General features: G+C 41.9%; 1 protein-coding gene across 1 annotated transcript; it reads left to right on the top strand.

Annotated features, from left to right (window-relative positions):
- Positions 1 to 20751: 20751 nt before the first annotated feature.
- Positions 20752 to 66536, top strand: LOC107387749 (melanopsin-A). Its single transcript, XM_015962911.3, has 11 exons — positions 20752 to 20998; positions 28639 to 28775; positions 29256 to 29389; positions 38641 to 38844; positions 41426 to 41597; positions 41817 to 41978; positions 45551 to 45658; positions 45749 to 45914; positions 46017 to 46121; positions 62422 to 62493; positions 66336 to 66536. Exons 1-11 carry the CDS (start codon positions 20882 to 20884, stop codon positions 66534 to 66536), a joined length of 1578 nt encoding a protein of 525 aa, XP_015818397.3. The 5' UTR covers positions 20752 to 20881.
- The last annotated feature ends 5553 nt before the right edge of the window (positions 66537 to 72089 follow it).

Raw genomic sequence — 72089 nt, 5'->3', positions numbered from 1 at the left:
TTTAGCCAAGGGTGCGACTGAGAGGATCTAGCAGGTCTAGTGGCTAAAGGGCACAAGTTGTTAAGACAAGAGCAGTGTGGAGCAGAGTGACTCGTTGGCTTCATTCACTTCATAAGCAGAGAATGTGCTGGGAGATGGAAGAGTGGAGGCAACAAGAGAGAAGTAGTTGGGTGCCAGATTGTGAAGGTTGCAGCAGAATGAGACCATTGAGGAGGAAGCAGTGGACCTCCCTTGTAGAGTCTATGGCACAGTTTCTGGTGAAAATGAGGTCAAGTGCTTTTCCAGCTTTGTGAGTTGGAGGGCTTTGTACTAGTTTATAGATCAAATGATGACATTAGTCATAGGAAGCCTGATGAGCTGGGATTGTCCAGGTGAATATTCATGTCTCCAAGGACCATTGTGAAACAGTCGTGCTCAGGAATGGAGGAGAGCAGGGTGTCGAATTCATCAAGAAAGTCTCCGAGTTGACCTGGCTGGCGATATATGACAACCAAAAAGAATTTTTTCGGTAAAGTTACCTGGATGGCATGGTATTCAAAGGAGTTGTATTTAGTGATGGGTAGCAACTGACTGTATATCCATTTGTTGGAAATTAACATGCCTATTCCACCACCTCGGCCAGATGCACGAGAAGTGTGGGAGAATGTGTGGTTAACTGAGAGAGCAGATGGGGTAGCATTGTCACATGGTTTGATCCAGGTTTCAATGAGAGCCAGTGCATAGAGTGATAGGTGGTTTGCATATGCGGTAATGAAGACAGCTTCGTTCATAGCTGATTGGCAGTTCCACAGTCCCATAGACAGGTGGGTGTCTTCGGGGGGAGTTGGTTTTAACGAGCGGAGGTTTTGAAGGTTGCGAAAGCGGTTTGCTGTGTGTGACCTTCCTCTGAAGCCAGTGATCACAGGTATAGGATAATGGCACATTTTGCTAGGTGTCGATGGAGCAGCGTCTGGGTCGAGTTTGTTTGCTCTGTGGACACGCGCAGGTAGACACGTAAGTATTTACCTCGGAGTGTCCACACCGGGGGGCTGATGCTTCCGCTGACGCTTCAGTTATGCCACCAAACTTATGCTGTGCTACTAATTGGAAACAGGTGTTCATGCAGCAGCTGATTGCAATGGTTGAGACCTAGATCACCTGATGAGTGTTTTCAGGGAGGGGAGAAACAGCTCGTTCACAGCTCCTGATTACACTTATTGTTTTCAGTTGGCCCAAACCAGAGCTACTAGACAACAGGATTACTCACAGAGGAGTTTCCTTCTCTTTTCCCAATGGAAGATAGTGCAATGCAAAAGTTTAAGAAGGCAAAAACAAGCACTAACAGACACTCAAGGCCCTTCGGTGCAGATTATTTGTGCAGTAATGTAATGTAAGTTCTACGAACTTCGGTGCAGTAATGTTTGATTTAGAAAGTTAATCATTATCTACATGCATACACAATGTTTATTAGGTGCAAATTCAGGTTATAGTCATCTCACATAAAGTTTAAAGATTCTTTATCCACAGAACTAGAACAGCTTGTATCTGGAAGGTGGGGTTTTCTGAGGGATGTTTGGTAATGCCTACAACATGTCAAATTCTGACTCGCAGAAATCATAAACTCTAGATTATTAAAACTAGAGTGACTTCCTGAGTTACTCAGTTTCAAGCGGAACTCCGAAGTGGCCAATTCGGAACCAGCCTCCTTGAGACACCTTTCTCTTTGACACACAGTCAAACCTGTTGGCACATTGCCATCTGACACAGACATATGGCTCCTTAAGAGTCATCAGTCTTAAACGCAACAAGCCTTCATGCTTGTTGTGACCTGGAGACATCTCGAGACCGGACTGGTCACACTGCGGTTATTCTATGAACTTCGGTGCCTTGAGGTCCACCCAACTTCCTGACATTCCGGATCTGACCAGGGGTCTCCGATCAGGGTTTGTAGACACAACAGATTGCGTCTGATGTTGTTTTATTAATAATCAACTCTCTAGTTAATAACAGACCAAATTCTTTTTCACCCAGAATTCACAATCTCTTTCAGATACAAAGGTTCTGATGTACATCTACTTTACACCACCTATAACACACATAACATCACCGCATATACACTCCATCACATATCATTATTCATTGCTTGTCATGTATTATCATTAGTTTAGAAAAATAAAATTTATTTTTTTTACTATATACTTGACTCTGCCTGAATTAATACGAAGTGTGTTTACGGTCCCTGAACAAGCAAAGAATTCTAAACTCTTCTGGTTAAACATTAAAGATCAATCAGGTTGATATTTCATATTTATATGGAATATCACATCTTATTGGTCATAATTAAATATGCAGTTGTTACGCTATAAAGTGCAACGCTACACCAAACTCATCATGAGACACTGTCTACAATTATTCTGAAGCAAAAGGTCTACATTTTTAGAAATCTGCCTGTTTTCAGCAGAATAAAATGTGCACACAGACATTTTCTCTTCTCAATCTGAAGCTGAATGAAAGACTACACCGGGGGCACAATGCAGATGGACTGTTAGTCCCATCAAGATTGACCTTTTAAAATGCCACTGTCCTTTGTCAGAAGTTAAAGCAGTGTTGTAAATCACATATGTGTCTAAAGAGAACAAAACAAGGTTTTTAGCCAGAATATATATATTTAATTGGGCTACCCCCATACAAGAAATTGGACTAAGGCGCTGGTTGTCTCGAGCTCCTTCTATCATCAGCGACTCTTCACACCCTCATTACAGTCTGTTCTCGCTGCTAGCCTCTGGGAAAAGGTTCCTCAGCATTTGATGCAGGACCAATAGCTTCCTTCATAGCTCTATTCCTCCCTCTATTTCTCCCCTCCCTGAAAGCACTCATCAGGGGATCTAGGTCGGCTGTCCTCTCACCTAAAGCAAAGCTTAAAAAGCAGCTGCAAGCACTTTAAACCAGACTTGTATCTGCACCAAAGGGCCTTGAGTGTCTGTTAGTGCCTGTTTTTGTCTTCTTAAACTTTTGCTTTGCACTATCTTCCATTGGGAAAAGAGAAGGAAACTCATCTGTAGGTTATCCTGTTGTCTAGTGCAATCAGGGGCTGTAAACAAGCTGTTTCTCCCCTCCCTGAAAACACTCATCAGGTGATCTAGGTCTCAACCATTGCAATCAGCTGCTGCACGAACACCTGTTTCCAATTAGTAGCACAGCATATGTTTGGTGGCATAACTGAAGCATCAGCCCTTGTGTCTCAGCCCTTCCGGTGTGAAGACACTCCAGGGTAAATACATACGTGTCTACCTGCGCGTGTCCACAGAGCAAACAAACTCAACCCAGATGCTGCTCCATCAACACCTAGCGAAATGTGCCATTATCCTATACCTGTGATCACTAGCTTCGAAGGAAGGTCACACACAGCAAACCGCTTTCGCAACCTTCAAAACCTCCGCTCGCTAAAACCAACTCCCCCTGAAGACACCCACCTGTCTATGGGACTTTGGAACTGCCAATCAGCTGTAAACAAAGCTGACTTCATTACCGCTTATGCAAACCACCTATCACTCGATGCACTGGCTCTCATATGACAATGCTACCCCATCTGCTCTCTCAGTTAACCACACTTTCTCCCACACTTCATGTGCATCTGGCCGAGGTGGTGGGACGGGCATGTTAATTTCCAATAAATGGATATACAGTCAGATGCTACCCATCACTAAATACAACTCCTTTGAATACCATGCCATCCAGGTAACTTTACCGAAAAAATTCTTTTTGGTTGTCATATATCGACACCCAGGTCAACTCGGAGACTTTCTTGATGAACTCAAAACCCTGCTTTCCTCCACTTTTGAGCATGACTGTCCCACAATGGTCCTTGGAGACATGAATATTCACCTGGACAATCCCAGCTCATCAGGCTTCCTATCACTAATGTCATCATTTGATTTAAAACTTGTACAAAGCCCTCCAACTCACAACGCTGGAAAAGCACTTGACCTCATTTTCACCAGAAACTGTGCCATAGACACAATCTCTGTCACACCGCTGCATCTTTTGGATCATTACTTCATCCATTTCAGCACGACTCTACAAGGGAGGTCCACTGCTTCCTCCTCAATGGTCTCATTCTGCCGCAGCCTCCGCAATCTGGGACCCAACTACTTCTCTCTTGTTGCCTCCACTCTTCCATCTCCCAGCACATTCTCTGCTTATGAAGTGAATGAAGCCAACGAGTCACTCTGCTCCACACTCTGCTCTTGTCTTAACAACTTGTGCCCTTTAGCCACTAGACCTGCTAGATCCTCTCAGTCGCACCCTTGGCTAAATGATACCCTCCGGTCTCTACGCACCAATCTTAGAGCTGCGGAATGGAAATGGCACCAAACAAAAGTTCCTGGTGATCTATTGAAATTTCAGGAATTACTGTCCTCATTCTCTGCCAGCATCACTGATGCAAAGAAAGCTTTCTACACTGACAAAATTTTCAGCTCTACTGACTCTCAGAAACTATTTCAACATTAAAAATTATGCTCACCCCTCCATCTCCACCTCCTACCAACAATCTATCAGCTCACACCGTTGCCTCATTCTTCACTGACAAAGTGGCAGCTATAAGCAAACAGTTTACTCAACTGGCCACTCCTGAACATTCACTACCACAAACTCCTTCTAGCCCAACCATCTCAAGCCCTGCTTCATTTTCCTCTTTTTCCCCTCTCACTGAGAACTGTGTGTCCAAGCTTCTCATGTGCAGCCACCCTACTACATTCCATTCCATTCCATTTATTTGATAAAGCACATTTAAAAACAGCATGTGAGCTGACCAAAGTGCTGTACAGGGGTAAAAACATATAAGGTTAAAAGAATAATATAAAAGAATAAAACAACTAGAGCAAAACACAAAGAACCAACAATGAGAAGTCAATAAAATCAGTAAAAGAACAGTGTAAATAAACCATCGATAAAATAGCTAGGTAGTAAAAGCAAGAGAATAAAAGTAAGTCTTTAAGTGAGACTTAAAAACCCCAATGGAGGAGGAGAGTCTGATATGCAGCGGGAGATCATTCCAGAGTTTTGGAGCGCAGACAGAAAAAGCTCGTTCACCACGGGTTTTGCAGCGTTGACGGGGAATCTTTAATAGGTGTAGGTCACCTGAACGGAGAGTCCTGCCTGGCACATAAGGAGTGAGTAACTCGGATATGTAGGGTGGTGCTAAGCCATTCAGTGCCTTAAAAACAAACAATAAAATTTTAAAACGTATACGGTAGTGCACAGGAAGCCAGTGAAGTCTTGCTAAAATGGGAGTGATGTGCTGCCGACGGCCAGTATTGGTCAGAAATCTTGCTGTCGCATTTTGTATCAGCTGAAGGTGAGATAATGCGGCTTTTGAAATGCCAAACAGAATTGCATTGGAGTAGTCCAACCTTGAGGTGATGAAAGCGTGAATGGTTGTCTCGAGGTGGCGCCGATTCAGAATGGGTTTTAGTTTGGAAAGACGTCTCAGCTGATAAAAACATGATTTAACCATTTGATTAACGTGAGGGTCCATTTTTAGAGCCACATCCATTTTAATGCCCACTTGACCCCATTCTGACTAAGCTGCTTGAAGCTATTGCTCCTACAGTGGCCACAGCAGTCACACATGTGATCGACGCTTCACTGACATCCGGTACATTTCCCACCTCTCTCAAACATGCTCAGGTTAAACCGCTGCTTAAAAAAACCATCTCTTCCTCCAAATCATGTGGAGAACTACTGACCTATCTCTCTCCTCCCTTTTCTGTCCAAAATCATTGAAATGGTGGCTTTCAAGCAGATCACAGAATACCCCTAACAAAACTGTCTGCTTAACCCTTATCAATCTGGGTTCAAAAAGGGCCACTCCACTGAAACTGCTCTGTTAGCAGTGACTGAATCCTTTAAAAAAGCTAGAGCAACAGGCAAATCCTCAGTGCTTCTCCTGCTCGACTTATTGGTAGCATTTGACACTGTCAACCATGGCCTCCTTTTGTCCACACTCTCTAGCATGGGCATCACAGAGAAAGCACATGCCTGGTTTGGATCGTACCTCACAGGATGATCATTCAGTGTATCTTGGATTGGACAATCCTCTACCGTGCACCATCTGGCCACAGGAGTCCCTCAGGGCTCATTACTAGGACCTCTTCTCTTTGCCATATACACCACCTCACTGGGTGAGATCATTCGATCACATGGCTTCTCCTACCACTGCTATGCAGACGACACCCAGGTCTATCTGTCATTTCCACCGGACGACCACACTGTCGCTGCACGAATATCAAACTGTCTCTATGACATATCAAAATGGATGAAATCCCACCATCTCCAACTCAACCTCTCTACAACTGAATTACTTGTCATCCCAGCAAAACCATCCATACAGCACAATATCTCAATCCGAAATGACTTCCTATCTCTGGCTCCTTCAAAGGCAGTTCGAAATCTGGGTGTTGTTATTGATGAACACCTGACCTTTAAAGATCATGTTGCCTCTGTTGCTCGTTCATGCCGCTTTGCGTTGTATAACATACGAAAGATCAGACCATACCTAACACAACATGCCACCCAGCTCCTGGTGCAATCTACTGTCATCTCCCGCCTCGATTACTACAATGCCCTTCTAACTGGTCTTCCAGCCTGTACTGTGAGACCTCTTCAAATGGTCCAGAACGCAGCGGCGCGTCTGGTCTTCAGTCAGCCAAAAAGAGCACACGTCACTCCTCTGTTCATTGAGCTCCACTAGCTACCGCTAGCAGCATGCATAAAATTCTAATTGCTAACACTAGCATACAAAGTCCGAGATGGTACGGCTCCCATCTACCTGAATCCTCTTGCAAGGCTTACGTCTCGGCCCGGCCGCTCCGGTCATCACAGTATGGTCGGCTAGCAGTGCCTACACCATGCTCAGGACAATCCAGACTCTTCTCATGCATCGTTCCACAAATGTGGAATGACCTTCCAAGCACTACAAGAACTGCGGCTTCCTTTTCAATTTTCAAGAAACTCCTGAAGACCCTGCTCTTCAGAGAGCATCTTCTTAACTAGCACCTTGCCTGCACCCGTCCCCCCTCTCTACTGTCTACTCCTTGTTCCCTACTCTCCATGACTGATGTCAATGTTGTTGGTATTGTTGTTGTTAGCCTCAAGGGCAATTTGCCGATTATCACTTCTAAGTCGCTTTGGACAAAAGCGTCTGCTAAATACATAAACATAAACATAACCATATTCCATATGTCATCAGATTGCTTAATTCCACACTATCATTACTCCTCTAGTGGAGTTATTTAATTTTTGTACTATTTTGAGTAGTTATTTATTTATTTATTGTTATTTGTTTGTGGTTTCTAGATTTTTTAAAGGTACCTTTTACTTACAATGTATTGATTTTAAATTGTCCTTTTTATCTTTGGTTTTATATTGGTTTTCCCTTGCTGCACTGAGCTGCTGCAAAGAAATAGTTTTCCTGTACACTTGTTGCACAGAAATGACAACAAAAGGACTCTGAATCTGAATTAGGTACCTACCAAATGGCCAGATTTATAGTGTTTTTTTCCTCCTGGAAGAAGGATTCGAAGCTCGCTGAACTTACAGCCGTTTTTCCTCAGCTCTTTTCCGTGTTTGGTGGTGTCAATTAGGTGATGCGCATTTGTAGTCCTACACGTTTTTTTTTCCCCACAAAACCTAAAATAAGCATTGCCCTGTTCGAAAATAAGTGCTTTCTTTGCATCAAAATGCATCTTAAAAATTCAGGGACATCATACGTGAAACCCATTACCCATAACAAACAGGACTAGAAAATAGCATTTTTAGCCCCATTGACTTGCATTTAGTTTTTTTTTTTTCCTGGGACGAATGGTGCTGAAGTGAATGGGCTTGACTTAGGCTCCCTATTTTACAAATCATTTCTACATTTTGTTACTCTTGATTGTTATTTTCTAACTTTAACTCAATTAAATGGAGCATATTGTATTGCACTGCATTGCATCAATAACCCATTGAAAGGACCTGAAGCTGTGACGTTCAGCAGATTCCCAAGACTGTTTTCCTCAACATTAAGTTTTGCGTTTATTCAATTCAAATTCAATTCAATTCAAAAATACTTTATTGATCCCAGAGGGAAATTAATTGCTGTAACAGCTCAGAATAATAATAATAATAATCAAGTCATCAAAGAGTTATTGTATAATACAATGGCTGTTGGCAGGAAGGATCTCCAGTAGCGGTCAGTGTTGCAGCAAAACTGAAGAAGCCTCTAAATGAAGACACTTCCGTTGTCATACAGTCTTGTGAAGAAAATGCTCAGGGTTGTCCAGAATTTTCTTGATTCTGTGGAGAATCCTTCTTTGCGTTATCTCCTCCAGTGGTTCCACAGTCGTCCCCAGAACAGAACCAGCCTTTGTTTTTCGGCTGTTGAGCCTTTTTATGTCCCTGCTTCTGATGCTACTACCCCAACAGACGATGGCTGAAGAGATTACACTCTCAACAACAGACTTGTAGAAGATCTGCAGCATCTTGCTGCATACATTGAAGGACCTGCGTCCTCAATAAGTGCAGTCTGCTGTGTCCTTTCTTGTAAACGGCTTTGCTGTACTTTCTCCAGTCCAGTCTGTTGTCCAGGTGAACTCCAAGGTATTTGTATTTCTCAACCACCTCCACTTCTTCTCCCATGATGGAAACATTGTTTGACTCCACCCTGTTTCTGCTGAAGTCTAAAATCATCTCCTTTGTTTTGTTCACGTTCAAGGTCAGATTATTGTTTCCACACCATGCCACAAAGCGCTCCACCAGCTCTCTGTACTCAGCTTCCTGTCCATCTCTGATACACCCGACAACTGCAGAGTCATCTGAGTATTTCTGTAGATAACAGGTCTCTTATTTGTACTGGAAGTCTGAGGTGTACAGGGTGAAAAGGAATGGTGAGAGTACAGTCCCCTGTGGTGCTCCAATGTTACTGATCGCCTGGTTTTATGTGCAGTTCTTCAACTACACAAACTGTGGTCTGTTTGTCAGGTAGTCTTTAATCCAGGCGATAGATGAGGCCCCCACCTGTGTCTTCTGGAGTTTCTGGCAAAGTAAATCAGGCTGAATTGTGTTAAATGCACTGGAGAAATCAAAGAACATGACCCTCACAGTGCTTTCAGCTTTGTCCATATGACAGTGGATTGGTTGAAGCAGCTGGATGATGGCATGTTCAACTCCAACTCCATGGCGATAAGCAAACTGCAGCGGGTCCTGATATGTTCCAGTTTGCTTATTCAGGTGGACCAACAGGAATCTCTCCAGGACCTTCATGATGTGGGATGTCAGGGCAACCAGTCTGTAGTTGTCAGTGACCGATGGGCGAGTTTTCTTTGGAACTGGAACAAGGCAGGATGTCTTCCACAGGACTGGAGCCTTCTCCTGGACCAGGCTGAGGTTGAAGAGGTGCTGCCGAATCCCATAAAGCTGCTCTGCACAGGCCGTCAGTACTCTGGGGCTGACACCATCTGGACCTGCAGCCTTGTTCCTGTTCAGTCTCTCCAGCTGCCTTTTCACCTGACCTCTAGAGACAGATAGCTTGGGGGGGGGGGGGGGGGGGTAAATGGGGCAGCAGCATCTCCTGACTTGATTGAAGACAGATTTACTGAACCAGAAGAGTCCATGACTGCGTCAGAGGACAAAAGAGCTGGCATGTGACAGGAAAATGTTGGATCAGAGGAGAATTGGATGTCTGATTGGCTGGGGACAGGCGAGGAGGATGCTGGGTTTGTTCCTGAACTGAATCTATTGAAGAACTTGTTCAGTTCATTGGCTGTGTCCAGGCTGCCATCTGTGCAATCCTTCCTCTGCTTGAAGCCTGTGATCTTCTTCATCCCTGACCAGACATCTCTGACATTGTTCCTCTGTAGTTTGTTCTCCAGCTTCTTCCTGAATGACTCCTTGCTGATCTTGATCTTCAGTTGCTTCTGTATAATCCTCAATAATTCCCTGTCTCCCTCCTTGAAGGCTCTTTTTTCTCATTTAGCAGATTCTTCAGTTCACTGGTGATCCGGGGTTTGTTAGCGAAGCATCTCACTGTTCTGGTGGGTATGATGTTGTCCACACAGAAGTTTATATAGTTAGTGACACATTCAGTCGTGGCATTGATGTCCTCTTCATATCCTTGGCAGAGAGTCATTAAATCTGTGGTCTCAAAACAATGCTGCAGGGCTTCTTCAGCATCCTGTGACCATTTTCTCACAGTTCTTTTTGTCATAGGTTGCCTCTGAACAAGTGGTTTGTATTCTGAGCAGAGAAAACTAAGATTGTGATCTGATTGTCCCAGAGGAGGTCTTGTTTTGGACATGTATGCATTCTTTACATTTGCATAACACGGATCCAATGTCTTGTTTTCTCTGGTGGAGCAGCTGACAAAGTGTTGAAATGTGTGAAAGTGTAGCAGAGAGCGAGGCATGACTAAAATCACCAGATATAACCACAAATGCATTGGGGTGCTGGGTTTGTAGCTTAGCGACAACGGAACTGATGGCATCACATGCACTTTCAGCAATGGCTGAAGGTGGAATATAAATGGTTGCCAAGACAACACAGGTGAACTGGCAAATAATATGGGTGACAACTTACTGCCAAGAGTTCAACATCTGGGCTGCAGAGACGAAATTTCACTGAAACATGACATGAATGGCACCATCTGTTGTTGACAAGCACTGCCACTCCACCTCCTTTTCTTTTCCTGCTCCTCTTCAGATCTCTGTATGCTAGTACAGTCAGAATCCTGGCAGAGAGACGCTGGAATTGGGGAAATGGTCCTGCAGCCACGTCTCAGTGAAACACATAACACTGCACTGCCGATACTCTGGCTGAATCCTTGAAAGGGCTTAGAGTTCATCCATCTTGTTGGCCAGTGATCTCACATTGTCCTTTATGATCAACGGAAGAGATGGTTTGAATTTCCTCTTTCTCTGTCTCCGTTTTGCTCCCGCTCTGCATCCACACTTCTTGCGTTTTAGCTCATTTGGGATTTGTGGCTTTAGTTGAGGTATTATTTCAGCCTTTCCCATGTTAATCAGCTGCTCCCGATTGTAAACCAGCTTGTTGCAATGGTTACGCATCATAACAAATGTTCAAAAAGTTAAAAAAGTGGAAAAAAGCTGTAAAAATCCTCTAAGCTTCACAGCACCAGAAACAGAAAAATAAAAGGTCCAAAAAATCAAAATAAAAAACTGTTTTTCTTAAGACGCAAGAAGAAAAAATGTCCAAAAAAGGCAAAACTTACATGTAGTTAACAGAGCTACTCCAACATGCAGCCACCCAGAGCAGCGCAATAATTAAGAACAAAATCTACGCTCCTCAAACGGCCGAAAGATCTAGCTTGCTTCCTTCTGGATTGATAAGGTAGCGTGGGCCACTGGGACTGGCCTGGATTCCAGCACCATCATTAGCCACTAGGCCGGACTGCCACAGCCACCAGGCATCTTTACCAGGCCCAACAACTACCATCAGCAACCAGGCCTCTCCATCGGCCCCTGGGCCCAACTGTCGGGTGCAATCGTCGGCCACTGGGCCTCTTTGCTGGGCCCAGCCACCTGGCTCTGCCATCACCAACCAGGTATCACCATCAACCAACAGCCTCACCTGTTTATCGTCACCAACTTAGCTAACTACAAAGCCAGTTATTAAGATGCCACCAAAGAGAGGAAATGGGAATGATGAGGAACTGGAGGAGATAAAGAAATCATTGAACTTTATGTCAGAATAAATCTCAACTATCTCAAAACAGCAAAGAGTGATAATGGACCTTATGGAAGAAATAAAAGACCTCAGAAAACTAAATGAAGAAAAGGATAAAAGGATTGCACTTCTGGAAGGGTGACTAACTGATATGGAACAACATTCAAGAATAAATGATGTAGTAGTCACTGGGCTGGAGACCATGCATCGGACATATGCCAGAGCAACAGAGAACGGTGAGCCATCAAGGCAAGAACAACTTTCACTGGAGCAAAAGGTAATTGCCTTCTTTGATAACAAAGGTGTACATCTGGAAAGCAAGGACATTGAGGGATGCCATCAGCTATCAAGGATAAATAAAAATCAAAAGCCAGTCATCATAATCCGCTTTGTAAACAGAAAACACAAGAAGAACTACTGAAACAAGGACATAAGCTCAAATGAACTGTGTAAAGGTGTATGTTAATGAACACTTGGTAAAGAAAAATGCAGACATTGCTAAACAAGCCAGATTAATGAGGAAGCAGAAGAAGATACAGTCAACCTGGACTTCAGACTGTAAAGTTTTCATTAAACTGAATGGGACACAGGAGCAAGCTAAAGTCCTTGTTATCAGGGAGATGAGTGGTCTAAAAAAATACAAATGAAGGATGGGATGTTAAACCAGAAAACAAAGGATCATTCAACAATAGAATATCTTTGATGACTCATGCTACATGGCAAAAACAACAAGTTTACAGAGTGATATAGACCCAGATTATAATTTATTTAACAACCGGACATATGACTGCACTTATTATTCAAATGATCAGTTTAACACTGAGATAAAGGTAGAAAATAGTTTTACTATGATTCACTTCAACAGTAGAAGTTTATATGCAAATTTTCAATCAATTAAAGAATATCTAGGGCAATTTAACACACTTTTTATGTAATATCCATCTCAGAGACCTGGATAGATATGGAAAAGTATGAAAATTTTGAAATGAATGGTTATAAAAAAAATGTTTTATTACCGTGTCCTGTCTGGCTGTGAAGCAAGCAGAATTGATGTCTGAATGCTGGTGACAAGCCTTACAGATTTACTCTCAGGTGGAGCATCAAAGCGTTTGCTTTTAATATCACGCCTTTTACTTAAAACTTTATTGTTATTGTTTTTGAATGCTTTGTAATTCTGACCAGACACGGAGAAAGAGGTGATTGAGAAAGGAAAAGAAAAGGTGGGGAGAGGGGGGGTTCCACAAAAATAAACAATGAACAAGAGTCTGCTTCTAGACCTGCAGAAAAAGACAAAAAAAAGCAAAAAGACAAAAAAAGGGACACAACAACAATACAACAAGATCTAGCTATCACTGCGTCAACTTGATGAAAAAAATATATAATATACATTGCTTAACTGAAGAATCACGATAATAAATCACAGTGCATTAAGTGCCCACCATAGTCTTAAGACCTGTGTTTAACATGCCCAAGCCCATACTTTTGAGAGCACCATGTGAGCACCTGTGTGTGTACACACGCTTGTTTATTTAAGGTTTCTCTATAGGAGCGTCCAACAGAGAGTGTGAGGGACCACAGATCCGCCCCCCAAAGATGCGCAGGGGACGGGGGGAGCTCCAAGTCCCAGAGTTCCAGGCACTGCCCCAGAACACAGGAACCCCAAGGAGACTGCAACCAGAAAGGCCCCCGCCCCCCTCGAGAGGCACAGAGGATCGCCCCGGGGGGGCACAACCAGCAGCCGGTAGAGTCCCGGGAGATATCAGCGGCAAGCCTACAGGCCCGCCCGCAGCCTCCCACCCCCTAGCCGGCCGAGCCCGGGACCCAGCGACCCGGGACCCTGGGGAGACCACCCCCGCCGGGGACCCAGCAGAGCCCAGGGACCCAGACCCCACCAGGCAGCCACCGGGATCTATCAGGCAGATGCCAAAATCTTGAACCCCCAGACCCGGTTGCCACGAACACTCAGGCAGACCATGGCACAACCCCTCACACCAGGTGTGGCAGGGGGAGGGGGGACAAAGATCTATATCATCAAGAGAAGTTCCAGGAGAGGGGAGGAGTCAAAGGCCCCACCTGACATATACAGTCATACACAAACACAGTCACACACTCCCTCCCTCATGCTCACACATGCACATACAACCCAAGACTTACAAAAATGCACGCCGGACACCCACTCATGCTCCCCATACACACCCTATTCACTCTGGTCCCGGTACTGCTGACAACCATCACCGGTAACCAGAGTTTGACCCTTTCTGCTGGGGTGCTGATGAGCAGGCTCCCCCGCCCAACGCTGAGCACAGCAACCCACCACCCCAGACCCCAACCAGACGGCCAGATCCCCCTCCTAGCCTCCAGCACCAGGAAGCCTAGCAACAACAGAGGTGGCAAAGACCCCCTAGTCTCCCTCCGCCTGCTCCAATATAGTGTTGTGTAATCATGAGGTGTATTCCATGGCTGTGGTGAGTGGGCAGTGCGGGCATCATCCGGCCTATGCCCGCTGATGCCACTGCACCACCCCACTCACACCTTCAGCCATCAGTGTCTAAGTGCGGTTTGAAATTGGAAGTGGGCACTGGCACCCGGAAGGAGGCTGAAATATCCCCCTGCCAAATGCCGTTGAATGTGCTCACTCCCAAGGCCCTAAGTGTGTGTTTGTGTGGAATGTCGTCAGTGGAAGCGTATAAGGTGCAAATAAAATTGGGGGGCAGGTTGCCACAGGAATGCGGAAATGGGGTCCATACCCGCACTCCTTGACTTGCCCACCCCCCAAGGTCCTATGTGTATGTTTGTGTGATGACGTGAGGGAGCAGGAGGAGAGAAATATGCGGGGATGGGGAGGAATGGCTCCCCATCCCCCATGGTTATAAATTTTTACATTTAGACAGGACATATTAAAAAGGAGGTGGAGTGGCACTATACATTGATAAAAGTATTAATAACAGATTGGTGGACGGATTGACGACTTGTAAGTAATGGAGTGTTTAACAGTGGAAATTTGTCTAGAAAGCAAGCGAAAAATGATTGTAAGCTGTATTTACAGAACACCAGGATCCAAAATTGAAACCTTCAAAAATAGTATGGAGACACTGTTCAGTACTTTAAGCCAGAAAGATATTTTTATCTGTGGGGATTTTAATATTGATCTGTTGAACCCGAACCATCTTAAAATTACTGAGGAATATATTGATATAATGTATAGCATGGGTCTTCCTCCACTAATAAACAAACCAACTAGAGAAACATCACACAGTACTACACTTGAAAACCGAATTAAAAGTGGAATACTAATTCATTTGAGTTTTAAATGTTTTCTATAACAATGAAAGCTTTTGCTATTCAAACAATTTCTGTACAATAAATCAGAATTCAGGTGACTCATACTCACCTTTTTTCTTTTGTGCACAATAACCATCTCTATAGTGTAAACCATGTAAACATTTGTTTTAAAGGAATCATTTTAATGATCATTAACTTGTTTTACTCCAAGCTAACATGACAAACATCCTGTCCTAAAAAAACACTGCAGCCAACAAGCAGTTCTCGACATGAAGGGCCTTCTTGAACGATGTGGGAATCCAGGCAGGAAAGAATAATCTGTACAGCCTGAATCCACAGCGGAGGTTGTGGATCACACCACACAGGGTGGCATTGTTTTCCTCTTTGTATTAGTTATGTTGTTTGTATAATGCTGCTGTTGTGTAAGTACAGACCGAGATTCTGATCCTCTTAATGTCAGCCAGAACTCAGCATCATGGGACCGGTTATGTTGTGGATCCAAAAGGCCGCTTTGAAAAATCTCCAGACACGCACACCGTACAAATAAATACATGACATTCATGCAGGATGTTTATTTGATTCAGAGTTCAATGAGAAGCAAAAAAGAAATAAATTAAATATCTGAACAGGCAATGACCCTTAAACTTTGTGTTCTTTGGTAAAATGAGAAATGATGGTGTTTTCTGCGACAGGCCAACTTGCATACAGCATGGTAGGTGCACATCCCGAGATCTTTAAATTAACATTTCCATGTCAATGAATCACATTTTAGCACAGAGCTAAAAGCTATTTCCCACAGGGTTAAGTTTAATCTCTTAGACAGCGACAGCATCTCTCAGCATTCCAGACAGAAATGATCCAGACTGACTTTAATGCAGCTAAGTGGTAAATTAGCTTCATATTGGAGCATTAAGCATCATCAGATTGTAGTAGAGACCTTATTGTCGAGAAGATTTACAAAAGCTGGAAATTATAAACCAATTAAATGGGTTCATGAGGCAAAGGTAAATGTTTAAAACTCCTAAACAAAATCAAAAGGTGTCATAAGAACATATTTAAACTAAATCTGCAAGTCATGTTTAAATTCCTCAACATCCTTCCTCTGCTGCTATCAGCCTGTCTGCTTCTCTCCATCCATAAGCAGCGTAGCGCTCTCAGCTAAATGTCATCTTGAATCTGTCGAGGGGAAACAAGCAGCTGATTGCTTGCTTTAGAGAAGTCACAGCCAAACATGTATCTGGTTAACATACTTTGTCTTCCTCTGACATGAAACAGAGACATCAATGAATCTCTGATTTACCACAGCAGGGCTTAGGTTTAAAAAATCATGCAAGACTTCTTAAATAAATTCTTAAAATGTCAGTGAAAGCAGTTGTGGACTGGACGGTGGTGCAGATGGTAGCAGGTTCAAATTCTGGTTGCAGCCTTGCTGTGCAGAGTTATCATGTTCTCCTCGTGTGTGTGTGAGAATTTTCTCTGACCCACATTCAAACATGAATGTTATGTTTATTGGAGACATAAAGGGTCTCTAGATGTGAGTGAGTGTGTGACTGGCTGCTTGTCTCTCGTTTGACTCTAGCTAACTCTGCCATGGTCTGTCCATGTCTCCATCCTATTGCCTGATGCCTGAGTGAGGCACCTAACTCCCTGTAACAACCCAGAGAGGATTATGTGTTCACATAAAGAATGGATGAATGAATGTGCTTACAGAAACTCGTCACTAAAGACAGCAGATTTTGTTCTAACTCATTTTACGGTGTATGTGTCAAATGCAGCATACTGATGCTTTAGGGGAAAATGCTAAGAAAACTAATGTAGGAACAAGCAGATAAACAAAAGCGAGCAACAGCAGACCATCAGCACAGCTCCTTCAAAGAGTCTAAACTAAAAATGTGACTAGCAAAAATGGCCTGTATTTGATATAGCACCTTCTAGAATTCTACAACCCCCCAAGGTGCTTTACAACACAATCATTCACCCATCAAACACACACACTGGTGTTTTTTTATACCATGGGGAAGGGGGCGTGTGTGTGTGTGTGTGTGTGTGTGTGTGTGTGTGTGTGTGTGTGTGTGTGTGTGTGTGTGTGTGTGTGTGTGTGTGTGTGTGTGTGTGTGTGTGTGTGTGTGTGTGCGTGTGCGTGTGTGTGTGCATGTGTGCCGGAGGATGAGTGTTGTGAAGGGGTTTTTATTGTCAGACTGTTTTTAAAGTTCTGGGGATGGGAGGGAATGTGGGTATGCGGGGCCTTTTTAATTTGTTAAGCACTTTGAGTTGCATGTATTGTAGGATAAAGTGATATATCAATAAAAGTTGATTGGTGAGGCACGCACAGCTGGTCCAACTGTCCCCACTTCTGTCTCTGAGGTCTACAGACAATTCCTTTGACTTCATGATTGGTTTGTGTCTACAGTAGGACCTTAAAGAGACAGGTGAGTGTCATTCCAATTCATATCCAATCAGCTGGATTTACCACAGATAGACTCCACTTCAGCTGCAGAAACAGCGAAGATTAATCAGTGTAATTAGGATGAGCTTAGCTTGGATCTTCATGGCTAAAGCCATAAATAGTTACACTCGTGTGATTTCTTTGTTTTCAATGGTTTGATACATTTGCAAATATCTCAAAACTTGAGTTCTGTTGTGTGTGGGATTTTGTGGAAGAAAATTTACTTAATCAATTTTGGAATGAAGCTGTTATGTAACAAAATGTTGCTAAAATTCCTACTTTTCAGATGTTCTGTACTTCATCACACCACAGTTATTGGTGTTATGTTAAAAAGCACAAGGCTAAATAAACCCTAGGCATTATTATTACATTTATTTAAAAAAAAAGATTTGTATGAAACATTTTTTATATAAACAAGAGGTGGTCTAGTACTCATCTGTCCACTCCAGATGCTGTGTTAACAGGGGGATTTCTTTAAACATGTTTTCAAATTATAGGAATGAATGGTTTATAACAACTTTCAAATAAGTTTTATTTTGAAGTCCCACATCAGATTGGGATGAAACAATTTTTATAAGAAGTAGAGGTGGTCAAGTACTAATCTGTCTACACCAGATGCTGGCATAACAGCATTAAAAAATAATTCAAAAAAGAGGAATGAATGGTTTATAAGCATTTTCAAAGAGGTTTTATTTTGAAAATAGAAAGCTGATCCTTTAGCAGATAACTCACTGCTAGATCTTCTTCTGTTGGGGCACCTACACATTTTCTTTTAAAGGTGTGGTTCATGGAAAAAAAACATTTTTAATTATTTCTGATTTTAATCAGTCACCCACAGTTTTTCATGCACGTGGAAATTCTGTCCTACTCCTATCTCCTGCATGATCTTCTGATAGAAAATAGACATTGGAAATTTGGGATTTGAAAATCCTGACAGATCTACGACACACGGTCACATTCATGGACTTGGTTTAGCATCCAGGGAACATTAGCAACTTGGAGCTTATGTTATTTGTTGAGATAAAACAAAAACATTGCAGAGCAAATAGAATATTTCCAAACATCAGGAAATGAGTCTCCAAATTCTGCTGTCTGATGCTCAACTCTGATGTGGCTCACTTCTACTTCCTAAAAATGAATACAACATACAAGGCATTAATTCTTACTGGAGCAGGGGGGCCCAATCCTGGTCCTGGAGGGCCGGTATCCAGCATGATTTAGTGCTTTCTCTTCTCCAACATACTTGTTGGTTGAATCACCTCAGCAGCAGCTCATCAGGCCCTGCAGAAGCATGTTAATCACCTGCTGATTGAAAGCAGGTGTGTTGAAGCAGGGTTAAAACTCAAACATGGTGGATACTGGACCTCCAGCACCAGGATTGGGCATCCCTGTACTAGAGACTGTTGTAAATGTATTGATTAAATGAGTAAACCTCTCTCTCTTCCACTTTTGTCACACTGCTGAACATTTAGCTTTGGCCACTTATTGTGAACTTTATTAAGCTTTTCTCTCAGCTTTTATTAAACTCTTACTTGATCAATTTCTTGCTAAATGTTTTCTAATATTGTACAAAACGTTACAAATAACCATCATAGTAGGCTAGGAACAGCTCACTTTAGGATGAAACACTTGAATGCATCATCAAATTATTGAAATTGAGATATTTGTTGGTTTCCCTTCATAGGAAACAAACAGAAGAACTGACATCACTCCTGTTCTACTAACATTCTGTCTAGTCCTGATTAGTCCTTAGCTTCTCCTAGTGTTGGACCAGGTTTGTTTTTGCTGACTCGTAAGACTTTGTGTGTTTTTTTAATACATATTCTTTTAGTTTCCCTGCAACAGTGTGTACCAGTTTCTTCAGTGTTAATTTTCAGTTCTCTGCTTCATTTGTCTGCAATAAGCAGGTGCACATGATAAATGACCCGCACTTGTATAGCAGTTTTCAGAGTCAGAGGACTCCAAAAAGCTTTACTGCAGTGTATCATTCATCCATTCACTCACATTCACACACTGATGGTGATGGGCTACATTGTGGCCACAGCTGCCGTGGAGCACACTGACAGAGGCGAGGCTACCGAACACTGGCTGTCCCTCTGACCACCACCAGCAGCTAATGTGGGTTAAGTGTCTTGCCCAAGGACACAACAGCAGGGCTCTCTAGGAGCTAGAATTGATCCCACAACCATCTGATTTTTGGACAACCCGCTCTTCCTCCTGAGCTACATCAGCATAACCACAGCTGCTTTTTAATGTCCCCTTCACTCTGGGTCACTTGCTCTTCATCCGTCTTTCCGGCCCTGAGATCACAATGCTGTAAATCTGTCCGAATCAAACCTAAAAACACACAATGTAATCATTTTGTTTGTGCGTGCTTTACTTTATATTTCTGCGGGTTTAGTTCTGCCCTTTTTGTACAGTATTCCCTAAATATTCACAACTTCACATCACCCTAGCCCTTTGATGCATAATGGTCACTACAGTGGACAGGTACTCAAAATTGTTATTTATTTATTTATTTTTGCTATTAAGCACAGCTGTTGAAGACTTTATTGCATTTGAGCCCCTCCATTTGGACTTCAGTAAGTCAAGCCAATTATTTCATGTTCAGAATGCATGCTGTCCACTGAGGTGGACATGTAATAAACTATGTGTAAATTAAATGTTATAAAAATATGTGTGTCATTCACACCTGAATGAATGAAAAAATCGTTTAAAAAATCATGGTTGAAGATTTCATAATTCATGCATCAAAGGGTTAGTCACATCTGTGCAAGAAAAAAGAAAAGTGGGTTTTACGTTTTACTGTTTAGGATATTTGTGGCTGTTTAATTTTATTTACTTTTCTTTAACATTTTTTAAATCCCTTGAAATCTCTCCAGCGCATCACCATAAACATACAATTTACCATATAGCACCAACCAAGTTAAAACGTGTCACACATGTAATCCCCTTTTAAAACAGTTGTGCTCCACAGATGGGGTAACTTTGAGCCTTTTACGCATCTTGGAATGAAAAATGAGGAGAGAGATGTGGAATGGTCGATGTTGCAAAGGAAAGAAATGCGTTACTTCTTCAGCTGAGTGAATAAATAAAATAAAGTGAGTTTCTGTGAATGTCCACACGGAAATCTGCTGACAGTGGTAGTGGTGGAGAGAGGCATCGAGAAGGAGAGAGAGGGAGAGAGAGAGAAAGAGAGAGAGAGAGAGAGAGAGAGAGAGAGAGAGAGAGAGAGAGAGAGAGAGAGAGAGAGAGAGAGAGAGAGAGAGAGAGAGAGAGAGAGAGAGAGAGAGAGAGAGAGAGAGAGGTTCCCACCGCCCAACAAATGTGTGGAGGGAGGAGGATGAGAGAGGAGAGCTGGGTGATGATGATGATTGGACTCCAACTCATCTAGACTCCAGCCCTCTCATCTGAACTTCAGACACACGCAGCCTGTTTCTACTCCGTCTGAAGATGGACTCTCGGCTCCACATCGGACCGCTCGTCCCGACACCGGACCCGACTGCCCGGTCACCCTGGAATATCAGCTCCATCAACCGGCTCACGGAGGTGTCTCCAGCCGCTCCAGCTGTAAGTCCATGAGTTTTATTTCATTTAGCTGATTGTTTCTTCCCCAGACATCACATTTAAATTTGGCGTGGCTGGAGATATTTTGCGCGCTTAAGAAGCGCAACAAATGCTGGTGCGGCCGCGTAAAACCCGCGTTAATGAATGAATGAACGACTTATTCCTTCCTCTCAGCTCTGTTCATTCATCATCTCACCTGAATGAAGGCGGCTTTTACTGTGGTTTCCAAACACGTGTTATATGGATTTATTTTGAGTGTTTCCTGAGGCTTTGTGGTACATTTAGGAACATTTGCTCATGTGGTCCAATAATCCCTCTACTGAAACATGTTCCTTCTAAAATGCATCAACAGGCGTTGGTCACATTTTCGTCATGTTGTCAGTTTGCAGCTTCGTGCTCTCGGATTTTAACCTAGGACATCAATATAACTGCATGTGTGTTACCTTAATTTAAATGTCTTTGCTTCATCTTGGAGTTCTGCCAGGTTAATATACTGTTTTGTCAGGTTTTCTGGAATCAGACCAGTGTCTCCCTCTGTCTGAGAGCAGGATTAGTTTACCCACAGCCTTTAGGGAAATCCTTCACCATGTCCATCCCTGAGATGTGCCTCATATAGAATACAAAAAGAAAATACACGTATTCAGCTCTTGCTCTGCAGGAGCCCAGACAGACATTAGATAACAGCGATATGAGACAGATGAAATAATTGGAAGGATGATGATATGCCTGCTGTGACTTCAGTCCTACAAGTGAGAGTGGTTCGGTTCTGGTTCTGACTTTAAAGGTCAAACCAGCAAGCTTCAGCTCTTTGGGTCTGATGTTTATAATGGGAGAACGTGGATACTGGAGAAGAGCCTGGAGGCAGATTCAGCAGAGACAGATGGGCCTTCTCTCTAAAATGATGAAAACCTCTTTTTACATTCTTCTTTAAAGTTTTCCTTATCTCCAAAGACTCGGCTGCTCTTCTCTCTCGACCAAATAGTTTCTGCATGTTTAGATATCGGTGCAGGCACAGTAATGAAAGGGTTTACTCATGAAAGAAAGTAATGCATTCATTTTAACTGTCCAAAATAAGCAGGTGGTCATTATGAGATTTTCTTTAAATCTTAATGAATGTGTTAATTAGTTTTTTAAGACATGGAACACTGAAAAAACATTTTAATGATTATGATCAGTCACTGAGTTTAAGATGCAGGCTGAACATGAAATGGTCTCCTACACATATCTCCTTGATTAGCATCCGACAGAAAATAGACAACAAAACTTTGTCTCGCTGTCATCTGGATGGACTCACTCATCACCCATCTTGACTCATGGCGAGGAAGGCTGTTGTTGGTTTAGCATACCAAACACAGCAAAGGACATCTCGACTAGTTTAGGCTAATCATTAGCATTAGCAGCTTCATCACACAGCAGAAGCTCCTCCAGGCTTGTGTTATTTGTAGAGTAGGGTTGTCACGGTGTGAAAATTTAACCTCACTGTTATTGTGACCAAAATTATCACGGTTTTCGGTATTATCGCGGCATTTTTTTAAACATGTTAAATTTTCAGGAAACTAAATAAACCCTGTATATCAGGAAATATTGTCCTCAGTTTGTGTCTAAATTTTGCCTACAATTTGTTATTTTGTAATAGGGCTGCACAATATATCGAAAAATATCGTCATCGCGATAACAGGACGTGCGATAGGCCCATTGCAAAGCACGTCAAAAACGGCGATAAATGTTTGGTTCAAACATTTCCATCCGTGTCATACATCAACTTTTTGTAAACCAGCTCTGTTTTTTACGCGGAAGTATTATTTGACCAATCAAATGCAGACCTTCTGATATGCGGCCAATCAGATGGGTCTGTTCACGTAATTCGCCCTCCCCCTACTTAGACCCTTACCCCAAAATTCCACTATCTCCGCTCCGCTCCGCCCCGCTCTCCGCTGCCGCTCCCTTCCCTTGTTCGTCATGCTGGCTCAGATTAACGAACGCACTTTGTACTGAGGTCATACTTTAGTATTTGTTCATTTATCGTGAGTAATATCGATATCGCAATATTAAGCACTGTTATCGAATATTGCAGGTTTTCCTAATATCGTGCAGCCCTATTTTGTAATTATGTTGTTTATTTGTTTACATTTTTCCCCTTTAGTCTTTAAAATACCAATATTTGCCCATAACTTCTTATTTTTTGTCTGTTTGATGTCATCATTTAAAAAAATTAGATCAGATGATACTCAGTACTCAAGTAGCCTTCTAATCAGATACTTTTTTTTACCCTTACTTGAGTAATAAACCCTATATCAGGAAAATATTGTCCTCGGTTTGTGTCCTTCCAGTGAGCTTTGCAGATGTGGGAAAATGTCATCAGGCAGTAATCATTGTTAAATTCATAATTATTCTCAGAGAGAGACCAACTCTTATCTGCCCCTGGGAGCCCCGTAATGCATAGCGTCATTTCAATATGGGGGTGTCCGCGACACGGTTTATATGCAGGTAGCGGCGCTGTGGCTGCTTTATATAGCGACTCGTTGCATTCTCCCTCAACCCAAATCCTCAGATCATGCATTTTAGCTAAAACGCTAACGCTAACTTGCCTTGCGTTGACTGTAGAGTTGTGGGTGATGGTCACGCAGATGTGTCATGAGATTTGAAGCGTTGCTGCCTTTCACAGGCACTTTTTTTGCACGTGCTGCAAACAGGATAGCCGTCTTCTATCAACTGTCCCTTGGCATTCTTCAAATATCCAAAACATGCCCATACTTCCCACTTTCTCTTCTTTGAGGGATAAAAAATGTCCTGAGCACTGCCATTATTTCAGCTTTAGCTTCAAGAAAGTTTTGGTTGTAAACATCAAGGTGCGCACGTGCCACCGGCAACTTCAGCAGATGATACGGTGGCTGGTAAAGGTCACCGCGCCTACACCGCAGCCACGGTACTCCACCGAGATATATTTTTTTAAAAACAAGACGGTTATTATTATTGTCAACTTTTTTACCGGGGTTTACCGCTACACCGGTTGCCGTGACAACCCTATTGTAGAGATAAAACATCAGCATTGCAAGTTTGTAGTAGAGTCATGTTGTTGTTATCCAATCCAAGGCGAGAAGTCTAAATTTCAGGAAATGAGACTCCAAAACTTGTTTTCTGAAGCTCAGCTGTGATATGGGACACTTCTACTTCCTGGAAGTAGTGTATACATTTTTTACAACTTACAAGGCATTCAGACTACTGCAAATGTAATGAGTGTCCCACACATTTAACAGACACGTTTATTTTGTCCAAACCTTAATTCATGTACAAAGATTAGACTTGGGCTGTGGCTGTTTCTGCAAACATCAGTTGTGTTCCTTATGCAGCACTCAGTATTTTAACTGTCTCAGGCTAAAAATAAGTTTTGATAAAAGGACGAACACCTAAGTCCTTCAGGGGTACTTCTGAGTTAAAAAATGCTCATGAAATACGTATGTGGAGGAACCAGGTAGGTAGGTTTTAATGTTGCTAATCTGCAATGCCTGCCTCCAGAGGGTTAATGCGTCTGAACAAATAAAGAACATTATTACTTAAAGAACACAGAATACTGCAGCGCAGTAAACACATAAATGAAAGAGGATATTTCACAGGATATAACTGACATGACTTAAAATAATGAATTATGAAACGACAGCTTTGCACTATGTATGTGTTGCATGCAATCTGAAAATGATTAACATCTCAGGAGGAAGTGTTGGAGGAGATTTATAAGTGCTTTTAGAAATGTGACTTCTTTACTTTTAGCTCAGAAAATTAATAATATTTGCAGTTTTTAGCAGATTTTTGAACAAATTACTTTGCATCTTGATGGATGTGCATGAATGTTTCCTAAAAGGAGAAATAAAATATCAGCTCAGACTTTTGTTTCCAATCAGAGGACCTCCAGTGGTCACATTAGGAAGTGCATGCAACAATCTGTGGTGTAATCATACTGCCCCCTCATATATATATATATATATATATATATATATATATATATATATATATATATATATATATATATATATATATATATATATATATATCGAATCTACATATTTGTGATGAGCCCACTCAGAGTTTGAAACATGACAAGGCAGCGGCAGACAGACTATGAAAAAAACAGAATGTATTGTAACCATTGTTCTGTGCTATGCAGAGGAAAACTGACAGACCAAGATAATCCGGAATGTTTTTGTTACAAACCGTTTTACTGATTATTATCACCAAGCAGACGATCATGGTTGTACCTCCCTGTGTGTGTGTGTGTGTGTGTGTGTGTGTGTGTGTGTGTGTGTGTGTGTGTGTGTGTGTGTGTGTGTGTGTGTGTGTGTGTGTGTGTGTGTGTGTGTGTGTGTGTGTGTGTGTGTTGTGTGTGTAAAATGGCTCATGGATGGATTATTATGAAACTCTTAAAGTATCCATTGCAGCTGATTAAATTTTGGAATTGACCCAATTTAAGGTGCTGTCACAGCTAATCAGCATTTAAAAACTCAAAAAAGGCTACAATACATTTAATTTTAAAGATATAGAGCTAAGATTTGATAGAGACATATTCACAAAACACACATGATCACTTTGGGTTAAAATTCTGAGAGGGAAGGAGGCATATGGATGGCTTCAAGGAAGGCAAGACCTTCAGATATGGTACATTTTTATTATAGTGCAGTTCATATTTTATTTAATTTGAAAAAGAGTGTAAATAGAAGAATAGCTATACATTTATCATGGTAAAAACAAAAAACACATAAATCAGAAGATATGTCCCCACGCAGCTGAATACACCCTTTCTGCCCCGTCTGCCATATGATCAACAATAATCCGGACTTGAGCTGCTCAAGCACGGAGATGGGCAGCCTGAGAGGAAACAGAGGAAGAAGGCAGGACATGATCAAGAGATTTCTGAGATATAGGTAGGGAGGTCTGGAAAGCAGCTGGGAAGATGGAAAGATCAAGGTGGGCAAAAGGGAAACCTGTGCGAAAAGGACATGGGATCAGAAAGGAGTTCAAAAGAAGAAAAGATGATGATGTAAGGCTAGACTTTGATTTGTTCACATTCCACACATACATTTATTTAAACTTGCTCCCATTCAGTAATACAGCTGGTGATCTTTGCATTCATTGTCTTTCATGATGACCTTTGTCACACTGTTGCATTTAAATGTCCTCTGTTTAGCAGGATCAGGCTGGAGCTCTTAAGCTGATGTTGGACAAACACACAGAAATATACATCGCAATCCAGGTGTGTGTGTGTGTGTGTGTGTGTGTGTGTGTGTGTGTGTGTGTGTGTGTGTGTGTGTGTGTGTGTGTGTGTGTGTGTGTGTGTGTGTGTGTGTGTGTGTGTGTGTTTCTGTTAAATACTGAGAGAAGTAGCTCAGCAGAGAAAGTCTTGGTGAAGATGTGTGAGTATGCATCTGAGTGTGGAGGGATAACCATCTGCTTAAATCAAGCACACTCAGAGACAAACAAAACACCTTATTGGGAGGAGTGTATACAGTGTGTGAGGAGTATACCGTAAATCCTCGAATACAGGCCCGGGCCTGTATTTGACACAAGCTCATCAAGCTCCAGGCCTTTATTGGAAGGAGGACCAGAATTAGAGGCAGGCCTCAATTTGAGCAAAATAAACTAATGGTTCGCTGGAGTTTTTGACAATTAAAATTGCGCCCACATTTTCAAAGTTAAACACATTTCTTTTAACAACGGTAGTTTCTGCTTCAGCCACCCCCCCCCCCCCCCCCCCCACTCCCCCTGCGCAGCAGCAGCAAACTGATGCACCTGCAGCCTCTCGGAGTTCCTGCTGCTCTAAACATTAAAATAATTATTTCATTTTCTGTTCCTCACTTCTGATTACCTTCAATGGTGTCTGTTTGTTGCAACCACCAGGTACAAAAGCTAACTTGTTTTTATTTGACTATTTTTCTGTCCTGCCTGTTTATTATCTTCCTGCATCTCCTCTCAATCCTAAAGAAAAACTGCTACCTGGGTTCATACATATTCACCTTATGAGTTACCTTTGAACTGCAGTTCTAAAAGATCTACCGACCGCAAAAACAGCAGAGTGCTCACTGGCCACATCAGTTAGATGCGTCACCGAGGGCAAAACAGGTAATGCGCCCCGATCCACAGCAGTGAAACGCATCAGGCACAAATAAAAGAATAAAAGACAGAAAACATAAAAGGATAATGTTACTGTGGCCGTGCTCAGGACGCAGATGTCTGGAGCGCGTCAACGATCAGACCTTTGCATGCGCACGCTGGTTAAGGTTAGGATTGGGGTGAGGGGAAGGTTAAATTGCAAGAGGGAAACGTCACAATTTGGTTAAATGTCCGTTTTACGGCGGGTGTCAGTACCGACGCTCTGGCACAACGCGTTGCCCCCCGACGCGCAGGAGCTTGTCACCTGCTGACAGCAGGCTGCTGTCTTTTCCGAGGACTGCATCTTGCCGGTCATTATCACGTCAAAGCGACTAGTCGATGACAGGCATAAAAAGTCACTATAGAGCAGTGAAGTCGACTAGTGACTAGTTCATACAACCCCTGCTACTGCTCCCCAGAGTGTTCTGCAGCATAATCAGCACGTTCTCTTTGAACTTGATATCAAATTTTCGCCTCCTCTTCGTCTCCGCAAGGTTAAAGTTACCCTCGCGGTCTATCACTGGCAAATCAAAAGTGAGACGGATGACACAACCGCCCCCCGTACTTGCTTGTTACCACATTCCACCCGGCCACAAAAAGCCGGCCATTATTCACCTCCGCCGACTCCGACACCGACCAAAATATGATACCCGGCAGTTAATTAAATACAGGCTAATATTAGAGGATTTACGGTATAAGGAGTGTGTCTCTGGAGTGACTTCTGGTGTGAGTGGTATCTCATCAGGTGCTGGAACTCAGTAAAACAAAAATGTGTTAACTATTATGTGAAAACCTCTCCTTCATAAAACATTTTTCAGAAAAAATTTCACTTTTCTAAGAATGTTTCTGTTTAAAATGAGAAACTGTTCATTTAGAATCCTCACGCTGAATTACAAGTTGTTTTATTTTCAAACTGTCACTTATAAATTAACATCTGGCATTAAAGCACAGATCCATCCTTTGTTTCCACATTAAACTCTCTGATCATTGTTTCCTGAAGAGTTCCTGAGAAGAAAACATAAAAGAGAAAAACAAGTCCCAGTATAACTATATATTAACTTTCTCAGTTTGGATTTTCTCTCATGGCAAATGTTAACTAAGAAGATATTTTTTGTTTAAAAAAATAAAAAGCGCAGGGCTAATCCTGCATAATTGAAATCACATTTTGTTGCTTCTCAGTGAAAAAGAACAAACACTTTATTTTAATTAATTTCACCTCTTTTTATTGTTTGTCAGCCATCAAGGCTATAAGACGGATGTATTTGAGGGACAGTTCCATAATAGCTGTGTGAGAAAATGTTGATAATTAGTGGTCTTTGTTTAATGATTAAAACAAACAATAATAATATTAACTAAACAAACTGTTCCTGTTGTATCTCCATCCCCTCACTGTCACTGACTAACTCCTGTTTTATCTTTTTGCTGTGAAACCAGTAAATATTTTTTCCACTTGATTATTAAGAGTTAAATGAGAAAAGCTCTGTCTGTTTTTCTGCACCCAGAGTGCCATTCTACCTGGTCATCCCTTTCCAACTGTGAATGTCCCGGATCACGCTCACTACACCATCGGAGTTGTCATCCTGGCTGTGGGAATCACAGGAATGCTGGGAAACTTCCTGGTCATTTATGCTTTCAGCAGGTGAATCATTTTAATCTTATGGCCTGATATTTCTTGCTTTTTAAACTTCCTTTTAACAAAATATCTCATCGACCACTGAACAGATTTGAATAAAACTTCAAGGATGTAATAATTGGATCTAAGTTTACGGCTGATTCACATTTGGAATTCATCTGATTCAAAATGACCACAACACAGCCAATTTTACAAATACTAAGCAAAACTTTTGTGTGTTAGTAGTGTGAAGTCATTTCCAATAGACATCTGACTGATCCCACAAGATTGTCTTCTTCAAAACTAAACCGTCATAGCATAGTTTAAACAGTATGTGGCTGACAGGCTTCCCTTGAAGGAGTGCTGTAGGCCTTTCATTTACGATTAGCAGCTTTATTGCATATTCATCTTTGTGAATACATTGCATTTTGATGCATCATGGTTAAGTTATTCATTGTCTTTTGGAAGTGTTTGAACAGAAGTGTGTGTTTGCATGATCATCTGCAGAAGCCGGAGCCTTCGGACACCTTCGAACGTCTTTATCATTAATCTGGCAGTGACAGACTTCCTCATGTGTCTCACACAGACGCCCATCTTCTTCATCACCAGCATGCACAAACAGTGGATATTTGGAAAGAAAGGTAACCTTTTAACTTGATACATGCAGGGCTGGGAAGCTGGTTTTGTCCCTGCACATATTTAATTGTTTCAGCTCAGCAAACAGATGAAGAGCCCGAGTAAATGCAAAATGCATTTTTTAAATAAATACTTAATTTCTTAAAAGAAAACATCTACCAACCTGGTCCTGTCTGAGAAAGTAAGTACCCCATGTTAAATCATGAATCAACTGTGAGCTCATGTTCACCAGCTACACCCAGATCCAGACAATAAGACCCTTTTTAGGTTTAGTTCAACAAGCAGATGTTTAAATTGTCAGACTATTTTTACATCCAGTGTGTGGTGTGTGGCCACACAGCAGAAACTATACAATACACATGAACTGATCGCAAACACGGATAGTCTGCTGTCAGATGCATATTGCAAGAGAAAAATGGGACGTCTGAGTAAACAAACATGGCGGATGAGGAGCTTGTCTCTGTCACCTCACTTTCTGATTGGCAACATTCAACAGTCAGCACACTTGTTTATCCTCAAAAACCAAACAAAGGCGTTCCAACATGTTCAATACGCTTGATTTATGATCAGAGGGGTCTCAGTGTGCTCACGAGCAAACTAGATCAATCTAAAAGCTGTTATAACGAATCTACAGAACAAGCTAGGTTTTGAACGCAAACACGGTCACCAACACTCACCCCTCCCCTCTTCCCTGAGACGCTTCTGCCGAAATCAGAAACCCAACTTACCAGAGGAAACGAGATAGAGCTCAACACCAGTCACTATTTTCTAGGTCCAAATGTCTTTGGTTGTCGGTGACTTCAAATGGTGTTTTTCGTTTTGGGACTCTGGTAGTTTGATCTAAAGTTGAAGTGGTAGCAGCTGGCTGTTTCTCCTCCTCTGATGTAATTGGCCTGCCTGGAGCTGCAGTCTGCTTCCAGCACGTTTCCTTCACGTTTTAGACCATGAACACAGCTGATTTGTTTGATTTAGTGATTAATCACTCTTGTAAAAAACAAAGAAGGCTGAGAAGACATTTCAATAGTTAGATTACGCACAGCAAGATAAGTTTCACTTTCGCTTTGGCCACTGAGAATTGCTAAAAGCAAACAAAACTGCCAAGTGTGCTTTTAAATAGCACCTTCCACTGCCCAAGTCGCTGAATATGACATTCACCTAAATCATAAAAGAACACAACGCAATGAACAATAAAAGCAGCATTACAAACAGATGGATTAGAACACAGACAATGAAGTTAAAAAAACATGTTACATAAAAGCCAAACGATAAAAATGAGTCTTCAAGCAACTCTGAAAAACCTGCAGTGATGGCGAAAGTTTAATAACAAACTGCAACTCATTCCAGAGAGCAGGAGCCAAGACAGAGAAAGCCCGATCACCTCTAGACCTGTGCCTAGAGCATGGGACAATCAGCAGCTCTTGCTCAGCCAAGCGAAGAGATCATGAAGGGGTATGCTATTTTAATAACGCAGCCAAGTATGGCGGGGCACTACCCTGGAAGACATACAACCAAACCTTAAACTTAGTCCCATAACCCACAGGAAAGCAGTAATTTTTTTTAATTTTTTTTATTCTCTCTTTAATTCAGAAAAGGAACACCAACAGTAAGACATGGTGGTGGTAGTGTAATGGTCTGGAGCTGCTTTGCTGTTTCAGGACCTCATTGCCTTGCTGTCACTGATGAAACCATGAATTCTAAAATGTCTGACAATCAGTTCATCACCTAAAGCTTAAATGAAAAATGATGATGACCTGCACTTCCTGAATCAGAGAACTCCAAAGTGCTTTAAAAACAGCCTTGCAACCGGATAACAACACAAGACACTACAAGTCCACTTCTGAGTGATTAAAAACAATAAAATTAATATTAAGGTTTTAGAAGAGCTTAATCATAGGATGGACTTTAACCCGTCTGAATGATGGTGGCATGGTTTTAAACAGGCGACTCTCAACAAACACAGCAATCACAGATTTGTAAACCTTTATTACAGCACTGCTATACTTTACAGTAATATTTACTTCAGCCTAAATCATAACTTATTTGCTACGTTTTTATGGAGACATGTTATAATTTCCACAGGTTCTTGCATTTAGCCTTTTCAGTGCAGTTATGTAAACCTCCTTCCATCACCTTTTTGTCTGACCTTGACGACAGCAGTCAATTTGCCTCTTCAGATTTGTTTTATTAACCACCCACCCACCCAAACAGCTGCCTCTTACAAAGGGCAGATTCTGGTTTACATTTGTTTTCCTTATTCAGTCAAAATTCAAAAATGCATCAGGAGCTATTCAGTAACTGTGCGACTTTGAAGTTGCAATACATTTTGATTTACCAGTAATATCAGCAAAGGAGATGTGAAGGCTTTCTCCAACAGAATTATGTTTCAAACCAACCCTTTTGAAAATCTCCTCTGCTGTGAATAAATGCAATCAATGGCAATTAGAGCAACACAAAGGGTAAATATGTGATTTCAGGTCAGATGAGTCCAGCCCAAGTTTGTCCACCACTTAGAAAGGAACTAATCCAAACAGAGCTTTGTATGAGTAAAAGGTTTGCTGGAAACCAAAACATTTGATTAAAACCTTTTTTTTCAGAGAGATTACAGACACTACATTTTTTTGCCAAACATGACAGAATTTCATAAAATACATCAACTCACGATGCAGCATTTGTCATGGTCTGTGTCTGCGTCTTTCCCCATGTGTCTCCTGATGTCCTCCATCCCTCTCTAGATTCCCCTTTTGTGTCTCATAGTGCCCTCATGTGTCCTTTGTCTGCGTCTCATTTATGTGTCTTCTGTTTGTTGCCCTTCAGGTCATCCCCAGCCCCTCCAGTTGTAGCTCCAGCCTTTTTGTCCCCAGCTCCCTTCTGGTTTTCTTCATGTTCTCTTGGCCTCCCCACCATATTTCTATAGGTCTATTATTTCAGTTTTGTGTATGTCCTTCTCAGCTAGGTGTGTGTGTGTGTGTGTGTGTGTGTGTGTGTGTGTGTGTGTGTGTGTGTGTGTGTGTGTGTGTGTGTGTGTGTCCTTCCCCAGTCAGGTCCAGTGTCCTCCCCTGCTCCTTCCTGCTCCTCCTCCCTGATTAGTTATTGCCTTCACCTGGTTCTCTCCCCACACACCTGCAGCTCATCTGCCTCCCATTATGCCCCAGTCTATAAAGCCCTGTCTGTTTCTCATTGTCTTGTCGGTCCATTGTTGTTTGTCAGTGTTGTTTTGGTGCTCTGTGTGAGCTTCCTGTCCCGTCCCCAGTTTGTGCTATAGGTGAGCTCTGTTCTCATGCTCTGGATTTTTGGATTTTGGCTCCCTGCCTTTTTGGACTTATTTTTGTTCATCCTACAATAAAGGACTTTTTCTTTATATCAACTCCTGCCTCGTGTCATCCTGTGTAACTGCATTTTGGGTCCAAACCATCCTCTCAACGTGTCAGCATTTCACAGTTTTAATTTTGTTCTGCTCTAATAATGTGTTGCTGTGTGCAGCTTAGATTTACCTGCATCTGCAGCCTGCAGGAACATGAAGACAAAGAAAGGTTTAAATGTAGTTTTGTTGTTCATGATTGGAAAATATTCAAAGCACTGACATAGATTTGCTCTTGACATTGGTGGGGATGAATCTATACACCCATGATTCAAAGCTTTTTTATTCAAAATGTACATTTTATCTTGGAGTAATTTAAATCTTTGTACAGAGAGGAGCATCTTTTTCTACATTTTATAAATTCTGTCGTTGACCTCACGTTATTTTCAAGATCAAGAACAGGACATGACTCAAATCACAGTAGGAGGTCCTTTTTCAGAAGTCTGTAGAAACTTCAAATCAGGGTTTACAACAGGGTTTTGTGTCCAAAATTGAGAAATCAGCTCACAGGATGAGGTCAAGTTTAAAGGACTTTAATCAGCAACAAGGTTGGTCTGAAAACTAACTTTGCAGCAGAGCAGCGATTTATTGGTGCATACTGGATCTTCTGTTTTCAGTGTTCATCTCATGGTTTTGATTTAAAGACAAAGGCTTCTTGTCAGATTTCTAATGTGCATCAGATACGGTCTCATGTGCACAAAACCATTATCCCAACATCTCCCTGGAATATCATTCTACAACCACTTCTGTAAATCTTTTGTGGTCATCTCTGATTACGCATTAACATCACCCTACACACACAGAAAGGATACTTTTTTCTTTCTTTCTTTCTTTCTTTCTTTCTTTCTTTCTTTCTTTCTTTCTTTCTTTTTCTTTCTTTCTTTCTTTCTTTCTTTCTTTCCTCTACATTCCTTTGTATCTGAGACCCAAACAAAGTTTTAGTGCTGTAAATATGAAGCAATGGTTAGAACCATCATGTTCGTGGGTGCTGGTGGTTCTTCACACAAGCCTACAATATAGTGAAACACCACTGCACACCTGCACTGTCCCTACCTCTCCAGCTCGGCTGTGCCATGTTTAGGTTTAAATCTTGATTTATTTTCAGTACACAGTATCAATTTGGCCAATCTTGTCAGCAGTATTTGCTCAAAAACTTTAGAGAGCATGTTTGCAAGAGCAATGGGCCAGTAATTGTCTGAGCTGCCTACTTTCCCTGATTTGTTCTTCAACGCATGAACCAAAATAACATTCATCATGGAGTCTGAAATAAAACCATGAAAAATAAAGGCAGTGAAGCATAACCCCCAAATTCCACTACCTCCGCTCCGCTCCGGCACGAACTCCGCAGCAAAATCGGTCCCGTTGTAGTCATTCGGAGCTATTCCACTACTGCGGCCGTGCTGCGGCAGTGCGGCGCAGTGCGCCGCCCTCTGTTCCGGCGTCCGGCAAAAATAGAATTGATCCTATTTTTGCCGGACGCCGGAGCACCTCCGCAGTCAATGGACAGGAATCACAACCGCCCAACAGGAATGGGAGCAAGCACAACTTCCGTTATTTCACAATAAATCGATAAACAAAAAGTGTTTTTTGTCTCATATGCACAGGTTTAACAACTTTTAACACCTATCAATGGCGGCTGAACTTTAGATGCACAAAAGTAAGCCATAAATACAGTTTCCACTATCAAAGTAGTCACACTTTGTTTATCCAAACACTGCTGATCTCTCAACACAAATGATGGGCAGATTAAACAGTTCATTTCGATGCTTCTCCCACACAACGGGTGTTTGGATATAACTTCCGCGTTCATTGCTCGGACTGTATCGCAAGATCTCGAAAATCCCGCGCATGCTTGTTTGCGCACCTCAGGTCTCCGCACCGGAGCGGAGCCATTGTAGAGCGGGTACCAGTAAAAATTGAGTTTGGAAGCGAGCGGCTGCGGAAGGCGGGGGCGGAGCGGAGGTAGTGGAATTTGGGGGTAAGGCAAGAAGAGGTGCTAACCATATGTAATAATACAGTAACAATGACATTCTGTGGCCAGATTTGGGTACTGTAGCAAAGTTTCTAAACAAAAAGTTACTACTTCACCCCCCTGTGAGTTTGGGTTTCATGGCTGTTGCCAGTTACGGTTCAACCCCAGAAAACTAGATGAGAAGCGAAGATGAGTCATACACAGTGTTGTGTTTATTCATTTATCAGACGCTTTTATCCAAAGCGACTTACAATTTATAACCTATAGGACATGTTATGATCTGTGGGGGAAACCGGAGTACCCGGAGGAAACCCACGCATGCATGGGGAGAACACACAACTCCGCGCAGAAAGGCTGCAGCCGAGCTGAGTTTCGAACCTGCAACCTTCATGCTGCGAGGCAACAGTGCTAACCACTGCGCCACCATGCAGCCCAACCACTGCGCCACCATGCAGCCCGATATTGTCATATCTGGTGTAAGCATGAGAATGCAGCTCATCTTTAATATTTGGTTTGTACAACAATTGCTTTTCATTTAGCTTCAGTTGTTCTAAAAAGTTCTCAAGTTCTGCAGCTCAGTTAAAGGAGGAGATGCAGCTCACCAGTTTGAAGCATCTCAGAAATCATCAGCATGTTTAACCAGTCTGAAAAACCTGAGCTACTCCTACTTTTAATATTCACATCTGCAACATGTTAATATTTGTGTGACAGTTTGAGTGTTTTGCTCTCATGTCTGAAAAGTTGAGCATAAACTATGTATGTTGAGTTAAGAATGTGCTGATTTTATACAGAGACATTTTGACTATTTCCAGAACATCTGCTTTTACTTTGGAGCTCGTCTGAGTTCCCTTCAAGCTTTAGATGTCAAACAGACACTCAAATGTTGTGATATTTGATTTCATGAGAATTATTTTGCTTGGTGCGTTTTCACTAGAGATGCACTTGAGATGTCATCTGATGCTGGGAGAGGGGGGTGACAGGTCGATGCTGATCACACACTCATGGCCTGAGGTTGTAGCAGCTGATCAATTGATCAAGTTTGAGTGAAAACAAAATGAACAATAGTCTGGATCAGACTCCTACAAATATTCAGCAGTATGGAAGAATGCACAATGAAGCTGAGGGAGATTTTGTTATGTTCTGTTTTGGTCACAAGCAGCTTCCATCCCCAGAGGAATTTGATTTCTGCCATCACCCAAAAGGTGGGAAAGTATGTTTTTTTTGTTTGTTTGTTTGATGTAAAACCTCTAATGGAAGAAAGGACAGATTTCATTCAAACTCTGACAATGAATCTAATTCAAGATGGCCACCTCAGCAAATACAAAAGTGGCTCAAACTCAGTCAGTAAATCACTTTGGTGTATTTTGTGCAAGCAAAATACACCAAAGTGACTCTAGACTAGCAGTCATTTGTTATTTTTCGTGTGAGGAACCAGCTTCGTTACTTTTGTCCTTTTCAAGAAATTGTTAATGTCTCTCCCCATGAGTGACTTGTTAAAAGTACTCCAGATGAGGTCTACTATAACTTTATACAGCATTAAAAAACTCTCCTAGTTGGATGATAAGAAAAACCCTCTTTAATCCTACCTAGAACCCAGCTTGCTGCCTGGCACTAAAACATCTCTGATACAACAGCATTACTATCATAATCATGTTCCTATTTCACTCGTTTGACCACGGGACCCAAACAACTAAACTCCATCGTCAGTATGAGACAAGCTTAGTTTAATGTCTGCTCTGCATGAAGGTATGCTGGGCCTTTCATGTTACGTTTTGACCTTTAAACATTTGTTGCGTTGATGTAATAATAAATGAAACACAAGGCTTTCGTGTTTATATCTGATATACTGAGAGGAAGAAGAGGCTCCTTTTGACAGTTCCTTTTCCACCTTGGAAATGCAAAGTCTTGATATGAACAGACTCCAGTTCACACATCCAAACTGCCGACTTTCATTTATAACAGGCTCACAAAGCCCCACATGGCAGCTTGCTGAAGCCTAGGGGCTTCCACTGAAGGGAACTGCTTCCTAAAGATATTTGACTTTGTGTCCAGAAGTCTCCTTCAAATTGAACTGTCAGTGTTTGTTTTTTGAAGATTCTAGGCTCAAGTGAGCTTGACTTACTGAGCCTCAGTGACCCCAGAATGCCAGATGAGAATAAAGTATAGATGTAAGCAAACACTTTTAAAGACTCAAGGGAAGTTTTGAAATTTTTTAAATATGTCAAACCTTCAGACTGTAGAGTATTGACTTACCGTGTGTGTGTGTGTGTGTGTGTGTGTGTGTGTGTGTGTGTGTGTGTGTGTGTGTGTGTGTGTGTGTGTGTCTGTGTGTGTGTGTCTGTGTGTGTGTGTCTGTGTCTGTGTGTGTGTGTGTGTGTGTGTGTGTGTGTGTGTGTGTGTGTGTGTGTGTGTGTGTGTGTGTGTGTGTGTGTGTGTGTGTGTGTGTGTGTGTGTGTGTGTGTCTTTTACGTTCAGGAAGGTTAAACAGCAGATCTGATTCTTCAGCAGATATAAATTATTCTCACATCTGCACGATTTGTGCATTTTGTGCTCAGATGTTTGAGATGCTGCATGTACTCATGGCTGTTCTGTTTAATGTAGTTTTAAATAAATAAAATCACGTTTGTTGATTAACACAGTCAGATGTGCTCCAGACAGGAAGCAATCTGTCATGCATTCAGTGACGTCCTGCCCCCTGACCTACAGGACCAATCAGAAAGTCCATTTTTTGATCAAAACAATAGATCACTGTGCACCACGAAATGTGGTGTCCAGCAAGGACAGAAAAAGCTGTGTTTACAAAAAATTAATACATGAAATATACATCTAAACAATAGTGTTCCTTGTTGTTTTCTGGTGGTAATCATGTTTCCAGACAAGCCAGAGTCTCTTTGTTCCAGACCGTGGCGTCACATGAAAGGCTTGTATGCTTAGTTTACATGTGCAGAAATTAAATTAGACTAAAACATACAAACAAATTAACCAAATAGTAGAAAAATGTGTTTCGTGAGGGAACGGTATTGTATTTTGTTCAGACAGAAGTAGAACATGACCTCAGTATTTATTTATTTTTTTCCTTTTCCTTCCCATCTAAAATAATGTGGTATTAGAGCAGGGGCAACTCAATAATAATCTGAACCGCTGAGGAAAGTTGGATATGGTGAATAATGAGATATTTTTTTAAGTAAAACAATAAAAAATACTACACCTGCACCCTTCTACTTTGAAATCAAAATTAATTTACAGTTGTTCAAATGATTTAACCTTCATCCAGAAAAAATATTATAACCTTCAGATAACATAAGAAGTAAAACTGGTCATAAGAGTCTGAATAAAAATAATGTTAAAGATAACTAATCATTTACAACATTTACGTGTACAAAGATTTGTTTATAGAAAATACTTATTATAAACCCTTCATAAACCATTTTTAAAGCATCAGGAACATAAATATCCATGTACTTTATAATTAATTCTGAGACAACTTTCAAGAACAATTCTACTGCACAGTGTGGATGAATATTATTTAGCCTTTTTAATATGTTTTGAATAATAGATGTGCAAATAACGTTTTTTTTTTTTTTTTTTTTTGGTTTAACCAGTGACATAACCCCCACCCCCTTCAAGATTAGGTCACAGAAGCTTGGGTAAGGATCTCTGAAAAAACAAATCAAACTATGGGAAATGAAAAACAAAAAGCAGGTGTGGTAAATTGAAATCTGGTGTGCAAGGGAGCAGAAAACCTCTTAGAAAACAGGCAGTGATGGAAAAACATGAAATAAGATCAAACATCATGAAAGCAACACAAACTTCATCAAGTCTATCAGTCAAACCATGAAATAGAAAATCAAATTAGAACAAGACAAACACAATCTCCCTTTGTTCCTTTATTTATGCTAACATGTTTGTCCTTCTGTGTTGGGAAGGTTGTGAGCTGTACGCCTTCTGTGGAGCCTTGTTTGGTATCTGCAGCATGATGACACTGATGGTGATAGCAGTGGACCGATACGTGGTCATCACCAGGCCTCTGGCCTCTCTCGGGGCGATGTCTCATAAAAAAGCTTTTGGCTTTGTGGCCGTTGCCTGGATCTACTCCATGGGCTGGAGCCTGCCGCCCTTCTTTGGTTGGAGTGAGTTCCACTCAGTTCAAACACACACAAGTTGAACTATCCTGGTCTTTTTCCACTGTCAATTGGTAATTATTTAAAGAGTAAGTTTCCTGAGAAACAAATAATACCTGTTAATTTTTAAATATGATGGCTCACAGTTTTGCATGCAGGCTGAAACTAGAATATGGTCTTCTACGCCTTTTTCCTAAACTCTGGTCCGTTTATTGTCTTGCATCTGGCTTAACTTCATGTGCTCTTAGATATAGCTGTTGTCCACGGTTGTGAGAGTTTTATTTTTAATTTTCTTCACTCTTCACAACACAAATGCTGCCTGGAACACAACAAAAATCCATTTTAACAACTTGTCCTGTTTCTGATTTCATAATAGAGTACATGTTTGTGAAGTGCCTTATGATGACTCAATCAATCAATCAATCAATCAATCAAAGATACTTTATTAATCCCAGAGGGAAATTAGAGTTTCAGTATACACAATTCAGAGATCAGACATACATAGGCTAAGACACATGACAAGAATTGGTGACTGTGGTCATTCGCAACCCTGAGTCACGCTACCTTAATAGAGATGAGAGGGTTACATGAGGATTGGTTCAGGTGGTAGGGGGAAAAAAGGCACTTCAGAGTTACCCTCCACAGTTTTTTGCTTTGCTCTGCAAAAAAAAAACCACCTCAAACATATGCAACAGACTTCAGACAACACAACATAAGTGTCCACTAGGTGGGGTGGTGGGTTGGGACTATCCCTACTTCAGCTCCTGCAGCCACGATAAGCAGCGCATGTAACCTCAGTCTGAACGGGGGAGGAGAATTGAGGGTTGGAGGCCTGCAGTGACCCTGGAACGATTCAGCGGCCTTCCCGCAGTCCCGCCCAGGCTGGGAAAGGAGACAGAGTTGAGTTGCCATAGCGATGGCACATTCCACATATCTTCTGAGGGGGGAGTTTTCGTTGGAGCCTTGCAGGCTCAAGGGCACCAGATTCCGATTAGAAATTGTTTTGGGGCCAGACAGAGAAAATTTCCTCTTTGTCTTACAGTTCCTTGGTCCTCAATCTCTCAAAATCCCAATAATGGACATTAAACTATCCCAATCCGTGCTGATTCGTCTACTCAATCCTTGATGGCATCCATCTTTTGTGCCAATGAATGAATCTCGGCCAAAGTTCCAAGCTTACGATTCATCTCGACAACTATGTGAGTCTGTGAATTCACAGCACGGTGCAATCCATCTCTGAGCTCCGGGAGCAGGCCAATATTCATCGACAGCTCGTTAATTTTCCGGTAAGCCAGGTAGCCTCCAATGCCAATCAGCAGGAAACCTGACACCAACACCACAAATATCCACACGTTTTCGGAGTCCTCCACAGACAGCTGAGATAAACGAATCAAGTTTCACTGTTTCCAGGAGTCCATGATGTGTCCAGCTGGGTCTGTCCCGGAGGGGCATCCGGGAGCCCCTTCTCCCGTTCTCATCGTTGAAAAAAATTTATCAATCGCGTTGAATGACCAACTGACGAGATCCATTTTAGTGATTTCAGTTTCCAGTTTCCAGAAAATTGTTATGATTTGGTGCTATATTAATAAACTCAATTGAATTATTGAATGTTAACAACTGATGACATTTAAAGGACACATATAATGTCTTTTTATAAGTTATAATAGTTTTATGGTTGATGCAAAACATGTTCATGTATCATGTGCGTATGAAATGTTCTTCATAAATAGAGCTGCCTTGCTTAGTCTCACATAAAGCAATCTTAGAGGTTTTATTCTGAACAGTTTCAATAGCTTCCAAAATGAGCCGTTTCAGGACTCTGTCACTTTAAGAAGACAAATTGGAGCTGGCCACGCCCACCCCTTCTAACACTCAGGCCGCTATAAGCTGAGAAGCTCCAATATCTGTGAGAGGCTCGGAGTAGAGCTGCTGCTTCTGTATGTGAGAGGTGGCTTTATTCTACTTTCTATTTTCCCCATTTGTGATGTCACAAACTGGGACTTTTTGAAACAGCTTGCTGTAGGTACACTGACAGAAAACAGTTTGACAGGCATTTTTCACTTCTGGAGTGTTTACAGAGGCGGTAAAGCACAAAAGGATAGAAAAGTTGAGCTTTATATAATGTGTCCCCTTGACAGCTTTAATACACTATAGAGCAGCATCAATCTTCAGAAATTTCTCAGCATTCTGATATCAGATCAATCAAGATTTTCAAAGACCTATGAGCTGACATCATCTGTGTTTGTAGGTCATCTGGTGTTTTCAGCTTTACGGGATCATTGAGTTCATGTTAACAGCTAATTGAGTTTTCTCCAATTAAAGTGGTTTTTAAAGTTTTCAATCAATGAAAAGCAGGAGTATAAATATTCATGAAATGTGGTCATATTGTAGGCAAATAGTTTCTTGACCTGATGTGGTGACTTAAAGTGAAGTTATCATCCCATACAGCTCTTCAGATTTTGAAATGGAAGATGCTTGTAGAGTTGTGTGTCTATGTGCATGCAGCTTGATGTCTTACGACAACTAATGAAACAGAAATCGCCCTCTTTACTTCCATGGCGATCACCAAAGTGTTTCTGTTCTGTCCCAGGTGCCTACGTCCCAGAGGGTCTGATGACATCTTGTTCTTGGGATTACATGACGTTCACCCCTTCAGTCCGCTCCTACACCATGCTGCTTTTTACCTTTGTTTTCTTTATTCCTCTCTTCATCATCATCTTCTGCTACTGCCGCATCTTCAGAGCCATTCGACACACAACGCGGTTGGTACATGCACACAAATATCCTCAAATATGCTCCAGTACACACACTAACAATCGCAAGCGCCTGACTTCCCGTTCCCAAGGTTTTCTGCTGAATCACACTATAGCTACACTCAGCCTAAGCACTAATGTTACGTAACGGGATAGCAATTCTGGTCTTACCTTCAGGATACGGTAAAATTGTGAATCCTGTTGTAAATAAAGTGTTTGTGGTTACAGAGCAATCTCAAAGATCAACAGTCATGGGACCAGGGACTCTGCAAAGAAGTTCCATAAATTGAGAAGTGAATGGAAAATGGCTAAAATCGCATTCATTGTCATCTTGCTGTTTGTCATCTCCTGGGCGCCGTACTCCTGTGCAGCCCTCACTGCGTTTTCAGGGTAAGAACCCACAACCGTGTTGACTTTGGTAGTATAAGTCCCATCAAGCAATGTATAAAACTCTGCATGACCACTCAAACTTAGCACTTTATCTATGTAAGGTCTAATTTCTAATACAGTAGACTTCAGATCCATTTAAGATGTAAGATGTCAGTAAATCTGCTTCAAGCAAAGATCATTCATTTGTAAGTGACTGGTGGCAGTGCTCAAAGTGGTAGATCCAGGTTCTGGAGGCAAGAACAGAGAACAGACACAGCGAGGATTTAGGATTGACTTCATCCCCATCAAAGGACTTGAGGAATACCGTAAACCATTTTAAAAATAAACAATGAAAGTTATACAAACATATCATTAAACTAGCATCCATAAAGCAAGACAATGAAAAGCCCTGGATGAGTCTGTCTCTGTAACTAAAACTAAAGGATTTCCCTGAAGACACACATCCCACACCACACTGTCTGCCCAGGTCAGTCTCACAACAACATCTTTATTTACTGGTCCATCAACATCCTAACACTTACCTACAGTCATGAGATTTACATCACGACCAAAAATCAAGACCCAAATAGGTAAAATTATCTTCCTCTACAGGGGGATACAGCCCGGCCGAATAAACGGAGCTCCTTCATCCTAGGGGAGCTCAGAGTAGAGCTGCCCAGATGTGGACACTTATACCACACCTGGGCAGAGTAGAGCCGGTCCAGACGTGAGGGCGGCTTTAGGTATCTGAGTGGGATGCCTCTTGGTTGAAAACCTCTTGAGGTTCTCCAGGTGTTTCCCACTGTGAGGAGAGCTTAAAGCAGCCCAAATAATAATAATTAAAAAAAAGAATAATTGAAATGATTATTTACTCTCTGACCTGCATATACATTGGCATCCTCCAGGATGAGCTGGAGATTGTCACTTGAGAGAAGTGTTTCTAGCATTTTACCCTGGACCAGTCCTATAGAATAATGCTAATATTTTCCACCACAAAGAAAAAATGCATGCATTCAAATAGAAATGCATGTAGAAATATTGCATAAGCTGCCAAACAAACAAAAAAATAAACACTTCTCTCATCTGCAGTTTGCTGAAGTTTTCTCTGCTGCTGTAAAAACTGTCACCTTCATTTGAGAGCTATTATATCTGGTGAAATCAGACATTACATAACAACTCTATTTTATCTCTGCAGTTGTAATATTGTTAGTCTGAGCGTGTGTTGCTGCAGCTTGATTATTGTGATGGTACCAAAAATCTTTGAGGATTTGTGGAACAATTAGAAAAGTGTGAAGGCCTGCTCAGGATTTAAATCAAAATTCAAAAGATGTGGGTCAGCCTGCTAAGAACACATTGTTTAGTTTTAAACTGGAGAATAAAGGATCAGTTCAAATGTTGTGGGACAACCTGAAGGGATGAGTTCATGTGCTCGAGCCCACCAACATCCCAGAGTTCCTTTTGTTCTGTGAAGAGAAATGGGTCAAGATTCCTGGAAGTGGCAACGCTTTTTTGGGAATGTTCATTGGAAAGCAGCTGTCACGACAGCCCAAAGAGGGTCACACTAGATTTAAAAAAAACATGCATACACTTTTTCCACTTCTACATGTGACATAAATAAGCATTCCTAATACATAAAAGAGGAAGCATTGTGTTTTAATGTGTGTTCATTTGTCTTTTTTGTGTGGTAAGAACAAGAATGCTCCCTTTAATTTGCCAAAAGATTCAAAATAAAGCTCATATTTAAAATCATTTACAAAACTCTATTTGAATGACATTTTTGATGACCATCTAGTAGATAATAAATGAGGATGTTTTTCTGGAACAAGTGGTCAAAAGGTCAGGAGAAAATGCATCAAAAATCTGTGTTAGTGCAGCTCAGAGGTTTCTTAGGACCTCAGGTCCTTTTTAACAAAACTGCCCTAATGACTACATTTTTACCAAAATTTTACTCATCCCTCATTGTTTTCTTCCTAAGATACAACAAAAAGATAAAAAATGTTAGCGCTGCAACATCTGATTATGCATCTACCGTAAATCCTCTAGTATTGGCCTGTATTCATTTAACGGCCGGGTATCATATTTTGGCCGGTGTCAGAGTCGGCGGAGGTGAATAATGGCCGGTATTTTATTGTGGCCGGGTGGAATGTGGTAACAAGCAAGTACGGGGGGCGGTTGTGTCATCCGTCTCACTTTTGATTTGCCAGTGATAGACCGCGAGGGTAACTTTAACCTCGCGGAAACGAAGAGGAGGCGAAAATTTGACATCAAGTTCAAAGAGAACGTGCTGATTATGCTGCAGAACACTCTGGGGAGCAGTAGCAGGGGTTGTATGAACTAGTCACTAGTCGACTTCACCGCTCTATGGTGACTTTTTATGCCTCTCATCGACTAGTCGCTGTCACGTGATAATAACCGGCAAGATGCAGCCCTCGGAAAAGACAGCAGCCTGCTGTCAGCAGGTGACAAGCTCCTGCGCGTCAGAGGGGCAACGCGATGTGCCAGAGCGTCGGTACTGACACGCGATCGTTCATGTCGGCTCATTTCCTTTAATGTTTTCTGTCTTTTATTTGCGCCTGATGCGTTTCGCTGCTGTGGAGCGGGGCACATCACCTTGTCTCCAACGCACCAATCACTGATGCGGCCGCCAAGCAGCGAGCACTCCGCTGTTTTTGCCGTCGGTAGATCTGCGTCCTGAGCACGGCCACAATAACATTATCAAATCAGGTGTCGCCACCTCAAAAACTAATTTAACATGCGATCGTTCATGTCGGCTCATTTCCTTTAATGTTTTCTGTCTTTCATTTGCTCCTGATGCGTTTCGCTGCATGCTGTGGAGCGGGGTGCATCACCTTGTCCTCCGGTGACGCACCGATCACTGATGCGGCCGCCAAGCAGCGAGCACTCCGCTGTTTTTGCGGTCGGTAGATGTTTTAGAACTGCAGTTCAACGGTAACTCATGAGGTGAATATAATGAACCCAGGTAGCAGTTTTTCTTTAGGATTGAGAGGAGATGCAGGAAGATACTAAACAGAGACAGGACAGAAAAATAGTCAAATAAAAAAAAGTTAGTATTTGTACCTGGTGGTTGCAACAAACAGACACCATTGAAGGTAATCAGAAGTGAGGAATAGAAAATGAAATAATTATTTTATTGTTTAGAGCAGCAGGAACTCCGAGAGGCTGCAGGTGCATCAGTGAGTTTGCGGCCACTGCGCAGGAGGAGGGGGGAGAGGGCTGAAGCAGAAACTACCGTTGTTAAAAAAAATTGTTTAATTTTGAAAATGTGGGCGCAATTTTAATTGTCAAAAACTCCAGCGAACCATTAGTTCATTTTGCTCAAATAGAAATAGAGGCCTGCCTCTAATTCTGGTCCTCCTTCCAATAAAGGCCTGGAGCTTAATGAGCTTGAAATCAAATACAGGCCCAGGCCTGTATTAGAGGATTTACGGTAAATATGTTTGACCGCTATGCAGCTTTTTCACTCCTGTATCTCTGATCTGTTCAAGAAAAATCCAGCATCCCAACCCCTCGTCTCATTGGTCTTTCCCATTTTTCCTGCAGTCATCTTACATGTATATCTTCTTATCTCACAGGTATGCACACTTGCTGACTCCCTACATGAATTCTGTCCCTGCTGTGATTGCCAAAGCATCAGCTATTCACAACCCCATCATATACGCCATAACTCATCCCAAATACAGGTATGATGTTACAACTCAAGGAGCTTGCTGTGGTGTGAGAGGCTGAAGCTGTTCTGCGCCACAACAAAACTGAGCTTCTTTCTCTCTCAGGTCAGCAATCAACAGATACGTTCCATATCTGGGCGTCCTGCTGTGCTTCACTGGCAGAGACCGTTACAGAAGCAGCAGCCTCCAGTCCACACGCCGATCAACCCTGACAAGCCAGTCAGAGTGCAGAGGCAAACACCACAACTCCTCCCAGTCCGAGAGCGAATCAGTGAGTGTTCTTCATATCTAATATGGTATGTGTCTGTCCTGCGCCTCCTTAGATAAAAACTTCATATTAGGAGTTACTGATTTTGGTCTCATCTGGTCTCAGGCACACTTCTCAGACACAGAGGAGGATGGTTCCGCTCGAACACCTGCGAGTCGCCACGTATCTGTTAATGTCACACAGGTGCGCCAGGCCAGCCTGAGGTCCAAGGTGAGTGGTCACAGTGCAGGAGTGCTTGAAAAAAGTGATCTCCTCAACCCCACTGCCCCTGCAATTTGTCACCTTACACCTGTAGCATTTTTAAGTAGAACACATTACTTTTGTAAACTGAAAGCTCCCAAAACATACATATAAAATCCAGAGGTGGAAAGTAACGAATTACATTTTCTCACGTTACTGTAATTGAGTAGCTTTTTTGTATATTTATACTTTTTAAGTCGTTTTTAAAAGCTGTACTTTTACTTTTACTTGAGTAAGTTTTTGAAAAAGAATTGTAATTCGCTCCATTTTAAATCATATCCGTTACTGAGTAAAAATAAATTATAGGCTCAATAAATTACAAATATTACGTGTAGCAGCGTCGGAACAGAAAGAGACACCTGCATGAGCGCCGCGTCTAAACCGTGGGGGGGTGTGGGGTGTACACTTTTGCTCAAAGACATCAGTTCAGTTCCTCAACTCGCTGTTTACCTCCTCTCTCCCTCCTCTCCTGTGGGTTGGAACCTGCACCTTCGCGCACCGGTGTGACGTCATCAGAATTCTGCTCGGTTTGGTAGCCGGACTCGGTTCCGTGTTTGAAATGTGTTTCTCTACCACTCCGCACGGCAGCGGCAAAATAACGTTTAGCGCTCATAACAAGTGGATTCTCAGCGCTCTGCTCATAAAACAGAAGACCTGCAGGCCTCTGTGAGTTAAAACATCCTGATACTGTTCAGGTGTAAACATTGTGCTCCATCCCTGTGTCTGAACTCAAAAGATGCTCCTTGATACCACAGATATGTGATGATTTAGCTTGTTTCTTTATTTTACTCCAGAATAAGAGATTAAATTATGACTAAAGCAGCTCAGTGTAGTTAAATTAGTCATTCAAATGATTCGAACATGCTGCAGTGTGTGTGTGTGTGTGTGTGTGTGTGTGTGTGTGTGTGTGTGTGTGTGTGTGTGTGTGTGTGTGTGTGTGTGTGAGTGTGTGTGAGTGTGTGTGAGTGTGTGAGTGTGTGTGTTACACATATAGGACTGCATGAGACAGCGTGGTTTCATCAAATCCATGCATCTTATATCTTGGCTGAAGTAATGGCTCAGGAAAATAACTTCTATTTCATAAATAATGACGTCTTAATAGTTTCTATGATAATGTTTTATCTTATCTTTGGTCTGGGAGGTGTAACTTATCATGATACAAGCCTTTTAAAACATGTTAAAGTGTTACAAGACAAGATAAATGCATGAATTTAAAGTTCATGTTTGGAGTCCAACCTTCACAGTGTGGAGGCTCACGCTGGTGAGGAGACACCATTAGTTCTAGTAACACCTGGAAGGATTCCAGTTGGATGATTGGAGGATTATTTAGGAGGATTGGAATGAACAAACTGGTTTCAGTGGTGAAGGGTTAGATGAGTGAGTGAACCCACCACCAAGGATGAACTCTGCTAACTTTAAAAATCAGCTGCTCTAAATAAGCATGAAGGTCAGAGAGGAGCTCTAGGATGGACATGGATAAAGGAACTGTAATGTAGAGGTAAAGTAGGGCAGGGCCAACGTTAGCAGCTGTCATACGGTCCATCTGACATGTTTGACTGCATTTAGCTTGTTATGTGACAGGTTAGAGCACAGTCTCATGTTAGAGTTTAGTCATGAAAACATTGAGACACCTCACATGCTGATGGCATCTAAAAAATTATTTTTTCTCAAAATAAAGAATAATTTTAACCACAATTGAAACTTACCATCATAGAAAAACCTCGTCCAATCAATGTGCACGTCCTGTTCTCACTGATTGGATAGAAATCCCTCCTTCAAGCTGTGCGTGTTTGAGTGTGTGTGTGTGTGTGTGTGTGCGCGCACACACACACACACACGAGCAAATTGTGAACTGGCGTTGTGATTTAGCACTGAGATGTAGCCATCCTTACTCTGACAAAAATGTAACTAAGTAACTTTTACTTTGAGTACATTTTGTTTACAATACTTTTTACTTCTACTTGAGTAAAAATTTAGGCAAGTACTTTTACTTGTAATTGAGTAAAAAATTATCAAAGTATTGGTACTCGTAATTAAGTAGGAAATTTTAGTACTCTTTCCACCTCTGATAAAATCATTAGATATGTTTTTCTCTATATTTTCTGTATCTGCTTTCATCTTCCAAGCTAATGCCTTTACTATGCTGCAAGGCAAGGCAGCTTTATCAGTATAGCACATTTCATACACAGAAGCAGTTCAACATGCTTTTCAGGTGCACCATCAGCAAGAACACAAAACATCAGAATTAACGTGACAACATGAAACTGCAGATTATAAAATCTAATTTTAAATACACACAAAAGATTAGATGTAAGAATAAAATAAACAGACTAAGGTAAAGCATGAGCAGTTACAGCGCAGAAGGTGCAGCTTGAGAAATACATGCTTTCGTTCTTTTTTAAACACAGAAACAGTTTTTTTCTTTGAACATCTTAGGTGTGTTCTTGCTGTGTTTTTGTAAATCCATGCTTTCGTTCTTTTTTAAACACAGAAACAGTTTTGTTTACCTGTTTGTAGCTACGGTTTCGCCGACAGCTGCCGGCTTCTTCAGGCTGACGCTGATGGTGGCGCGTCACTTCCTTCTCCGTTTATCTGCGGGCAGCAGAGGACGTTGTCGCCCTCTACTGCCCGCTCTCCCCTCTCCGACGATGCAGTCCCATGCGTGGTCCAGCGTGTAAACTCCGTCGTCCCTGTTCATGGTCCCACATCCACGTCTCCGTATCTCTATTGCTTCCTTGATCCATCTTTTGTATTTTTGTTGTTCAGTGTTATGATCCGTGTGCTGTCCCAGTCCATTATATGGTTTTCTCTTAAGCAATGATCTGTTACGGCTGACTTTTTTATTGTACTTTCTGCTTCTTCTTTTGCTGCTCTTGTGTGTTTACGATTTGCCTCTTTCTCGCACTCCGTTCTGTGTTCTATTGTCCGTGTATTGAGTTGGCGTCCGGTTTCTCCTATGTATGTTTTATTGCATATTTTGCATGGGATTTCGTAGATGACTCCACATTTTTGTCCAGCTGATATTTTGTCTTTTGGGTGTACTAATCTGTTTCTAACTGTTGTGTATGGCTTTGTTGGTGTGTTTATGTTGTGTTTTTTCATTGTTGCTCTTATTTTTTCCGTTATGCCTCTGATGTATGGTAGGGTTATCACTGGTTTTGGTGCTTGTCTTTCTGGGTTTCTGGTTCTTTTTTTGGGTTGTTCTTTGCTTTCTGTTTTTGTTTGTTGTTTTCCTTTGTTTATTGCCCATGTCGGGTATGCGCAGGTCTTTAAAGCGTGTTGTATGTGTTTGTCCTCTTGTTTACGGTCTCTCTCTTCTGTTATTATGTTTGCGCGGTGATATAATGTTCTGATTACTGACATTTTGTGTATGGTGGGGTGTTCTGATGTCCATAACAGATATTGGTCTGTGTGTGTTGGTTTCCTGTATGTGTTTATGTTTAGGGTCCCGTCGGTCTGTCTGGTGATTTTCATGTCCATAAATGCTATGCTGCCTTCTGTTTCTAACTCATAAGTGAATTTTATGTTGCCCGTGTCGTCAATATTGTTTAAGTGTTGTGTTAGTGTTTCTGTTTGACCTTTTGGTATGATTTCTAGTATGTCATCCATGTAGCGTTTCCATAGTTTTATTTTGCAGTTTGGGGGGGGCGGTGGCTATGGCTTTTTGTTCCAGGTCTTCCATGAAAAACTCGCACAGGGTGGCTGATAACGGGTTACCCATGGCGAAGCCTTCCAGTTGTTTGTATATTGTGTTGTCGTATGTGAAGTAAGTGGAGTTAGCTACCAGTCCTATCAGACGCCCACAATCCAAGATCGGATCAAAACAATGTAGAGGACTTGTTTTTGGAAGACCTTGTTTTCCTTCCAGAAATTTTATTTCATGGGGAAAGCTTGCTGCTGAATCAGACTGATTATCACTTTCTCAGCCTCTTTCCGTTCTTCCACCTGGATCACTTTGCCAACAGGTTCATTCTTTCCTTTGACCAGCTTTAACCAGCTGGAAAACCGTTGTGAACGATCTAAAACATTATTGTGGGGTTTGAGGTGAGCTGTTATGGTTCTTGCTGATCTAACTTCTGGGTCACCGACAAGTAAGTTAGTCTCAACAATGGAATATGGTGATGTTTTAATCTTCCATAAGAATTTTGGTCCTATTAACCAGTTTGTTGCGAGGATGTCTGCTGCACGTAGGCCTCCGGAAGCATGATCAGCCGGATTTTCAGCGGTAGCAACATAACGCCACTGACTTGGATCAGTAACATCTCTTATAAACTGAACATAGTTTGCAACAAACACATGAAATCGGCGAGCTTCATTATTAATGTAGGCTAAAACTATCTGAGAATCTATCCAAAAGAACTCATCATTTATTTTTACATCCAACTCTGTTTTTAACATAACACTCATCCTCGCAGCAGCAACTGCAGCACTGAGTTCTAGTCTTGGAACACTTAATGGTTTGTTAGGAAATGCTGATGCATGAGACATGTCATCTGATTTTGCTGTGCTAAATGTTTGAGACCAAAATTAGCACAACCTGGAGAGGATACAGCGCCAAAAAGATGAATGGTCATTCTATACTCTTTGGGTTGAGTATTCAGTTGCCTCCCCTCCCACCATAAGAACCTAAGGTATCTTTGGCGTGTTCTTGCTGTGGTGAGTTTCAAATTCCATCTTTCAGTTCTTTTTAAAACACAGAAAAGGTTTATTTACCTGCAACGTTTTGTTTGCGGCTGCAAACATCATCAGGCTGACGCCGATAGTGGCGTCACTTTCTTCGTTTATCCGCGGGCAGCAGAGGACATTGTTGCCCTCTGCTGCCCGCTCTCCCCTCTCCGATGATGCAGTCCCATGCACGATCCAACGAGTAAACTCCATCGTCTCTGTTCATGGTCTCACATCCACGTCTCCTTGTCTCAATAGCTTCTTTTATCCATCTTTTGTGTTTTTGTTGTTCGGTGTTTATGATCCTTGTGTTGTCCCAGTCAATTATATGGTTTTCTCTTATGCAGTGATCTGTTACGGCTGATTTCTTTATTGTGCTTTCTGCTTCTTGTTTTGCTGCTCTTGTGTGTTTTCAACTTGTTTCTTTCTCGCACTCCTTTCGATGTTCTATTGTTCGTGTGTTGAGTTGGCGTCCGGTTTCTCCTATGTATGTTTTATTGCAGAGTTTGCATGGGATTTCGTAAATGACTCGACATTTAAGTCCAGCTGGTATCTTATCTTTTGGGTGGACTAGTCTGTTTCTAACTGTTGTGTATGATTTTGTTGGTGTTTTTCCATTGTTGCTCTTATTTTGTTTTGTTATGCCTTTGATGTATGGTAAGGTTTCTGGTTCTTGTCTTTCTGGGTTTCTGGTTCTTTGCTTTGGTTGTTTTTTTCTTTCTGTTGTTGTTTGTTGTTTTCCTTTTTTATTGCCCATGTCGGGTATCCGCAGGTCTTTAAAGCATGCTATATGTGTTTGTCCTCTTGTTTAAGGTCTCTTTCATCTGTTACCATGTTTGCTCGGTGATATAATGTTCTGATTACTGACATTTTGTGTATGGTAGGGTGTTCTGATGTCCATAATAGATATTGGTCTGTGTGTGTTGGTTTCCTGTATGTGTTTATGTTTATGGTCCCGTCGGTCTGCCTGGTTATTTTCATGTCCATAAATGCTATGCTGCCTTCTGTTTCTTTCTCATATGTGAACTTTATGTTGTCTGTGTCGCCAATGTTATTCAAGTGTTGTGTTAGTGTTTCTGTTTTTCCTTTTGGTATGATTTCCAGTATGTCATCTACGTAGAATTGCCATAATTTTATTTTGCATTTGGGGGGGGGCAGTGGCTATGGCTTTTTGTTCTAGGTCTTCCATGAAAAACTCGCATGGGGTGGCTGATAATGGGTTACCCATGGCGAAGCCTTCCAGTTGTTTGTAAGTGGTGTTAGGGTTAGGGTTGAGTTTCAAATTCTATCTTTCAGTTCATTTTAAAACACAGAAAAGGTTTATTTACCTGCAACGTTTTGTTTGCGGCTGCAAACATCATCTGGCTGGTGCCGATGGTGGCGTCACTTCCTTCCAGAAACCCAGAAAGACAAGAACCAAAACCAGTGATAACCTTACCATACATCAAAGGCATAACAGAAAAAATAAGAGCAACAATGAAAAAACACAACATAAACACACCAACAAAACCATACACAACAGTTAGAAACAGACTAGTACACCCAAAAGAAAAGATACCAGCTGGACTTAGATGTGGAGTCATTTACGAAATCCCATGCAAACTTTGCAATAAAACATACATAGGAGAAACCGGACGCCAACTCAACACACGAACAATAGAACATAGAAAGGAGTCTGTGAAAGAGGCAAGTCAAAAACACGCAAGAGCAGAAAAAGAAGAAGCAGAAAGCACAATAAAGAAGTCAGCCGTAACAGATCACTGCACAAGAGAAAACCATATAATGGACTGGGACAACACAAGGATCATAAACACCGAACAACAGAAATACAAAATATAGATAAAAGAAGCTATAGAGATGAGGAGACGTGGATGTGGGACCATGAACAGAGACGATGGAGTTTACTCGTTGGATCGCACATGGGACTGCATCATCTGAGAGGGGAGAGTGGGCATCAGAGGGCGACAACTTCCTCTGCTGCCCGCGGATAAACGAAGGAAGTGACGCCACCATCGGCGTCAGTCTGATGATGTTTGCAGCCGCAAACAAAACGTTGCAGGTAAATAAACCTTTTCTGTGTTTTAAAAAGAACTGAAAGATGGAATTTAGAACCTAAGGTAATCACACAACTCACAGGGAACATAGAACTGATGAAAAATCTTTTCTATGTCACATGTCACTGCCACTGTTTCTTGTCTAAAAGACAAAGAACTCCCACCAAGAAATTTATCAGACCTGGGTCTGTGAGTAGAGTATCATTCAATGAAACATCACGGAATTTTGCTGAGCAATCAAACACTACTCTTAGTTTATCTGGTTTCTTTGGATGGTACACTCCATGATGAGGAATGTACCATACAGCCCTTTCACTTGAAACAGGATGGTTTATCCCATGAGGTCCACGTTGCAGGGGTGAGGTGGTGCTCACTCCTCATCCCTGCCACATGAACCCAAGGGTCAAACCATCAACCCTGCTCAATGGTCAACTTTCCTCGCTCAACTTTTCCTCAACTTTTTCCTTTCAAAATGTCTGAAATGTCATATCACAACTTCCCCCTCTCTTTGTTTGCTGGGAAACCTGGACAATGACCCAGCTGAAATATCTTTGGTTCACGTGGTTCTGACTGCCATTTGCATCGCTAAGAAAACTATCCTCGTGAATTGGAAAAATGGAGATAGTCTTTGCATTAACCAGTATAGAAATATTTTGTTAGATCATATTGCACTTGATACAGCCTCTGCTTCCACTTCAAGTCAATCTCTTTGGGCTCCTGTGATCGGTTCCATCACATTACAATGATGGGGGGGGGAGGGGGGGGGTCATTGATTTCGTCCTGCGGGATGATGTGGGTGATGGGGTGGAGGGTCTGAGTTTGGAGTATCCGAACGTTCCCTGAGGGTGGGTTCACTGGGGGTGTCTCGGGCTGGGGGGCTGCTGCCCCGATCTGTAGGTGCTTGGGTTGCCTCGGGGGGTGGACTACTAGCGGTTGTTTGTGGGGCCCCTTGGGGGTCTTGGTGGTGGCCATGGGTTGCTGCCTGGTGGCTGCATTGCCCCTGAGTAGGTCTGGGTGGGGGCTCGGGGTGTGGGGGTGGCCAGCCCCATGTGGGGATCTGGGCGAGGCCTTGGGGGTCTGGTCCTGACATGTATGCTGCCGGGAAGAAGGCGGGAACATGCGGCAGTTCCTGGCCCAGGTTCAGGGGCCTTGGATAGACTTTGGCTCCTCTGCTCTCCCATCACAGGATCACAGGGGAGGGCGATGTCCAGGAGGGGGAGGACCCAACCTTACTTGGATGTCCCACGTCTTATATATTCTGGAAGCTGTGCAAATGCAGGGATGGGAGTAGATATTCTGCTGGGGTGAAGCTGCGCTGGTTCGCCTGGACTCCATGGAGCTCTGTGATGCTGCTGCTTTGGGACCTGGCAAGATGAGCTGGGGTCTCCATGACCTGGGTGGCATTTTGGCAATGGAGGTGCCTATTGGGGTCACTGGGGTCACTGGGGTAGCTGGCTCCCTGGAGGGCTTAGGCCAACCATCCATTCCTCCCCATCCCCAAACATTTTTCTCCTCCTGCTTCCTCACATCATCACACAACCATGCACATAGGACCTTGGGAGTTGGACAAGTCAGGGGGTGTGGGTATGGACCCCATTTCCGCATTCCTGTGGCAGCCTGCCCCCCAATTTTATTTGCACATTAAACACTTCCACCAACGACATTCCACACAAACACACACTTAGGGCCTTGGAGTGAGCAGATTCAATGGCATTTGGCAAGGTGATTTTTCAGCCTCTTCCCAAGTGCCGGTGCCCACTTCCAATTTTAAACTGCACTTAGACACAGAGGGCTGTGGTGGGAAGAGGGGTGGTGTGGTGGCATCAGCTGGCGTAGGCCAGATTATGTCTGCACTGCCCGCTCACCACAGTCACGAATACACCTCATCAACATGCACCAACACTGTACTGAAGCAGGCGGAGGGAGACTAGGGGTCTTAGTACACCTCTGTTGTCGCTTGGCTTCCCGAGACTGGAGGCTAGGAGGGGGATCTGGCCGTCTGGCTGGGATCACTTTGCTCGGCATTGGGCAGGGGAGCCTGCTCATCAGCACCCCAGCAGAAAGTGTCAAACTCTGGAAACCGGTGATGGTTGTACCCTTTGTGCAGCAGTACCAGGACGAAAGTGAATAGGGTGTGCATGGGGAGCATGAGTGGGTGTCTGGCATGCATTTTTGTGAGTCTTAGGTTGTATGTGTATGTGTGAGCATGAGGGAGGGAGTTTGTGACTGTGGTTTTGTATGACTGTATCTGTCAGGTGGGGCCTTTCACTCCTCCCCTCTTCTGGGACTTCTTTTGCTGCTATACATCTTTGTCTCCCCTCCCCCTGCCACACTTGGTGTGGAGTGTGGTGCCTTGCCTGAGTGTTCGCGGCTCCCGGATCAGGGGGTTTAAGATTTTTGGCATCTGCCTGATTAATCCCAGTGGCTGCCTGGTGGGATCTGAGTCCCTGGGCTCTGTTGGGTCCACAGCAGGGCTGGTTGCCCATGGGCCCCGGGTCGCTGGGTTCCGGGTTCGGCCAGCTACGGAGTGGGAGGCTGCGGGCTGGCTTGTGGGCTTGCAACTGAAATCCCCCGGGACTCTGCCAGCTGCTTGTTGTGGCCCTCTGGGACAATCCTCTGCGCCTCTCGAGGGGGGCAGTGGCTTTTCTGGTTGCAGTCTCCCTGGGGTCCCTGCGCTCTGGGGCAGCTCCTGGATCTCTGAGACTTGGAGCTCCTCCCATCTCCTACGCATCTTTGGCGGGTAGATCTGTGGCCCCTCACACTCTCTATTGGACGCTCCTATAGAGAAACCTTACCTATACAAGCGTGTGTGTACACACAGGTGCTCACATGGCGTTTGTATTTATGGATACATACGCCATGTACATACATAAGTATGGACTTGGGCACGTTCAACACATGTCTTAAGGCTGTGGTTGGCACTTAATGCACTGTGATTTATTATCGTGATTGTTCAGTAAAACGTTATTTTATATTTCCTCATCAGGTTGACGCAGTGATAGTTTGCTCCTGTTGGATTGTTGTGTGTCCCCTTGTTTTTTTTTCTCCTTCTTCAGGTCTAGAAACAGACTCTTGTTCATCATTGATTGTTTATTTTTGTGGACAAACAAAATGTAACTTACAGAATTAAATAACCTACCACTTGATATTATTACAGAGACCCACAACTTCTCTGTGTTTCATCCATCAATACAAACAAACAAAACAGCAAGGCCTTTCTTAACAGGTCAGGTACTGCACACCTGTGCCAGATTAGTGAAACAAAAAACCCAAAGGGGGCGGTATCACAGTGTGCTCTACTGGGCTTAAAGGAACAGTACCTCCAACCGTTATACAGTCCGTATCTTTCAGACTGTAATCAGTGTGGTGGTCTCAGTTAGGAGAATTTAAACACAGTTCAAAACGAGGATGGTCAAAATGCATGAAATAACCTTTATATGAACTGTTTACTGGGACAAAACAAGATTTATGTTTTGGCGTGATCCAGAAATCCTCGCTGCTTGTTCGAGCTTAACTCAATAAGTACCTCACACAAACCAGAACCTCTCTTCTGTGGCAGGACCTGACCCAAATTTCAGCATGTTATGAAACACACAGCAGCCAGCAGGGCTTTGCTCTAAACATTTGAAGCAAGGCTCATCCTCTTAGACCTATAAAACTGACAAAAGCTTTGGCACAGTGAGATTTTTATTGTTAATATGACGTTAATACACAAACAACAGCCATCTATGATGCAGGACCATCTTGTACATTATTATTAATAAAAGTACCATCTACATCCCACCCAAGGAAAACACGTTGAAGAAATGTTGTTTTAAAAGGGTTTAACTCTAACTGGAATTGAATTTTATTGATTGGAGAAATGTTAAATACACCCTTCAGGTTGGAAATGAATCTCTGCTTCAGGTGGAGTTTATGTATTTGGGATTCCTGTTGGTAGGATGGAGTGAAAGATAGACCAATGGATCAGGGCTTCATCTTTATTGAAAAGGATGTTGATCTTATTTGTAGAGAGGCTGAACCAAAAGGCAAAGCTTGTAATTTACTTATCCATCTCTACAATATAACCCTCACCTCTGGTCACACGAATCATGTAGAACAACATCCTGATGCAGGAGGCTGAAATGAGCTTCCTCTAGAAGGTGGCTGCATTCAGTACAAGCAAGATAACCTCTTGGGGGTGCACAGAATAAAAGCGCTGCTGCTTCTGATTGGAAGAAGTCTTCTGAGGTGGTTTGGGGATGAATGGATGGAGACCCTGGAACCAGTTCAGCACTAACTGGAGAAGTTTCACATTTTCCTGGGAATGCCTTGAGATCCTTCAAGAGGAACTGGAGAGTGTAACTTGGGAATGGACCTGATACCTATTCAACTTTATATGGATGGGATATCTCCTTTTTATTATTTTGACCAGAAGAAGAGCCCATCTGTTTCAATGTATGTCCTACAAATAGCTTTTTAAACATCTTAGCTAAATGTGACTCAGACAACATTTTGAGACAGTTAAACCCTTATTTTCTTAGAAATAAAATGCATGGTCAAAGCAGGACATCCATCAAACATGAAAACATGAAAGAGAGCCTTTTTTCACAAAAATGATCTTGACGTAAGAACAGGATATAATTAAAGACAAGAACCTGACAAACAACAAAGGAACAGCATGAACTGTGAGTGCTAAAGAACATGATGATAAAGGTCTGTTTGGATATTAGAAACAGAACCAGGTGTTGCCAAAAGGCAAGACTGGAAGCATAATGGGCTAACCCAAAAATGATAACTCAGCAGGGGAAGCTTGCTCATTACAAAGCATGGAAATGAAACAACAACACCAAAACAAGAGTCGAACAAAAACCCAACATGATGAAAAGGAAACAACAAACAAACCCACAGGCCATGACAGCCATGGTCGCATGTAAACGTCTCAGTGGTGCCTCTGTATAAATTGGGTGGATGGATCTTTTTCACCGGACCATGTGACCAGTAAACTAGTATAGCAGCTGACATTTAAATTAGATGATAATGTACATTTTTCTCAACAAATCAGATCTCAAAAGTCTTAGTCATTCGTGCAAATGCTATTTTACAAATCTTTTACAATCGCCATCTACAGTGCATGCTTCTTCACCAGTGAAGTCTGAGAAACTTCTAGTGACACAAAGGTTTTAATTAATATTACAATAAAAGAGATAGGAGATTTAAGGTGGCAGCTATCCTTTTGACCTCCCTCAGATGGATTATTCTGAGAAGACTTAGCCGTGATTAAAAGATATCAGCAGTAATAACCAGTTAAAAAGGTATAAATACAGTGAGATGCTAAATTGTGGGCAGTCTTGTTAATATTCACGATTTTCCTGTAAAATTGTTGGTTGTTACGATAAAAAAATCTGTTAAATATATCATATAGGAGACAGACACAGTGTGCAATAATTTTTAAACAAAATTAGGCAGGTGCATAAACAAAAATATATTTACTCTATATTTATTAGACCCTCCTTTTGCAGAAATACCCTCTAAATGCCTCCTATAGCTTCCAATGAGAGTCTGGATTTTGGCTGAAGGTATTCTGGACCATTCTTCTTTACTAAACATCTCTGGTTCATTCAGGTTTGATGGCTTCTGAGCATGGACAGCTCTGTTTAACTCACACCACAGATTTTCAATAATATTCAGGTCTGGGGACTGAGATGGTCATTCTAGAACGTTCTACTTGTTCCTCTGCATGAATGCCTTAGTAGATGTTGAGCAGTGTTAAGGGTTGTTGTCTTGTTGAAAGATCCAGCCCAGGCGCAGCTTCAGCTTTGTCACTGATTCCTGGACATTGATCTCCAGAATCTGCTGATATTGAGTGGAATCCATGCGCCCCTCAGCTTTAACAAGATTCCCAGTCCCTGCACTGGCCACACAGCCCCACAGCATGATGGAACCACCACCATGTTTTACTGTAGGTTTCATCAGTCCACAGCACCTTATTCCAAAATGAAGCTGGCTTGTCCAAATGTGCTTCAGCATACTTCAAGCAGCTCTGTTTATGCCTTGGGCAGAGAAAAGGCTTCCTCTGCATCACTCTCACATACAGTATCTCCTTGTAGAAAGTGTGCTGCGAAGCTGAACAATGCACAATGACTCCATCTGCGGTAAGATGATGTTGTAGGTCTTTGGTGCTTGTCTGGTGGTATACACTGACTGTTCTCACCATTCTTTGCTTTTGTTTATTTGAGATTTATGTTGGTCTGCCACTTGAAGCCTTAACTTGAACTGAGCCTGTGGTCTTCCATTTCCTCAATATGTTCCTAACTGTGGAAACAGAAGCTGAAATCTCTGAGACAGCTTTCTGCATCCTTCCCCTAAACCATGATGGTGAACAATCTTTGTTTTCAGATCTTTGAGAGTTGTTTGGAGGCCCCCATGTTACTCTTCAGATAATATTCAAAGAGGGGGAAACTTAAAATTGGCCCGCTTAAATACTCTTTCTCATTACTGGATTCACATGTGTATGGAGGTCAAGGGTCACTTAGTTCCAATAATTAGTTCTAAAGGTTTTGGAATCAATAAAACAACAAGTTTGTTATTAATATCAGCAGGAATTTTAGGGAAATGTATGAATATGAAACTTTAATAGATGCTAAAGTGAAACATTCAAACATTTAGACATAATTTATCCAAAGTATCTTGGTTCTTGGTCTTTTTAAAGTGTGAGGTAATTCATTACGAGTCATTCCTTTTATATGGAGCATTTCCTCTAGTTCACAGAAAAATTGAGTATGCTACATGTATGCACATATGGCTGATGCAGGTCAGGGTAACAGAAGACCCTGTTACACAGGGTCTAAACACTAATCCTTCAATCTGGGACTTTCTGTTTTAATCCACATTAGCGTGATGTGATCTCATGTTATAGCACATCGTGCCCAGTGCTAGATCATTCTTTAATCATGACACCAGCTGGTTTAAGACTCAGCTTGTCATTAAAATTTACTCTAAATAATTTTGGCAAAACTCATAAAATAATTTAAAAAACATATATAAAGAAAGTTAAAAGGAATACATGATATAGAAAAAAATCACACACTTTTAGTATATTCCTCAACCCATTTATTAACCAAAGTGGAATCGGAAGCTCAGACTGACTGGTACTAATTCTACCATACTTAATACCATGGGACAAGAACAGGATACTTAGCCTAGTAAGTTAAATAACATAACTTACACTCGGTGTTTGTGTCTGTTCCGAGATCATCTCTCTCTCTCTTTCTCTCTCTCTCTCTGTCTCTCTCTCTCTCTCTCTGTCTCTCTCTCTCTCTCTCACACACACACACACACACACACACACACACACACACACACACACACACACACACACAATGGCATTTATGAGCTGTAGCCCTGAGTTATCTTCTAGGAAGTAATAGGTATAGCAAGTTTTATGGCATTATGTTTCTTTAGATACTAAAATATATTTAATGTATAATCTTATTTTATGAGCTTTTTCTTTACTTAAAAGAAGTTGCAGTTTTCATCCAGTTGTTTCATGTATTTTGCCATGGAGTAGAAAGATTGATCAGCCAACTGAAATACACAAAGTTAAACTTTGTATTTTTCTCAGCTTTCATGTCTTACCCCGAGCCCACACTAGAGGCATCAGCACGACAGGGGAATGGTTTACTCACATAAAACTACACTGGAGGAGTCTCAGCCGCTGAGCGGCATCTCCGCCGTACTCCTCTCTGGACTTGTGAAATCACAAAATTCCTGGAGACTTCAAAGGTCAAGGTCTTTGGTTAATGCCATCCACCATTAAACAAAGAAGAAGAGGAAGGAAATCACGTTTGATATCATATACATATTCACATACTATAATGTTGTGCCTGTCCACTGCCAATATTAAAGCCCTGAAAAACTAACGTTACACTTCTCAAAAAATGCTAGGAGGAAAGAAACTGTTAGGTCACATCATGTATTGACATAATCTACAGTGACAAGGAATCACGTCTCTGCAATAGTCTTTTACTTTGAAAATTGTGTAATTTCCTGTATCCCTATGTAAACTGAGGAAATTGACATGTCTCAGAAGTGTCTTGTGGCAAAAATAGAACCCGATCCTATCTTTAGCGACGTGATGTACCTTTTCGGGGGCGCGCCTGAAATATTCCGCGACGCAGCCGGTTTGGATCAACCCTAGACCATAGGTAGTCTAAGTCTCAGAGACGTGGCCATTGGCCATTGTGCGCCACTGATGGCTCCAGCGTGGACCTGGCTTTACCCTGCATTGCTTGTATTTTTTTTAAGGGGAGGGTACAGCTGTCTTTAGATTATTTCTATTTTTCTAAAATACCAAACAAGTCAGTGATTTTGTTCTTGTTTCTCCTAAAGTCAAGACCAAGCCAACTGTGATATTTCAAACTGCAGCTCAAATCTGGTGGAGTCGCATGTATTTACAGTCAGATGCCTCATGTTATTGTGAAGCTTTAATACCAAACAAAATTTTCCCAACAACAGACCAACCTCAATAAAAGTGATCTCTTCAACATGTTGTTTCATTTAAGTTTTTGCTGTTAAAAAGCCCTAAATGAGGAAATTCAAACGCTCATCAGAGAGTTGTTTTGTTACCTGTTTCATTATATAAATAAATAATAAAAGCTTCCACCTTAAATAAAAAGTAGGTTAAAAAAAACAGCCAAAAATTAAACCCTCCCAAACTGGTCTTGAGCTAAGATCTCATTACTGTTCCACGTGTTTCTGCCACCTCTAACTTTGAGAATGTCTTTGTTCCTGTTAAAAAAAAACTCCAGCATGACTTGCTGCCAATCCTGTCAGTTTCCATTATTCGTGCAGCTGACGAGTCTGTGCCAAATGGCATCTTATTCTGTCTCAGAGATGTCATAGGTTCCTCATAGCCCTTTCTAATTCTTGAATTGCTGTTGGGATTTTTCTTGAGATGATCCGTAAGGGTGGCACGTGATAATGTAGATATCTGCAGCCTTTGCTTGCAGAGATTTTTCACCCAGCCCCCTCAGATAATAAGTGACACCATGTGCACCGAAGCAGAAAATTATGTGGAGCAGAAAATCTTATTGTGTGTGAGTAAGTTCTGCTCAGAGTTTCTCCTTCATAATAGTTTCTGCTAAGTTGCTCATTGTTTTTGCATCATGTCCTGCTTAAGAGAGATGCTCCTCGCCTTCAGGCTAGTGGAAGCCACCGTTAAAATTAAGGCCCATTCATTTTTCTGATAATTAGTTGTTACCACTTTTAAAGTTCTTCCACTTCAGATCTTCACACTGAATTTGACTCTAAAGAGTGGAAACTCAATTTATGGTTGAATCCTCCTTAAAATTACTGTAACCATGGATTATGTCCCAAACCATTGACCGCAAACTCTTGATCTTTTGGTTTAATCCTCATTGTTCGTATTTTGAGTGTGTCTTAAACATGTTTATAACACTGATCGTGCAGGAGCCTTAAAGGAAACATCAAGCCAAACATAAACACTCCTCCATCTATGTCACTTCCAGCTAAAAGTAGCTGACACTGAAACGTTGTGTTTGTGTGTTTAGACCCTGATGGAGCCTGAAGACATCTGCATGTTGGACATCAGCCGGCAGCTGACCGGTCATCTACCTGCTGCTGTAAGACTGTTTATGTCAGCAGAAACAGAGAAAGTCAACAAAATTATTTTAGCAATTTGTTCTCACAGAGGATTTAAAACTAATGTATATATAATTGTTAATGTTCTGTGGTAAATGGCTTGTATTTGATATAGCACCTTCTAGAGTCCTAGAACACCCTAAGGTGATTCATTCACACACACATTCACACACTGGTGGGGATGAGCTACGATGTAGCCACCTGGAGCGCACTGACAGAGGCGAGGCTGCCGAGCACTGGCACCACCGGTCCCTCCGACTATTACCAGCAGGCAGGATGGGTTAAGTGTCTTGCCCAAGGACACAACAGCAGCATTCTCTGGTGGGAGATGGAAACGAACCTGCAACCTTCCGATTACTGGACAACCCAATCTACCTCTTGAGCTAATCTATTATGAAATCAATATTTTGTTACAACTGTTTAAAAATTTTATGCAGGTTTGATTCTAGTAATAACTTGCTGATGTAACCCAGAAGCTAAAACCTTAATGAGGAATTAACTAAATGGCTTACTAATATGATCCATCCTCAATTTTGATAAAATATAAAATATAAATTAAGGAAATTAAAAAAACTAATTTATAGATATATAAATAACTAATAGATAATAATTTAATAATAAATTATTGAAAAGATGAATAACTAAAATAAAGAGTTTAATATTAAACATCAGTTAAAACAAGAATCTTGAACATTACTAAAAAAAAAAACCAGAAGAGGAAAGCTGTGTACTATTGGTCTAGGTGGGAATCTGAAATTTCATTGGCTGAGAGAAATAAGTCACGCCTCCGCGAAATAAAACCGTTCTACGCAGCGGAGCGAAAGGAGAGACAACAGCTGTGCAGCAACGCAGATACAGACAGCAAAGACTGAGCGTTTAGTGAGCAGAGGGAAAAAAACGGTTGAGGCCGTGAAGAACCCTAATTTGGGGGCCGCGTAGATAGGGGGAGAGGTGGACTCGACTCCTTCTAATAAGAACTGGGAACTTGGAACCGACGCGATTTGTGTGGAGACGACAGAGTGAACCAATCCTCTGTAGGAGGGAACTCTTGGAGCGTGTTGGCTGGGGTTTTGTTTGTTTCTTGGGTTTTATCCCGACTTCTATGATCACTCACTTGGAACGAGAACTGGATTTCTTCCTGACGAGGGAGATGGCGAGCCTTAACCACTGAACAAACCGGGACATCTCAAGTAACTGAAGAGCAGACTGCTCTCTTCTGTGAACAATCTCAACAGTGCGGTCGGAAAAAATCGCACCACTGGACTCTGACTTTCACCCCAATCGTGGGGATTTGACTTGACGCCGGCTGACTTATATGACTCATAAGATCAAATATCATACCGACCATTATAATATTGTAGATTGTTTTCTTCTGTTTTTATGTGTTGTCTTTATGTATTATATTTCCCATTATTATTACATTTTTGGTATACAAACCGTTACATACTATACCCGTGACTCCAGTCATTCTTAAACAACCTCCAATTCTCTCTGAACCTAATTATTGGCCCATTTGTTTATTTTTCTTTTAATTATCTTATTGTATCCTGTAATCCGGTTACACTTACAATTTTCCATCTAAAAGCAGCAAAATAAATGTTTCAGATTCTCTCTTGTGTTAAAGTTTTGGAGTGTTTAGATTTATGAGCTGTCTGAGTTTCAAGCACTTTTCTCTTGAAAGATTAACAAAGATTTCTTCTGGCACTCGCAGAGTACAGACACTTCTCTTTTTGCGCTTCTCAGAGCACTTCTCTGCATTTCTTCTGAAAAGCCCTATTTTTTAACCATGGATTTGATAAATTGGCCATCCAACATAATTGATAAGATTTTTTCAACAATATGAACGGAGCAGGGGGCTCCCACATGCCCACAGGGGACACACCCGGCGGGGTATATGCTGGATTCCTGGAGGGAATGGAAGATCATATGCCTCTCCCAGCTGTCCATTGAGGATGTCGAAGACGTGTGGATATTCGGCCTGATGATCACTGGATTTCTCCTGATTGGAGTGGGAGGATATCTGGTTTTCTGGAAATTTGGGAAGACGGGAGCGATTGGAGGGCGACCCGCACCCACGGAAAGCACCGTCCGTGTGAAGACCTCACAGACTGGGACGTTACTCGAGGTGAATCGTAAGCTGGACAATGTTCTAGCTGCGATACCGGTATTAGTGCGCAAAATGGATGTCATCTCAGACAGTCACCGGACGGTATGGACAAGTTTAAAATTCAAATTGGCTTCACTGAAGTACTGGAATGATCAGTTTAAAGACTGAAGGCAGAGAGGAAAATTATCTCAGCCTGACCCAAAAAAAAGTCTTGTTATCCAAATCTGTCGCCATGACAGCCTTGAGAGGCTAGCAACAAACCCTCGCAGACAGATGCTGTGAAAACCCAACCAACCCCCCCCAAACCCCCCACCCCCCCCACCCCATCTTCGGATTGGTGGACTTCAGCCTGGCGAGGTCATCAACCTGCAGGAGTCAATGTGCTCTGCGCTTCTCCCGAGATCTCCCTACCACCTGTGGCTACTGTGGCTGAGCCGTAGATGGCTGCTCTCGCTGGGGGAAACAGGATCCCAGACCACCACCCCCCCCCCCCCCCACACACACACACACACACACACACACACACACCCCGCCTTCCTATTGGAGTCTCATGCTGTGTTGTCTGGTCTGTTGCATATCTGTTTGAGGTGTTTTTTTGCAGAGCAAAGCTGCTTTCCTGGTGGGAGAGTAGCTGTGAAGTGCCTTTTTTCCCTCCTCCCAAATCAATTCCTCATGTTACCCTCCTATCTCTACTAAGGTAGCACGACTCAGGGTTGCGAATGACCACAGTCACCAATTCTTGTCATTTGTCTTGCCCATGTATGTCTGATCTCTGAATTGTGTATACTGAAACTCTAATTTCCCTCTGAGATTAATTAAGTATCTTTGATTTGATTTGATTTGAAAAACTACTTTGACAAGAAGGTTTGGAAACATTTAATCTACATTACTTTTTAAATAAGATTCTATTAAAGAGGCACTGGACTTAAAAAGCACACTTAACCACACCTTGGTGTTGAGGCAGATTGGGGTGTTTAATGCTAGCTACCAAAAGTCTCCAACCTGCTGTCTCATGTAAATCAGTCAAGTTGTAATGGCCATGGAAAAACGCTTTGTTCTGCGAAAGGCTGCTTTAATACATCCTAAGCTTAGACTCACTACCTTACATGGCCCAGCCCACTTCAACATCAGCAATATATAAACGCTGGTCGTGGTTATGCTAACTATAGAACAACTCTAGACCAAGCAACTGCTAATGCAATCCCGAACTAATGCTAACATCTGTTAGATGAAAGGAAAACAGTGAAGCACCCACATTTCACAATGTACTGGGATACTTTGCAGTCACAGAGCCATTGAGGTAGACCAGCCAATCAGCATACAGCTTATTAAATATTCATGTCTTGGTCAAGTAGGTGCATGTGGTAAACCAGTACTTTTTTTCATGCTAGGGCTTCATTATGGGGTTGAGTCTGGCCATTTATCAGGGCACCTGGGCCATTGTGAGCCCCAACAAAGTTTCATAGCTCTACAGAATCTCAAAGAACTATTTCCAACTGTAAAAAGCACGTCCGTGTTCTGCTTTGAAATGCATTGCCAAATAATGTCCCATTTTTCATTCCAAATAAAATACTCAAATTAGCTCAAATGTCAAACAATAATTTGAAACCTTGTCAGGACCTGGTGTTTGTATCTTTGATCTCAGCTGCTTGAGTCTTTATCAGCCTTCCTTCTGAGAAAGATGCTGAATCTGAATTATGTTTCTCTCTTTCCCAGCTGGACACTGTGATGAAGGAGTCTGGGACAAGGTTGTCGTCCAAGACCTCACCTTCTATCATCGTCACCTCCATATCCACCCCATCCATCCTGCACAGCCCTCCTGGTTTCCATGGCAGCCTCAAAGTGGCCAAAACGTGCACACCAGTTTGTAAAGAGCTGCTCGACATCGCCAGGCTGGAGACTTCAGCTCTGCCGTGAAGAGCTGGAGAAAAGCTCAGCTCGGTGTCACTGTGTGTGTCAGTATGTGTGCTTCCCTTCATGGGAATAATCTGTGCCAGCATGATGAATGATAGTGACGGTGAGCCACCTCATTGTTTGATTTCTGTTGCATGCAATTTAAACGTGTGTGAGCGTGGATGCCCAGCAATTATTGGTCTGTGCGTGTGTTTTTTTTTCTGGTGTGTCTAAAGATAATTTACCTCAAAGATGAACGCAACAAATCAGCCATTGTGTTGAGGATTGTGTTACAGAGCCACAGCATTTTATCATTTCAGATTAATTTATTGCTGCATAGAAGCTGAATAGTCACTGTTAAAAGCCTCTTCTTTTTCATTTATGGGGCAATGTTGGTGACTGGAGACTTGAATATTTTGAGATAACATGCACATTTCTAACCTGCATGCAGGTTCTGCATAAATAGAAACATATTTAACTAGGATGCAAGTAGGCTGTATGTTCAAATATGAAATTTTATAACAGATATTTAGGTTCCAGTCAAACTTCGGCTTTTGCTTGGATTCATATTTTTAAGAATTTACAAAAGTAGGTTTTCTAAGAATATACTTTAGATACGACAGGTGTAAAGCAATTGTAATCAGCACAAACGACGAAAAGTAAAAGTTCTCTGTTCAGGACCTAATTACATAAAACACCTTTAGAGCTCACGTTAAGGTTTAAAAGACATGAATGGATCAACATTGCTTCACTCTTTCCTAAAAGCCACTTCAGGCACTTTTTAGTCTGTTTTGCACATAACACAAAAAAAGGAAGAAGAATCTCTGCTGCTTTTTAATAATTTTTTTCTAGTCCTTTATCCATTTCTGTGGAGTCTGTTGAAACGCTGGACGGATTAAAAGTTCACCAAAATGAGACTGCTAAATGAAATGATCTTAAACATCTTTTCTGCCATTTAAAGTATAAAACTCACAAATATTTGTTTTTATTCATCCATCCATAAAACCTGAAATATAGGAATCATTTATCTTTTGTTTTCGTTTTTTGCAAAGGTACAGATTTCAAGTGATCGAGTAAAATAAATCCATTTATTAACATTCAACTGAAATAACCAGAAGAAGTTTATCACTCGTTACAGTAATTTTGCTGTTTAGTGATCAACTCACCATTCATACCGTAGCACACAAACAGAACAAAGGATTTTATCCCTCGGGCTCTTTGTGTTCCTAAGAACATTTTTTACCACAGATCAGATTCTCTGGGACCCAGACGTTGTCTTGAGTGGTAGAACACCCAGGAATCCTGTGTGTGATTGTGTGTGTGTGTGTGTGTGTGTGTGTGTGTGTGTGTGTGTGCGTGTGCGTGTGCGTGAGTGTGTGTGTGTGTGTGTGCATGGAAACAGACTCAGTACTGTGTGTTTTCCATTCTTCCTGAGGCCAAGCTCTGTGTTATATAACAGTAACGTTTGCCTAATTTGGTTGCTTTAATAATCAGCTCAGACGCCTATTTCCAAAGCTCTTCATCTCTACCTCTGTGTTTGCGATTCCTCTGACTGCTGCATCGTTGACTATGATTGTTTCGTAATTGTTCTTTTGGCACCCAAAATACAATCAGACACTTTGTTGTCCGCATTAAATGATTAATAAAATTATTTCTTTCATGTCTGTATTGTATTGGTAAATGTATTAAATTATTTGTATTCAGAACATAATTGGTGGATTTTTGATTAAATATATGTATTATAAATGTATAAAATGCTGCTTCACTGAAATGATGGTTTCATGTGGATTTTGATTTCTTTGTACAAAAAGTTTTGTGTTTTTATTTATTTTTCTACATAAAAGCATGATATTCACTGATTGTTGTCATCATGTTTTGCTTTCCTTTCTAATCAAAAAAATGTTTTGAACCTTTTTCCTGTTTTTTCCTGAACGTTGATTTCTGTGAGTTCACTTGTCTTTTAAGAGATATGAACACATCACGCCACATGATGGCGCTGAAATTAAGGCCCGATGTTGTGGCATTTGAAAAGCCACAGGCAAAATACCGTCAGTCATAATTTAATAATGATGATATGAAGTGAAATAGAGTTCTTGTTTTGGTTTGTGCCATTGGTTGTCTGCAGAAACATATATTAAGGTCCGTGATGGCATTATTGCATGAACCTATTGCTACCACACAACCTTTATTTATAATGCTCCTTAAATTGGGACAGCAGGTTCGCACAAAGTGCTGTAGCTACATTAAAGTAACAGTGAGCAACCCTACTAGTTGAAAGTGGAATTACAAACAACAATGCTGCAGTCTGCTGTAGCTAGCACTAACAATGAGCTAACACTAACATGAGCCAATGAATTAACACGAAAATAAACCACTATGCAATGGATAAGCTAACTCCAAAGTACTCTCTAAAAAATATTGGGCTGAGAAAACAACCCAAAGTTTTTTAGTGTGTACACTCTTAAGAAGGGCTAGGATGCTCCAGCACTTATCTGGGCTATTCGGGCCAAACAGCGTGATCTCAGACTTTTTATTATTGAGGTTGAAGAAGTGTCGCACCATCTAAGACCTGATGTCAACAACACAATCCAACAGAGACTGAAAAAAGGGAACAACGCAGTAATTGGTAGGAACATGGAGCTGGCAGTCATCCACACAGAAATTGAGGGGAATGCCATGCTTGCAACTGACATTACCTAAGAGTAACAATCTGAGAATAGGACCTTGTGGAACCCCCCCAAGGTAGAGGAGCACAAATCGAGCTAGAATCACCAATGTTAACACAAAGAGTCCTATTAGCGCTTCTCTAGACACCCAAAGACACTTTCACACACTCTCACATTCATACACTGCTAGTGATGGTAAGCTACTTGTAGCCACAGCCGTCCTGGGGAGGTCTGACAGAGGCGAGGCTGCCATTTGGCGCCGTCGGCCCCTCTGACCACTACTAACACAGGCAAGTTGGGTGAAGTGTCTTGCCCAAGGACACAACAGCAGGATACCCCTGGCGGGAGCTGGAATTGAACCCATGACCCTCCGGTCATGAGGCAACCCGCTCTACCACCTGAGCTACTGCTGCCCCAAATAGGATGTAAAACACAAAAGGGTAGGGCCTGAAACTCCCACCCGCTGCTCCAGCCTGGAGATTAGAACCTCATGGTCCAAAGTGTCCAAATTGCTGATGAAATTCAACATGTTCTGTCAAATAAATGCTACAAAAAAAAAGCTAAGTCAACAATCAAACTAACTGGAACCATCCTGACAACTCAAATTCAACTCACTGGAGCTATATTATATTTTTCAAATAATTTGACAGCTTGAGGAGAATGTTAGCTCTATGCTGCTTTGAATTTATAACCTTCCATAACCCTTGAAGTTTCCTCCCAGAGGTCTTCAGGGATTAAAATCCACAATGTGCTGGTTTGGTGCATTTTTATGCTTTTTATATTTGGCTAACACTATAATGTCTTTTTTACTGTAAGTTACTGCAGGTTGAGTTGGTGAGTAGGGCATGCATAGTTGCTCTGCTGCCCGATATGAACTGTTTCTCACTTTGCCTGAATCATTGTTACTGTCATGTGGCACAGGAGGGAGGACTCAAGACTCAAACAGAGCAGTCCTCCCAGGTCAGAACACAATCTACCATAGATTCAAGTAGACAGTCCACTGAAGGCGCAGGCAAAAGGTCTAAATCACAAATTATTACAAGAAACCTGATGCTGAAGAACTTGACACGAAGATAAAGAGGACCTGGTAAATGGGGTTGAGTAGTGGTGTCCAATCCTGGTCCTCAAGCACTCATATCCAGCATGTTTAGTAATTTCCCTGCTCTAACAAAAGTACCAATTCAGCAAGTCATCACATCACAGAAGCATATAATTCACCCAGCAGTGTTGGAGCAGAAAAACATCTAAAACATGCTGCATAGGGTCCTTTGAGCACCAGGACTGGACACCACTGGGATAGAGTATACATGCAAAATCAGAGGAGGACATTGATGCATAACATTTGGGAGTGGCAGGAACTGTCTGCAGATAGGAGACACAAACCAAAGTGAAGTAGAATGAAGCAAAACAAGACATCCGAATAAATCAGCATATTGAAATAAATATAAACACCGCTGACCAAGGATAAGAAGATGCACAACAACTTTACTGTAAATAACAGGATTTCCATATATGTCAGTGTCTGGGGCAAGGTCTACAGAAAAATAAAGATTTTTTTAAAGACATGATTGATTCAAAACATGTTATTTTGTCAGTGATACTATGGACCACACAGAACTCCAGAGATCTGCACTGACTACCGTAAGAATTCTGTCAGCACACATTTAAGAAAACTAAAACTTTCACTCAGAATTTTTATCAAGGTAGGCGGATCGTTCAAAAATACGATCACTGCAAAAATTGTATTTTAGGATATTTAATAAAAGTTAGGCCCTGATAAAAAAAAGTTCTAATTCAGTCAAGCAAAGAATACAACAGTGCTGTGGTTGCTGAGAACCCCTTTCACCTCCCCCAGCCCTTCTTTTGTAGTCCTGCAGCCCCTGGAGGAGGTTCTGAACTGCATCCATTCAGATTTCACTGTAAATTTTGCCTCAGTGCGATACAACTCCAAATATGGTCATGTGAGGAAGCTGTAGTATGTGCCTACATTGTTCATTCAAATGACAGCTAAATATATGCATTCCAAGTGGGTTGTGAGCACGCATTCAACAAGATAATAATGCTAGAACTAGTATTTAACCCTCCCACTGTCTTTATGGGTGACCCTGCGAGGAAAGTTGACCATTGAGCAGGATTGATGGTTTATCCCTTGTGGTCCATGTGGCAGGAGTGAGGTGGTGCTCACTCCTTACCTCTGTCACATGGACCCAAGGGATAAACCATCAACCCTGCTCAATGGTCAACTTTCCTCACGGGGTCACATCCATTAGGACAGTGGGAGGGTTGATAAATTTCCATCCTGATCCAACAGATTTATCCTACACTACAGTTGTCCTGTGAACCAATCAGATGTACGCATGCAGGCGGATTAGCATATCTTCAGTCTGGCTTTACATGAGAATGGGGATGACAGGTAATCACAGCTAATGTAATCAGGGTACCTAAAGGTGCAGCTAGAAAATGCGCACAAATGGTACGTTAAGATGCATGCATGACACTGAGCTAAATCTGAAAGGAGTGAACGGTGGAATGTAAAAAACAAGCAGAGGTGGTGTTTTACATAGTCCATGTGCAGGGTGTGTGTTTATTGTTTCAATCGGATGGACTCTGAAGTACTACCAATTGTAAAAATTTTTAAACCAAGTATTTTTTAAATTTTGTTTTGTAACAGTCGTGTACATACACATATACATTTAGTGACCCCCAACCCCCTCCCACCCCACGTTGCCAGATCTCACATCTAAAGAACCACATAGTAGAGTCAGACATATACAACCGTATCTTACACATACTTAAACACTCTCAGAGCAATGGGCTAATGGGTGCTAGACATCAGCATTGGGCAATTACAAACCGACGTCTGCTGCTGGCATATTTGAAACAAAATTTATAAATGGTTGCCAAGAAGCAT

This window comes from Nothobranchius furzeri, chromosome 16 (genome assembly GCF_043380555.1).
Source record: "Nothobranchius furzeri strain GRZ-AD chromosome 16, NfurGRZ-RIMD1, whole genome shotgun sequence".
NCBI lineage: Eukaryota > Metazoa > Chordata > Actinopteri > Cyprinodontiformes > Nothobranchiidae > Nothobranchius > Nothobranchius furzeri.
Note: the sequence above shows the minus strand (reverse complement) of the source record. Positions and strands in the feature narration are given on the sequence as shown.

What these genes read in the sequence shown, in the direction of transcription:
- LOC107387749 (XM_015962911.3), top strand. Translation starts at nt 20,882, where the DNA reads ATGGACTCTCGGCTCCACATCGGACCGCTCGTCCCGACACCGGACCCG. An exon ending in GTCATTTATGCTTTCAGCAG is followed by an intron (nt 28,776 to 29,255) that starts GTGAATCATTTT and finishes GATCATCTGCAG; the next exon opens with AAGCCGGAGCCTTCGGACAC. An exon ending in ATAACTCATCCCAAATACAG is followed by an intron (nt 45,659 to 45,748) that starts GTATGATGTTAC and finishes TTTCTCTCTCAG; the next exon opens with GTCAGCAATCAACAGATACG.